The 70,578-nt window shown below is 43.4% G+C and overlaps 4 protein-coding genes and 1 long non-coding RNA gene across 8 annotated transcripts; 4 read left to right on the top strand and 1 right to left on the bottom strand.

Moving 5' to 3' along the window:
• Positions 1 to 870: 870 nt before the first annotated feature.
• On the top strand, positions 871 to 8,283 carry LOC132876087 (zinc finger protein RFP-like). The gene is made up of 4 exons (XM_060913347.1): positions 871 to 1,540; positions 4,491 to 4,692; positions 5,684 to 5,743; positions 5,840 to 8,283. Exons 1-4 carry the CDS (start codon positions 950 to 952, stop codon positions 6,370 to 6,372), a joined length of 1,386 nt encoding a protein of 461 aa, XP_060769330.1. The 5' UTR covers positions 871 to 949; the 3' UTR covers positions 6,373 to 8,283.
• A 7,611-nt stretch (positions 8,284 to 15,894) lies between these two features.
• LOC132877230 (E3 ubiquitin/ISG15 ligase TRIM25-like) lies at positions 15,895 to 27,702 on the top strand. Of its 3 annotated transcripts, none has more exons than XM_060913575.1 (7): positions 15,895 to 16,573; positions 20,441 to 20,536; positions 20,707 to 20,940; positions 25,186 to 25,266; positions 26,039 to 26,210; positions 26,409 to 26,468; positions 26,541 to 27,702. In XM_060913575.1, the coding sequence occupies exons 1-7, from the start codon at positions 15,974 to 15,976 to the stop codon at positions 27,098 to 27,100; spliced, it is 1,803 nt and encodes a 600-aa protein (XP_060769558.1). In that variant the 5' UTR covers positions 15,895 to 15,973; the 3' UTR covers positions 27,101 to 27,702. The 3 variants fall into 3 exon arrangements, with proteins under 3 accessions (XP_060769558.1, XP_060769559.1, XP_060769560.1); XM_060913576.1 differs by having other exon boundaries at positions 15,896 to 16,573; positions 26,565 to 27,702; XM_060913577.1 differs by lacking the exon at positions 25,186 to 25,266 and having other exon boundaries at positions 15,897 to 16,573.
• Positions 27,703 to 48,797: 21,095 nt separating this feature from the next.
• Positions 48,798 to 52,050, top strand: LOC132871621 (E3 ubiquitin/ISG15 ligase TRIM25-like). Of its 2 annotated transcripts, none has more exons than XM_060905942.1 (6): positions 48,798 to 49,470; positions 49,824 to 49,919; positions 50,078 to 50,311; positions 50,444 to 50,615; positions 50,814 to 50,873; positions 50,988 to 52,050. In XM_060905942.1, the coding sequence occupies exons 1-6, from the start codon at positions 48,880 to 48,882 to the stop codon at positions 51,545 to 51,547; spliced, it is 1,713 nt and encodes a 570-aa protein (XP_060761925.1). In that variant the 5' UTR covers positions 48,798 to 48,879; the 3' UTR covers positions 51,548 to 52,050. The 2 variants fall into 2 exon arrangements, with proteins under 2 accessions (XP_060761925.1, XP_060761932.1); XM_060905949.1 differs by having other exon boundaries at positions 51,012 to 52,049.
• A 3,432-nt stretch (positions 52,051 to 55,482) lies between these two features.
• Positions 55,483 to 56,533, bottom strand: LOC132877219 (uncharacterized). Its single transcript, XR_009652907.1, has 3 exons — positions 56,324 to 56,533; positions 56,072 to 56,202; positions 55,483 to 55,839 (listed from the first exon to the last, which is right to left on the bottom strand). It is a non-coding gene; the product is annotated as an uncharacterized LOC132877219 (long non-coding RNA).
• LOC132877203 (E3 ubiquitin/ISG15 ligase TRIM25-like) lies at positions 56,365 to 67,196 on the top strand. Its single transcript, XM_060913574.1, has 6 exons — positions 56,365 to 57,043; positions 57,401 to 57,496; positions 57,657 to 57,890; positions 58,023 to 58,194; positions 65,033 to 65,092; positions 65,208 to 67,196. The coding sequence occupies exons 1-6, from the start codon at positions 56,444 to 56,446 to the stop codon at positions 65,741 to 65,743; spliced, it is 1,698 nt and encodes a 565-aa protein (XP_060769557.1). The 5' UTR covers positions 56,365 to 56,443; the 3' UTR covers positions 65,744 to 67,196.
• Positions 67,197 to 70,578: the final 3,382 nt, after the last annotated feature.

The raw sequence follows: 70,578 nt of genomic DNA, 5'->3' as shown, positions 1-70,578 counted from the left end.
GAAAAACTGAAATAATCTCCATGAAAATAATTACAGTAGTAATAAAGAGCCATTCAACAAAAAGATCAGAGACTGAAATGGAAAAGGTAAAAAAAAAAAAACAATGAAGGGGAGCGCTACACAAATATGTAAGGAATGTGGGTGAAGTTGAGAAAATAAGAGGAGGTAATGAAATGGGGAAAAAAGTCAGGAGATACTTTTCCTCGGGCAAAGTTGATCAGATACCACGGTTTAACACATGAGATAAATACACGTGATGGGAGGGTAAGATGGCGGCCAGATGGCTTCACTCGTCTCTACAGCGGGGAATAGGCTCTGAGCTCTCCAGATTTTATGTTGAGCTCAGTGTACACCACCCACATAACAATCACTGAAACCACTGTGTGTTAAATCAACATTTTCTGACAAGGTTAATTATGGCAATAGTTTACCTGGGCTCTCACGACTGCCTCACTACTGCCACTGTTGGGAGTGGAGCAAGAAGGTGAAAGGAAATCTAGTTCCTATCCTAACCAAAAACAAAAAAGAAAAATAATTAAATTAAATTAATGAAATCAGCACTTTAAAGCAGTCCTTCTTACTTATTTTTTTAATAGAAGGATTGATTCAAGACTGAATATTAATGGATCAAAATATTCATAATGTGGTATCGATCCACCCATCCTTATGAGAAAGCTTTCGTGTTTCATGAAGCTTCATCTGGCCATCATGATCTGTGTGTATTTCATGAAATTACTCCTAATCAGTGCGGTTACATGGGTAACATTTCTGCACTGAAGGGAGATGAACTAGTTAATAGAGGAGTGTTCATGACCTCTGTGTTTGTGCTCCTCCTCTCTCCATCTCTCTTTCACACACAGAACCAGGAAATAACTCCTCATTTCGGAGAAAAAAACCTGATCTCTCTCTCTCTCTCTCTCTCTCTCTCTCTCTCTGTGATTTCAGGAAAATGGCTGAGGCCAGTATTTCAGTAGCTCAGGACCAGTTCAGGTGTCCAGTGTGTCTGGATCTCCTGAAGAATGCGGTGACTATCCACTGTGGTCACAGTTTCTGTAAGGTGTGTATTAATGGCTGCTGGGATCAGGAGGATCAGAAGGGCGTCTACAGCTGTCCTCAGTGCAGAGACACTTTCACGACAAGGCCTGTTCTACGCAGAAACAACATGCTGGATGAAGTGGTGGAGAAACTGAAGAAGACTGAAGTCCAAGCTTCTTCTCCTGGCCACTGTTACGCTGGACCTGGAGATGTGGAGTGTGATTTCTGCACCGGGAGAAAACACAAAACCGTCAAGTCCTGTCTGATGTGTTTGGCTTCTTTCTGTGAAACTCATCTGAAACCTCATTTTGAACGTCCTGCTTTGAAAAAACACACATTAATTGAAGCCTCAGCAAAACTCCAAGAGAACATCTGCTCTGAACATAACAAGCTGATTGAGATCTACTGCCGTACTGATCAAACCTGCATCTGTCATTTGTGTACGATGGATTATCACAAAGGTCACGACACCGTCACAGCCGCAGCAGAAAGAGCTGAGAAACAGGTGAGAACTAGAAATCTTTCCAGAATTAAATCATCTTAATTATAGTTTCTCATTGAGAGGAAACACACACACACAGTACATAACATTCACAGCTCTAAGAAACATGAATGTATCGTCAAGCAGGAAAGTCTGTACACCCCTTTCACCTTTTCCACATTTTATTATGTTACAGACTTATTCTACAATAGATTGAGTTCATTTTTTGCCTCAAACATCACACAATCGCCAATATTTATGAAGTGTCATGTTGGAAAGTAAACCTTCGCCCCAGTCTGAGGTCCAGAGCGCTCTGGAGCAGGTTTTCTTCAAGGATCTCGCTGTACTTAGCTGCATTCATCTTTCAGGACTAGTCACTCCGTTTCTGCTGCTGAAAAACATCCCCACATCATGATGCTGCCACTGCCATGCTTCACTGTAGGGATGGCATTAGCCAGGTGTTGATGAGCAGTGCCTGGTTTCCTTCAGATATGATGCTTAGTATTCAGGCCAAAAAGTTTAATTTTGGTTTCATCAGACCAGAGAGTCTTGTTTCTCATGGTTTGAGAGTCCTCTAGGTGCCTTTTGGCAAACTCCAAGCAGGCTCTCATGTGCTTTTTACAAAGGATTGGCTTCCTTCTGGCCACTCTACCATAAAAGCCTGATTTGTGGAGTGCTGCCTGGATGGTTGAGCTTCTGAAAGGTTCTCCCATCTCCACAAGGATATGCTGGAGCTCTGTCAGAGTGACCCTCAAGTTCCTGCTCCTTGGCCAAGGCCTGTCTTCCCCGATTGCTCAATTTGGCCTGGCGGCCAGGTCTAGGAAGATTCTTGGTGGTTCCAAACTTCTTCCACTGAAGAACGATGGTGGCCACTGTGCTCTTTGGGTCCTGTAAAGCTGCAGCAATTTTTCTGTACCCTTCTCCAGATCTATGCCTTGAAGCAATCCTGTTTCTGGGGTCTGCAGATAATTCCTTTAACCCCATGGCTTGGAGTTTACTCTGACATGCACTGTCAACTGTGGGACCTTTTATTGGCAGGTATAAGGTTCTCAAAACCTCAGCCTCAGCTAAACTGCCACCCAGAAACACAACTAAACAGGAAATGGAAGCCATCAGGACACTCGCAAAAAACAACAAAATAACAATACTACCGGCTGACAGAGGGAGGACTACGGTTATCTTGGACACTACTCAATACGAAAAACAAATGAATGAAATGCTCATGGACCCAAACACATATGAAGTACTCAAAAAAAACCCGATGGAGGAAAAGAAAAAAAGACTGAAGCTATTACTTAAACCGTTACTGGACGACAACAAAATTGATAAACAAACATACAACCACCTCATCCCCACAGCAAACATCACCCCTCGGATATACGGCACACCAAAAATTCATAAACCCAGAGCACCACTAAGACCCATTGTAGACAGCATAGGATCAGTTACCTACAACCTTTCCAAGACACTTGCAGACTTAATCAAACCACTCCTCGGACTTACGGAATGCCACTGCAAAAACTCAAAACAACTGGCGAAAGAATTAAAGGAAATCAAGATAAAAAAGGATGAAATCTTCATATCACATGACATCATATCCCTCTTTACAAAAACACCGGTCACAAACACACTCAACATAGTAGAAAACCGGTTAAAAGCAGACAGAACCCTGAAAAACGCACAAAACTTACAGCACAGAACATAACAAAACTGTTGCATTTCATTTCAACTTCCACATATTTCCAATTCAGAGGCACAATTTACAGACAAAAAGAGGGATTTGCAATGGGGGACCCGCTATCTGCCATTCTATGCAACTTTATCATGGAGGATTTGGAAACCCGAGCCATAGAAACAGCACCAGATGACTGCAAACCCATTTTCTGGAAACAATATGTTGATGACATCCTCGAAATAACCAAAACAGGCCACACACAACAACTCACGGATCACCTAAACTCCATAGACAAGACAGACAACATAAAATTCACACACAAAGAAGAAATGGACAAGACAATAGCTTTTTTGGACCTAAAAATACACCACACAGAAGAAGGGAACATTAGAATTACAACATACAGAAAACCTACACACACCGACCAATATCTTCTCTGGACATCTGAACATCCCATCGCTCACAAAATGTCAGTAATCAGAACACTATACGACCGAGCACAGAGCATCACAGAGGAGAAAGACAGACAGGAGGAGGACCAACATATCCAACAGGCATTGAAAAACTGCCAATATCCACCGTGGGCAATCCGAAAAGGGAAACTACAGACACAAACAAAGGAAAAAAACAAACAAACAAGAAAAAACACTGAAAAAACAAACCGGGGCTTTGTCACACTTCCATACATAAAAGGAGTCACAGAATGCATCCAATGATCCATGAGGAAATATCATATCAACACCCCGGTCAAACCATACAAGAACCTCCGACAGTTGCTAGTTCACCCCAAAGACAAAATACAACCGGACAACAAATGCAATGTCATCTATGAAATCCCTTGCCGTTCATGTAACAAAGTCTATATTGGTGAAACGGGCAGATGCTGCCATACACGAAGGAAAGAACACCAAATAGAATGTGAGAAAGAAACAACAAGAAGACTCACAAGATCCGAAAAAGAAAAAGCACACCAAGAAAACCTAAAATCAGCCATTTCAGACCACTGCAAACGACAAAATCACATAATAAATTGGGAAGAGGCCAGAGTCATTCACGCTGAAGAAAATAGATACCAGCGTTGGATTTTAGAGGCAGTGGAGATACGCAAGCAGGCACAAAGGACGATAAACCGGGATCAGGGAGCGTATGCGCTGTCACACACCTGGAGCGCCGTCCTGGGGAGCGACCTGACAGCAAGAGGCGTGAACTACCTGTCAAATTGGACAGGGCATTCACGCCTCCATAACGTAACATCAGCTGATAAGGCATGTCACCACCTGACATCTGGTGACAGTTCTGAGGAAAAGCGTCCTGCATTTTACAATTCCAAAAATTGCCGAAGCAAGTGAGCAACAATATCACGTGACCACAATGGACCTACTGTTCACCAAAACAAGTTGGCATGGGCAAACATGGTGGACTCGGCTCTGCCACCACCTAAAAGCCAGAGGAAAAGAAAAGGAAAGCCTGCTGAGTGAGTGCAACTGCAAGATAGAGCAAGGTTCGATGGCATGTAATTTTTTTTTTTGGACAGATAACTAAATCATTCTCGCTAGTTCTTTGCTATGTTAGCTTTAGCATGCATGGGCTCGACTCCACAGTACTGAGTATGGAGTTATGGGGTCTTTCACATGACATCATCGTAACTGTGGATTTGTTTATCTTGCCAAGCTTTGTGTTTGACAACGACCAGCACAATTTTTCTTTTTTGGAAATTTTCCAAAACATTCTGGCGCGAAACCTACCTCAGAATATTGGTCGGCATCTGTAGTTTTGTTTGCCTTTAGCATTTCTGATGTGTTTAGAAATCCCAAATATGAAATAATTCAGGATGTCGTAGTGTTCCAAATCCAGTAGCCCATTTGCCGAACACTTTTCAAGAAGAATAAATATATCTGTGGCGAAAATGAGAAAGACTTTATTTTTGTCACATTTACAGTCAAGCACAGCGAAAGTCCTCCTCTGAATTTAAACCATCTGAAGCTGTGAACATGTGTACAGATAGATAGATAGCGAGAGAGAGAGAGAGAGAGAGAGAGAGAGAGAGAAATAAATAAATAAATAAATAAATAGATTTCTGGGTAAATTATATGGGTCTGTGATGCCTGCATGTTTCAGAATTTGAATGTAACACAGTCTGCTGGCATTTTTAAATTTTTAATTGTCACGATGTTTTCTGCGCATCGCCATCTTGGTGTGACGCAGTCCCAGAGTTATGCTCATTAGTTAAGGCTCCTGGTGTTCGGCTGTTTCCGTAGGGCCACACTGTTTACCACAAGAAGTAGGAAAACGGTCCCCGAATGGAGAAAAGCGACTCTAAGCACATCAAAATGTTTACACCTCGTCCGCATGATCTTGGTCTTATGAGAGAGAGGAAAATATCATGCACAAGAATTTTTTTTTTTTTTTAATTTCAGATAACTTTGCAGTCAGCACCTTTAAACTCTTTCCATCTTTTACACAAACTCATGTTTCCATTCTTCTCTCCACAGCTGCAGCAGTTGAGATCATTTCAGAACCAGAACCACAGAGCAGAGAAGAGTTTCTGAAATGTACATCTAACACACACACACACACACACACACACACTGTGTGAATTAAACCCAACATGTTCACATTGTTCAGTTTGTTTTTCTCTTTTATTTTAGATTTCTGTTATCTGACTCTGGATCCCAACACGGCACATCATTTCCTCATTCTGTCTGAGAAGAACAGAGCGGTGAGATGGAGTGAGAGAGAGCAGCGTTACTCTGATCATCCAGAGAGATTTGATTACTGGTGGCAGGTGTTGTGTAAGGAGAGTGTGTGTGGACGCTGTTACTGGGAGGTGGAGTGGAGCGGTGCTGCTGGTGTGGCCATATCAGTCTCATATAAAGACATCAGCAGGAAAGGACGGGGTGATGAGTGTGGGTTTGGACTCAACAATCAGTGCTGGAGTCTGTGGTGTTCTTCTTCTTCTCTCTCTTTCTTGCACAACAGCATTAAGACTGATCTCAGAGTTCCATCACCCTCCAGAATAGGAGTGTATGTGGATCACAGTGCAGGAACTCTGTCCTTCTACAGCGTCTCTGACACGATGAAGCTCCTCCACAGAGTCCACACCACATTCACTCAGACTCTATACGCTGGGTTTGGGCTCTTGTTTTCTGGTTCTACAGTGAGATTGTGTGATCCAGAATAAAAGTGTGTAGTGTTTTCTGTAAAATTCCTGCACGTTGCCACGTTGTTGCTCAGTTGTCTGTTTCACTAGAACACAATCCAGCTGCACAAAAAAAAACACTCTTTTTAATATTTAAAATGAGTATAAAATGAGTAATATCAGCCTGGATGATGATTGGGCCGCAGATAGAACCTCATAAATCCTGGTTTATCTGTGAGTTTGGGATTTTTATTCAAATATTGCAATCAAAGCTTTGCAGAATAAAAGATAAGAGCACAGGAGAATAAAGTTTCCCCCAGTGATGGAGTTTCTGTGCTGAACTCATTTTCAGACAGAAGCTTTTAATACTGAGGTCAGGATGTCAGCAAGCCGCTGTATTGATATGCAACAGGGGTTTTCTTCACTTTGGATGGATATTTTTAGATTATTTAATCTTTGGGAAATAACTACAGTGTCTTAAATATGTGTTTGTGAAAATCACTGGAAACCTACAACCAGTGGTCGAGTTGTAAAATCAAACCGGGGGGGATGGTGAAATTTTTAGTCGCGTGTCGACCCATCGGTCGGTCCATCAGTGGGAAACTGGTTTGCTTTTAGGAGGGTTTTTCACACAACGTAGGTCTGTGGACCTTGTTCATTTACAAGACATACAGTATTTTGTGCTGATAAAGTGTGTAGTACACACTGTGTACCCTTTTTATTGTTGTAACAAAAACATAATACACTGGTATTTTACTGTAAAACATGCACAGTGTGGATGTCTTGTGTCATATTTAGTCAGTCTCCTGGCTGACATACCGACCACATTCTCCATATTAGGGTGAAATGCAGATGACAAATTTGAAGTGTAACTTCATAGTCATGGTAGGCTCCTTTTAAATCGTTTGGTAAATAATTATTAAAACCTCAGCAGGCAATGTAAATGAACAACTGAATCTTTTCATATCAAGTCAATGGAATTTTTATTCAAAGCTGAACTTTGGGAACATTGAGTTAAATACAGAGGTAGGTAGGGAACCAATAAGCTAAAACAAGCAACAGTAAATTGTAAATCAGCTTTGTATGTTGTGACCGGCTCTCTAATGAGGCAATGAAGCCTTCAAAACTGCTAGTGTCGTTTATTTTAGCCTTCCTGTCTTGAATAACACTTTTTGTTGCCTGAAGAATAACAAACGAACATCCAGGCTGATTAAATTAATGGCCTTATACAAGAAATCAAAGCTAACATGAACCTGAGTAAGCTATCGATAGCTGGCTAGACTCCAAACTAACATTCATTATGATAGCTGTGTTGTTATCCGCCGCCCACAAATTAGGCTACATATCGGTAACTTTACAGCATGATAGTGGGCTCACAGAAAGTGTGACTGATATTCGTAACTCTTGACTTACATCCTGAAATGTTTTTTCTTGCGATCTTAAATCCGAACTTGCTTAGGTCTTGCTGTCCACTCCACTTGGCCATGATGCTGCAATCCGCTGCTGTCACTGACGCAGAATGAAATAAAAAATAACGGAACCCCAACTGAATGTCGCCTCCTCAAATGCTTTGCTTGCGCGCGCCCTCTCTCACGATAGCTTACTGTATGCTCAGTTTCAGCAAAGCTACATGGAATGGCATTTCTAATTCCAATGTTAAATAGAAGTAATGTCCACATTTATTGATAAAATTGCTCAAGGGAAGGGAGGGGGGATGCCTGTTTTAGAGGGGGGGATTATTTTGACCTTTTTTTATTCCGGGGGGATGGCATCCCCCCTCAACTCGAGTACAGCCTACAACTGACTTTTTCCTCCAAAAAACATCTCTTTTAATGTTGTCATATTTTGTCTGTGTGAATAATAATGATGAATCTGTCTCTGTGAACTGGATCTGTCTGTGATTCTTTTCATTTTCAATACAATAAAGCAACAAATCCGTTACAGTTCTCTGTTCTGATTGGTCAGAAGGTGTTGATTAATTTTCAAGAACAGCAGCTCTGACAATAGTCCATGCTCATCCCATGCAGTTTTGAAACGTGTCGAGAAAGCAGGACAGGATTCATTCTGACATTAACATGTTCGTTAAGCAAGATCAGGAGCAGATTGAAATTTTAAGATTTATCCTGAAATAATAAAGTTAATGATAAACAGATGTCTATAAGGAGGGAAAGAAATACCATAAAATCAACGTTCTTCAGAATATCAATATTTAGAATATATTTACAAACGTATCTTTATATCACACTGGTTTGATGAACTGCTGTGCACCAGCCCATGTATTGTCTGGATGATTGTGTGATTAGTCATTTGACCAGCAGGTTTCTCTAGTAAACAAGTGAAGCCTCAAGAAATGCCTCAAAAAAATTTCAACACAGTTGGCTGGAAAGCTTCAGTGTTCCATGAAGCTTCATCTGGCCATCACAAGTTAAAATTATACTTTTAGAGTAAAAGTGAATGATCCTCTCTCATGGAATTAGAAACCCAGACATTCTAACTGATACAGTCTCAGATTTGAACATTTGCAACATTTCACACAGCTCAATTTGTATGAAAATTTAATCATGTTCAGGTGTAGGGGTGGACTTATGGTGATTTTAGGGCAGGGCTAAAATTTGTATCTTTCCTTAGGACTTAATTACAAATTGAACAAAATACAATCATTTTAATTCTGTAAGGAGGAATTCAACCAAATCCCTCCACATGGTACACCTCATAAAGCTCAAATTATCGACTTTGCAAGTTTCAGTTTTCATACAACATGAAATTACATGCTGTGGCTCAGGAACACTTCTAAAAAACCACTGTCTGTGAAAACAGTTCATCACTGCATCCAGAAATCCAAGTTAAAAGCATATACAAACAAGATCCAGAAACACTGCCACCTTCTCTGGGCTTGAGCTCCTTTACTTTTTTGGACTGAAGCAAAGTGGAAAATTGTCCCGAGGTCTGATGAATCAAAAGTAGAAATTCTTTTTAGAAATCATGGACACTGCATCCTCCAGGCTAAAGAGGAGAGGGACCATCCAGCTTGTTATTCACGCACAGTTCAAAAGCCAGCACCTGCGATGGTATGGGGGCGTTAGTGCACATGGCATGGGGAGCTTGTACATCTGGGAAGGCATCATTAATGCTGAATAATATATACACTTTTTGAAACAAGATGCTGCCATCCAGGCGACATCTTTTTCAAGGAAGGCCTTGCTTATTTCAGCAAAACAATGCAAAACCACATTTTGCCCATATTGAAACTGCATGGCTCCATCGTAAAAGAGTCCAGGTGCTAAACTGGCCTGCCTGCAGTCCAGACCTGTCTCCTGTTGAAAACATCTGGCACATTATGAAACAAAAAACACGACAAAAGGAAACCCTAAACTGTTGAGCAAATTAAATTGTATATCAGGGAAGAACGAAACAACATTTCACTTCCAAAACTACAGAGTTGCCAAACAGAGTTGGTGAAAGAACACATCCATGTTTCACGCTGCTCTTGATTAAGAAAGGGTCAGAGGTGTCCCCATCATAGCTGACTACACCCTGCATGTCCTTGTGGAAAGAGGTTATAATGCTGAGCAACTGTGAGGGGCAGCTGATGTTTTTTAATAGCTGGAGCATACCTCTCCTGCTCACAAGGTCAAATGCCTTGGTCAGATCGATAAAGGTGATATATAATGGCATGTGTTGTTCTTGGCATTTCTCTTGGAGTTGATATATAGAGAAGATCATATCAACTTTGGATGGGATTCTGGATAGATGCGATCGGCCAGGACTTGGAGTCGGGTTAGAACTACACGGGCAAAGACCGTGCCCACAACACTCAGCAGAGAAACATCCCAGTAACTAATGCAGTCACCCATGTTTTTATACAGGGTGACAGTCTTGGCATTTCACATGTCCTGGAGTACTTTGCCTTCTCTCAAGCAGAGACTAGGTAGTGTTTGACCCATTTGTTTATTTTTGTCTGTAATTGCCTCTCCTGTTTTAGATTTCAGAGGTGCATACTCATTAGTTGGTTTGCCTGTTGCTTGTTTGATGCCCTTGTATATGCTCCTGATGTTGCCAGTGTCCGATGCCAGCTGAATGTTGAAGCCAAAAGTCATTTGCACAGCAATGAGCAGTTTGTTGGGCTTTGTGGTGAGCATTGTTCAATGCCTGCAGATTTTGCGGACTTGGGTCATGCTTGAAAGTGATCGGTGCACTATGTTTGGCATCAATAACTCTAACACCGATATGCCAGCCTCAAACCAGTCTGCATTCTGCCTCTCTTTTTTGCCATAAGTCATGAGGGCAGCACTGTAGATGGTGCTGTGGAGGGAATTCCATCTTTCTTTTGCACACTGCAGTTGATCACGAGCCAAGGACTCTTGAAGTCTTTCAATGAATTCCTTGTTTTACTCTGGGTAGGAAGTCTTGCTGATGTTGATTTTAGTTGTCATTTCTTCTTGGAGAGGTGGAGTTTCTTTGGTTTGAGCTTTACCTTTGAGACAATCAGGGAGTGGTCAGTGTCACAGTCTGCACTATGGCGCACACACTGTTTAGGGAATCACATCTGGTGATGATGAAATCCAGCTGATGCCAGTGCTTTGACCATGGATGTCTCCAGGAAGCTTTATGACATGCTTTATTCTGGAAGTAAGTGTTTGTCACACACAAACGGTAGTAGTAGCAGAGCTCAAGTAGTCTCTGGCCATTCTCATTCAGTTTCTCTATGCTGTGCTGACAAATATGTTTGGCCAGGACTCTTGGTCTGGACCCACCCTAGCACTGAAATCTCCCAAAAGATAAATGTGCTCTGACATTAGGATTCTGTTGACAATGCTATCTAGGTGTTCGTAGAACTAGTCTTTGACTTCAGAAATAGCTTGTAGGGTTGGTGCATAGATGCACACAAGGTTTGCAATAGCTGCTGATGTAGAGAGACGTAGGGTGAGGACTCTCTCTGTGCCACCTGTTGAAGGTTCAATCATGCAGAGCAGGGTGTTCCTGACAGCAAAACCAACTCCATGATCCCTGGTTTCCTTGTCACCTTTCCCTGCCAGAAGAAGATATAGCGTTCTTCCTTCAGGGATCCACTGTCTGGTAGCCGTGTTTCCTGCAGGGCTGCTATGTCAATGTGTAGTCTGTGCAGCTCACAATCAATTCCTGCAGTCTTATGAGCATTGTCAATTTGTCAAAGGTTGCTGGACAATCCAGTGCGCATTGTTCACAAATTCCAGCTTGCAGTGCAAAGAGCTGGGATCTTAAGCTTTTTCCATTGGAGGTTTCCTGATGCATGGTTAACAATCTGATTGCTGAATGAAGCTCTGAGCTCCAGCCACCCAGTGAAGCAGGCAGACTGTGGCGGGTCAACATTTTACTGGCTGGGGGCTGCCCAGCTTGAAGCAGGCGATAGTTCATGGGACAGATAGGGCATGATGATCCCTCCCACCATCAAAGACAGCCCATGGCAGCCAGCTCTATGCCGGTCAAGCAAGGGCTTATAACATGTAACTGATGTCTTCAGTGTGGTGCTCACACAGTGACAAGAGACTGGAGTGGCCTGTCCAGGGCGCAGGCCTGGGCAACAGTGTATGGAGTCCTTGTGCTGCCCAGACAACAGGGCCCCCCTCACCTGCTGGGTCCAAGGGAATGCAGAACATTATGTTTGGAGCCAACTTGTCTGCAAGAGTTGCCGGAAGAAGGTCAGTGTTAACATCCAGCCACCTTCAGGATTCCAACTTTGAATTTTTCCTGAGGGTTGGCTCCCAAAGCCTTCCCCTGACTGGGTATGGCTGCAAGGCAGTGAAGGTTTGACATCAGAGTTTTGATTCTCCTAGATGAGCAGCCCACCCGGACTGACAAGCTCCATCTGCCCAAAGCAACTGGTTATAGCGCCAGTGACACACCTTCACCCCTTCTCCTGTTGGCAGAAAAGGTTCCGGTGGACTTAGAGGCTAAGTCACGCATGAAGGTCAGAAGCTGGACTTAGTTGTCCAAGGCCATGTGAGACACATGCCATGGGAGCATTTTATAGATGAAGGGAGCTTGTCCTGACCACCACCTCCAGCTATGACAACCTCGGAACCTTGCCCAGTGTGTCAAAATATCTAAGTCAAATTCAGAATATAGATATTTAGAATATATTTATCAAATGCATCTTTATGTAACACTGGTTTGATGAACTGCTGTACACCAGCCGGTGGATTGTATGCATGATTATTCTTTTAACCAGCAGGTGTCTCTAGTGAGTAAGTGACTCCTCGAGAAATGACCAACTTCAACATAATTGTCTGGAAAGCTTCAGTGTTTCATGAAACTTCATCTAGTAGTTGAAAAGTTGGAAATAGACGAGGAACGGATTGAGGTGGAGCGTGCCCACCGGATGGGAGATCCGATTAAAGAAGAAGAATGACATAGACCGATTGTCATCAAGTTTTTAAGATGGAAGGACAAGGAGGCTGTGATGGCAAGAGCAAATAAGCTGAGAGGCACGAACATCTATCTTAATGAGGACTATACTGAAGCCGTAAGACTGAAACAAAAGGAGCTCATCCCAATCATGAAGGCTGAAAGATTAAAGGGAAACATTGCCTACATCCGCTATGATAGACTCATTGTCCACCCTCCATCCCAAGGAATTGTAGGAGGGGAAAGATCAGCCAAGAATATGGGTTCGTAATTTCAGTGGGCACGTACACAAATTCTGAACTGTATATTAGTCTTCTTTCACTATGTCAATGTCAATGCTTCTTAAGAAAGGGCTAAAAATAGCTCATGTGAATATATGTAGCTTAAGAAACAAAGTTCAAGATATTGATAAATTGTTAATGACTGAGAAAATCCATATTTTAGCCATCTCTAAAACTCATTTAGATAAAACATTTGATGATGCTACAGTGGAGATACAAGGATACAGCATTTATAGAAAGGGCAGGGACATATATGGGGGAGGAGTAGCAATATACATTCAGAACCACATTCCTGTTAAGATCAGAAGGGATCTGATGTCATGTGATGTTGAAATGCTATGGTTACAGGTTCACTTACCCTACCTAAAACCTATACTGATAGGAGGCTGTTATAGGCCACCAAGCTCTAGCAGTCAGTATCTTGATAATCTCTGTGAAATGTTTGAAAGAGCATGTGATGAAAATAGAGAAATCTATGTATTGGGAGACTTAAACATAAATTTTCTGGCATCAAGTTGTCCGCTGAAAAAGAAAATTCTTAGTACTACTAGTGTTTGCAATCTGGTTCAGGTTATTAACCAACCAACTAGGGTATTCACTAACAAAATAGGAACTGTGTCATCCACATGTATTGATCACATTTATACCAATGCTGTTGAACTCTGCTCGAAAGCTATATCTGTTTCCATTGGTTTTAGTGATCATAATTTAGTGGGCATATCTAGGAAGGCGAAAGTTCCAAAGGCTGGGCCAAAAATTGTATATAAAAGATCGTACAGGGGTTTCTGCTGTGACTCATATGTGGATGATGTTAGAAAGATTTGTTGATCTGATGTCAGTAAACAGAGAGACCCAGATACTGCACTTAATGTTTTTACTGAAGTGTTGGTTCCAGTCATGGATAAACATGCACCTGTCAAGAGGCTAACTGTTAGAGCTATTAGGGCTCCTTGGGTTGATGATGAATTAAAAGAAAGCATGGCTCATAGAGGTAATGCAAAAGAAGTGGCAAAAAAGTCAGGCTGCATATCTGATTGGCAAGTATATCGTAAACTAAGGAATTATGCCACCAAATTGAACAAAAAGAAGAAGAAATTGTATTATGAATCAAGGATAAACAATATAAAATATGATGGAAAGAAGTTATAGAGCACCCTAAATGACATCATGGGTAGTAAGAGCAGCCCGACTCCATCCTTCATTGAAGTGGGAGGGTCTTTTATAACTAAACCTGTAGATATTGCCAATTATTTTAATGATTATTTTATAAGCAGGTGGCACGGTGGTGTAGTGGTTAGCGCTGTCGCCTCACAGCAAGAAGGTCCTGGGTTCGAGCCCCGGGGCCGGCGAGGGCCTTTCTGTGTGGAGTTTGCATGTTCTCCCCGTGTCCGCGTGGGTTTCCTCCAGGTGCTCCGGTTTCCCCCACAGTCCAAAGACATGCAGGTTAGGTTAACTGGTGACTCAAAATTGACCGTAGGTGTGAATGTGAGTGTGAATGGTTGTCTGTGTCTATGTGTCAGCCCTGTGATGACCTGGCGACTTGTCCAGGGTGTACCCCGCCTTTCGCCCGTAGTCAGCTGGGATAGGCTCCAGCTTGCCTGCGACCCTGTAGAAGGATAAAGCGGCTAGAGATAATGAGATGAGATTTTATAAGCAAAGTCTGTAAACTCAGACAGGAAATGTCAATACCACACAATGAGCCATTGTATTCATGTATACAAGACAAAATAATGTATGATAAGAATTGTTCTTTTGAAATCCATAAAGTGACTATAGAAGAAGTAAAAAAAAAAACTATTATTGTCTATCAATAATGAGAAACCTTCAGGTACTGATAACATGGATGGAAAGCTATTGAAGATCATAGCAGACTATATTGCTACTCCCATATGCTACATCTTTAATCTTAGTCTTGACTGTAATATGTGTCCTCAAATTTGAAAGAGGCTAAGGTAATCCCTCTACCTAAAAATACTTGTGCTGCCTTTACTGGCTCAAACAGCCGACCAATCAGCTTGTTACCTGTTTTAAGCAAACTGTTGGAAAAAAAATTGTGTTTAATCAGATACAATGCTACTTCTCACTGAATAACTTGACAAGCAACTACCAGCATGCTTACAGGGAAGGACACTCAACTTCCACAGCGCTTACGCAAATGACAGATCTCATCTCATCTCATTATCTCTAGCCGCTTTATCCTGTTCTACAGGGTCGCAGGCAAGCTGGAGCCTATCCCAGCTGACTACGGGCGAAAGGCGGGGTACACCCTGGACAAGTCGCCAGGTCATCACAGGGCTGACACATAGACACAGAAAACCATTCACACTCACATTCACATTCACACCTACGGTCAATTTAGAGTCACCAGTTAACCTAACCTGCATGTCTTTGGACTGTGGGAGAAACCGGAGCACCCGGAGGAAACCCACGCGGACACGGGGAGAACATGCAAACTCCGCACAGAAAGGCCCTCGCCGGCCCCGGGGCTCGGACCCAGACCTTCTTGCTGTGAGGCGACAGCGCTAACCACTACACCACCGTGCCGCCTCAGTTATACTTTTTTTTTTGTAATTCTATTTGTTTGGAGTTGATGTCTGTTTTTGGTGCTGATGGGTTTTTTTTTTTAATCTGTTGTTTTGTATGTTGATTTCTTGTGTGTTATATGTTGTGTGTGGATTCCAGGAAGAGTAGCTGATGTCTTTGGCATCAGCTAATGGGGATCCAAATAAAATAAATCTGGCCATCACTATCTGTGTGTATTTCATTAAATTAATCCTAATCAGTACAGCTACATGGGTTATATTTAAGCACTGATGGGAGAGGAAATGGTTAATACAGGAGTATTCATGACCTCTCTGCATTTGTGCTCCTCCTCCTCCTCTCTCTCTCTTTCAAACATACAGAAGCAGGAAGTAACACCTCATTTCAGAGAAAACAAACTGATCTCTCTCCTTCTCTCAGTGTGTGAATTCAGGAAAATGGCCAAGGGCAGTATTTCAGTAGATCAGATTTTACTGGACCGGTTCATGTGTCCAGTGTGTCTGGATCTCCTGAAGGATCCGGTGACTATCCCCTGTGGTCACAGTTTCTGTAAGGCGTGTATTAATGGCTGCTGGGATCAGGAGGATCAGAAGGGCGTCTACAGCTGTCCTCAGTGCAGAGACACTTTCACTACAAGGCCTGTTCTATGCAGAAACAATATGCTGGCTGAAGTGGTGGAGAAACTGAAGAAGACTGAAGTCCAAGCTGCTTCTCCTGCTCACTGTTACGCTGGACCTGGAGATGTGGAGTGTGATTTCTGCACCGGGAGAAAACACAAAGCCGTCAAGTCCTGTCTGATTTGTTTGGCTTCATTTTGTGAAACTCATCTGAAACCTCATCTTGAAGACCCTACTTTGAAAAAACACACATTAATTGAAGCCTCAGCAAAACTCCAAGAGAAGATCTGCTCTGAACATAACAAGCTGATTGAGATCTACTGTCGTACTGATCAAACCTGCATCTGTCATTTGTGTATGATGGAAAATCACAAAGGTCACGACACCGTCACAGCCGCAGCAGAAAGAGCTGAGAAACAGGTGAGAACTAGAAATCTTTCCAGAATTAAATCATCTTAATTAAAGTTTCCCATCTAGAAACAGGTGCTTTAGTCAGTGATATGATTTGAAGTTTAATTTCAATGTGTGTCTCAATCAGAAGGATTCTGTAAAAGCTGATTAAAATTGTCTGTGTTCTGGTGAACAGAGTGTTACATTTATCTTCAGTGATGGTTGTAATCTAGTCAGACCAGTTAGTGAACATTTCAGTCAACACCTCATTGTTACAGGATGAGGCAGGTGAAAACACACACGCACATGCACACACACACAGGGAGAGAGACAGACAGACAGACAGACAGACAGAGAATTGAAGTAAAGTAAGCATAAACAACGCTGTTATAATGAGCTCCACTTTCTGGGAAGGATTTCCACTAGATTTTGGGTCATGGCTTTGGGGATTTGTGTTCCTTCAGCTACAAGAGCATTAGTGGGATTAGAGAGTGATGTTGGGAAGGAGGTCTGGGGTGCAGTCAGTGTTCCAGTTCATCCCAAAGTAGGGTGACCAGATTTCCCTAGTCTGAAACCAGGACACTTTTGCGCGCAACCATGCTCGTGCACGCACACCTTTTTTTTACGTAAACGTGACACTCAGAGAGGTGCTCTTATCATTTTGTTGAAGCTCACATTTATCAACATCTCACATGAAATAAAACAAACAGGCATTTTGTTATCTAGTAGCATAGTGGGATACAGATCAGTTAAATTATGGTCAGACAGCAGATTTTGTAATGGCTGCGAATAGGCCAGGCTATGTCCATAGGCCAAATTTAAACTGATTTATTTCACCTGTTTGTGAGAACACCAAGAAGAATGCATATGCACATGTAGGCTATATCTCTAAAATTGTATGCACTATAGCATGAACTTAAAAAGTAGATATGTGACCTCAACATAGCCTAGGTCAGAATCAACCTTACTAACCATTCCCCACAACTGAATGAATAAAGCAAGAAGATGTGTACAAAAGTGAACACTTTAATGGAAGGTGCAACAAGCTGTTCAACACAGCAATATGGCCAAACTGTCAGAATGGTATGTTAAACAGAAACAAAAAAGAGACAAGTGATTTGAGAATATATACTCAAACAAAACAGCACTAAAGGAGGAGAGGGGCGACAGCCCGAGGAAAGCCCCCACAGGAGCGCACAGCATTTGCAACATCTCATCTCATCTCATTATCTGTAGCCGCTTTATCCTGTACAGGGTCGCAGGCAAGCTGGAGCCTATCCCAGCTGACTACAGGCGAAAGGCGGGGTACACCCTGGACAAGTTGCCAGGTCATCACAGGGCTGACACATAGACACAGACAACCATTCACACTCACATTCACACCTATGGTCAATTTAGAGTCACCAGTTAACCTAACCTGCATGTCTTTGGACTGTGGGGGAAACCGGAGCACCCGGAGGAAACCCCTCGCGGACAACATGCAAACTCCACACAGAAAGGCCCTTGCCGGCCACGGGGCTCGAACCCGGACCTTCTTGCTGTGAGGCGACGGCGCTAACCACTACACCACCGTGCCGCCCATCATTTGCAACATAGGCTACCCAACTCAGTACAGGAACAAAGCACTTACAGTGTGTGCAGTAGGCTTCGTGCGCATTGTTCTGCACCTCTCAGAGGAAGGGGTAGGTGCCCTGTAAACCTTTGGAAAAGGTACATTTTTTTTCGGCATAATTGCTGTGGCATTACTGCTGCTAGCTACTAGACAAAGAACATTCGCGCCAGTTAATGTTTATTTTATTGTTGCATGGCAACATGTTCTGTTGTCTGGAATAATGTGGCTAAATAAACACCCATGCCACAGGGCCAGGGGGCAGTAACCAGGAAAGTTTGCGATTCCTGTTGTGGCAGCGGGGGCGTGGTCAAGCGTCGGTCTGTGACCGGAGGGCAGAGTCAGGGAAGGTAAGTGGCAGAATCACTACACCTGATGTGAATTAATGTGTTTGTGTGTGTTCCCCAGTGACCCCGCCCTATATAAGGAGAGAGAGAGAGCTCTCTCCCCAACCAGACGACTGGAGTGTGTGCGTTGGCTGGGAGAGTTAAAAGTTTGCTGAAAAGTGAAAATAAAAAGAGTTTTGTGAACTCAGTTCTGACCTGCCATCCTTCTGTGCTCCACCCACCCATACAGACTGTCACAGTGGTGCTGAAACCCGGGACCGAGCACAGAAGGACGGCAGGCCAGAACTGAGTTCACAAAACTCTTTTTATTTTCACTTTTCAGCCAACTTTTAACTCTCCCAGCCAACGCACACACTCCAGTCGTCTGGTTGGGGAGAGAGCTCGCTCTCTCTCCTTATATAGGGCGCGGTCACTAGGGAAGACACACAAACACATTAATTCACATCAGGTGTAGTGATTCTGCCACTTACCTTCCCTGACTCCGCCCTCCGGTCACAGACCGACGCTTGACCACGCCCCTGCTGCCGCACCGGTCAGTTCATCAAAATAGTAAATGCAGACATTTCTCTGCTAATGATTCCCACGCTGCTCAGTTGCAAACGTCACGAGTGGCGAAAACCGGGACATATCCGTGTCCCGACAGACTTTTGTTGGGACTCGGGACACACAACCCCAAATCGGGACTGTCCCGGTAAAACCAGGACGTCTGGTCACCCTATCCCAAAGCTGTTCAGTGGGGTTGAGTTCAGTCAAGGCTCTGTGCAGGACACTCAAGTTCTTCACTCCAACCTTAATACACTATGTCTTCATGGAGCTCGCTTTGTGTACAGGGGCACACTGTAAAAAATTTTATGGGCGGGTGTTGATTGAACATAGATTTTACATATCATTTGACTCAGAAATGTCATTTTCACTTACAACCAACTAAACCAGGTCGGCCTAATACACTTTCTCTCATTGTGATATCATGTTGAGCTATCAAGAATTTTAACATCCAAATATCAAAGATATCCTTGTTGATAGAACTAGCTGCAACCGTTGCAACGCTGCATGTTGGTATCCTTGTTGGTAGAACCAATGACGCATATATACACGTGCTGTATGCGGTTTCCTTACCTCTGAGCAGGGGCAAATCACATCAAGGAGTATAGTGTCTGTAATCCAGGTACTGTATTAACAGTGACACCCAGGTGTAAAGGTTAACTTGATTTAAAGCTCAGGTAAAGGTTAACAAAGGTTTTTAGTTCTTTGTCATAAAATTGAAATGTGAGATTGACATGTAGCAATCTGTCTGGAAGTGGATCACTTTTTTCCTGCACATTGCAGAATTCTTTTTCATTTGCAAGAGACACAGTCTTACAAATAAAAGTGTTTTCCTTTGACAATTATTTGTAAGTGTCTTTTTTGTGCCAGTGATTTATTGTATGTTTTAAGGTACAGGTAACTTGAAAAAAAACATCATATGAAATGTAGAAATACATGTTATTATAGCAAACATTTATTTGTTATTATAAGAAGAGTAACCTAATTTGGGTAACAGCAAAAATACGTTGGTTGAAATCAAATGTAAACTCAAATTTTCTAGGCAACATGATGCAAGAGAATTTTGAGTTGAGATGGTCAACAACAAATAGTACGTTGGCTGAACTCAAATTTCAACTCAGAAAATCCTTGCTGACTTAACAAGGATCTTTGTTGACTTACGAAGGATTTTCGTGTTTAAATTTGAGTTCAACCAACTTACCTTTTGTTGTTGACCATCTCAACACAAAATTCTCTTGCATCATGTTGCCTAGAAAATTTAAGTTGAGATGGTCACTTTTTTTTTTACAGTGCATCATCATGCTGGAACAGGCTTGGGTCTCTGAGTTTCAGTGAAGGGACATTGTAATACTACATCATCCAAAGATATTTGACATACTTGCATTGTTTTATCCTCAGAGTAAGTTCAAGAAGGAGCAGATGAAATCCCAGCAGAGAATCCAGGAGAAGCAGAAGATGGTGCAGGAGCTGAAACAGGCTGTGAACACTATAAAGGTGAGCAGTGAGCAGAGACAAAGCTGCTCCTAGAAACACACACAACATGGACAACGAGTCATTTACAGTCCCAGTAAGAGAGGGAATGATAGATGAGCTTTAAATCGTGTGTGTGTGTGTGTGTGTGTGTGTGTGTGTGTGTGTGTGTGTGTGTGTGTGTGTCCTAACAGCTCAGTGCACAGACAGCAGTGGAGGACAGTGAGAGGATCTTTACTGAGCTGATCAGCTCCATGGAGAAAAAGCGCTGGGAGGTGACGGAGCTGATCAGAGATCAGGAGAAGGCTGAACTGAGTCGAGCTGAACGACTCCTGGAGGAACTGGAGCAGGAGATTGCTGATCTTCAGAGGAGAGTCACTGAGCTGGAGCAGCTTCCACACACACACGATCACATCCATTTTCTCCAGGTAACACTCTGTAGTATGCCCCTGGGGTGGGTGGAATACTGAAGTGCAGGCAGGTGGGAAATAATGTCAAAGACATTCTTTTATTAGTAATGTTTTCTTTTCAGCTTAACAACATGGGGTTCATTGCACACACACTCATATGCCCTGGTCAGGAGAGACAGCGCCTCTTCGCTTTCTCCCTGCTTTTCTTTGCTCCATCACCACTGCAACAGACACACACATAACATCAATTGACAAACAGGTGTGATCACTTTGCCACTCACCTTCCCTCACCCCACTCTTGATTTACAAACTGATGCTTGACCATGCCCCCGCTGCCACATTCCCCCACCGTCCAACTGCAGCGGACTCAACCCCCCCGGATGGGACAGAAAGTCTGCCACCACCATCGGCGTCCCTGGCCTTTGGACCACCTTGAATTTGAAAGGCTGGGGGGCTAGATACCAATGGGTGATCTCTGCATTGGCATCTTTCATGTGGTGGAGCCACAGGACTGGAGTATGATCCGAACAGAGGGTGAAAAGGCACCCCAGCAGGTAGTACCAGAGGGGTGAGGACCACCCACTTTATGGCCTTGCATTCCTTTTCAATGGTGCTGTATTGACTTTCTCGCATCAAGAGCTAGTGGCTGACGTACAGCACTGAACGCTCCTTCCCCTCCATCTCCTGGGACAGAACAGCCCCTAGCCCTCTGTCCGACACATCTGTCCACAAAATAAAAGTGAGACAGAAGTCAGGGGAGTATAAAAGTGGCCCCCACACAGCGCTGCTTTTACTTTCATGAATACCTGTTGGCACTGTTCCGTCCACTGGACTGAATCTGATACTCCCTTTATAGTAAGTTCAGTCAACAGGCTGGTGACATCCGAATAGTTAGGTATGAACTTGCGATAGTAGCCAGCCAGCCCACCCCAGGAACTGTCTCTCCCCTTTTCTGGTCTTGGGCCTCAGGCAGGACGCAATCACTGCAGTCTTGTCAATTTGGGGACGCACCTGCCCATGACCCAAGTGGAAACCCAGATGCCATACTTCCACCCACTCAATCATACACTTTTTTGGGTTAGCCATGAAGCCTGTATGCCTCAGCGACTACAGGACAGCCCAAAGCTGTTTGAGGTGCCGCGGCCAATCATTGCTATACATAACAATGTTGTCTAAGTAGGCAGCGGCATAGGCAGCATGTGGACGGAGAATTTTGTCCATGAGCCACTGGCACTGGAATGTTGTGGGAAGGCCAAATAACCTGAAAGGAAGAGTGACAAACTGGTGTAAGCCAAACTTTGTGTAAAAGGCTGTTTTTTTTCCTCAGGATAGAGGAGTCAAGGGGATCTGCCAATATCCTTTTGTCAAATCTAGTGTCAAATAAAAGTGAGCAGCACCAAATCAACTGAGCAACACATCAATGCAAGGCACTGGGTTCAAGTCAAATTTAGACACCACGGTGACTTTCCTATAGTCTACACAGAACCGGACCGATCCAGACCACTGGGCTGCTCCAATCACTGTGGATCTCCTTGATTATTCCCATTTTGAGCATGGCCTTGAATTCATCCCGAACCACCACTTTCTTGTGTTCAGGCAAGTGGTATGGGCGGCTACGCACCACCACCCCGGCGGCATCTCAATGTGGTGGTCTATGAGGTGACTGTGGCCAGGAAGGCATGAGAACACATCAGAAAACTCCGCTTGCAACTTGGCAACCTCTGTGAGTTGGGCTGGTGAGAGGTGGTTTCCGCAGGGGACCAGAGTAGCTCGAGTACTCACTATTTTTTTTTTTTTACCACAGCTCTGCCCTCTCTGGAATTATTGATGCCAATGCCATGGGGACCCTCTCATTCCAAGGTTTTAGTAGGTTGAGGTGGTATATTTGTAGTGCCCTGCCCCCATCCATTTGCCTCACCTCATAGTCGACATCCCCGATTCGCCATGTGACCTCAAAGTGCCCTTCACACTTTGCGATAAATTTTGAGCTCAAAGTGGGCAACAATGCAAGCACTTTATCTCCTGGTATGAATTCTCTAAGGCGCGCACCCCTGTTGTACAGTCGGGCCTGACATTCTTGCGTCTGCCGTAAATTCTCCTGGGTTAAGTGACTGAGTGTGTGGAGCTTTGCATGCAGGCTGAGAACATATTGAATTTCATTTTCACTGTTTGAAGGTCCCTTCTCCCAGTTTTCCCGCAGCTCATCCAAAATGCCGCAAGGCTTGTGCCCATATAATAATTTGAATGGGGAGAACCCAGTGGAGGCTTGTGGGACGTCTTGTACTGTGAATAACAGGGACTTTAGCCATTTATCCCAATTATGTGTGTCTTCACTTCCAGACTTCCGAATTAAATTTTTAAGAGTTTAGTTAAATCATTCTACCAAGCTATCTGTTTGTGGGTGATAAACGCTGGTGCAGATGGATTTAACCCCCAATAACTCATAAAACTTGTAAAGTGTGTGTGACATGAATGTTGTGTTTTGATCAGTCCAGATTTCATTGAGAATTTCGACTTGGGAGATAATTTTAAACAGTGCCTTTGCCACGTTGCGTGCAGAAATGTTATGCAGCTGGACTGCTTCCCAGTGTCATGTTGCATAGTCCACGAGGACTAAAATGAAGCAAAAGCCTCATGCTGACCAATCTAATGTCCTGACAAGATCCATGCCAATTCTGTCAAAGGGGGTTTTGATCATTGGAAGAGGGCACAATGGTGCTTTTGGAATGGCAGCTGGATTCACCAGCTGGCATTCATGGCATGCTGCACACCACCTATGGACATCCCAGTGAATCCCTGGCCAATAGAACTGAGCCATTATCCAGGCCAGCGTCTTATCCTGACCTAAGTGTCTGGCCATAGGGTTAAAGTGAGCCACATAGAATACAAGTTCCCTACAGTTCTTTGGGATTAACAATTGGGTTATTTGTTCATGGGTTTGAGTGTCCAATTATTAATTGCAAAGTAACAGGAAGGTGAAAGTTGCATTTGGCTGGAGAGTCTGACCATCGACTACTCTCACTTGGTCAAAAGCATGATGCAGAGTCTCATCTCATGTTTGTTTAAAAAGGAAATCCTTGAGGGAATCACTGAGAGAGAGAGAGAGAGAGAGAGAGAGAGGCCTCTGGGTCATTGTGGGGGACCATTTTTGCGAAGGTGACATGTGGGGGGTCCAGAGCTGTAGTAGTCGATGACCCTGCCGACACGAGCAGGTGCCGGAATGCCTGGCGATCTTCCTGCTGGGCCAGCAGCAAGGCCTTGTAGCACTGATCCTGCTCCTTGCGAAGAGTAGTTGGTGCTGACTTTGCTGGGTGGCTGCGAGGGCATGGACGAGGTCTTTGAGCAGGAAGGACTCCATGGGTAGTTCCCTTCAGTATTGCTGGGTTTTGGCACCACTGTAGTCTGTCCCTGGGGTACGTGGAATACTGAAGTGCAGACAGGCAGGAAATGATGTCAAAGTCTTTTATTAGTAATTTTTTGCTTTTCAGCTTAAAAATCTGTGGTTTATTGCACATGCATACACATACAAATGCTCTGAGTGGGTTTTCTAAAAGCCTCTTCATGTGAAGAGCAGCTTAACTAGGAGACAGAGTGTTCACTGTGCTACTCGCTTTACTATTTAATGATGATCTTTGTGCTATGATGCTTTTGGGAAACACAGCACTGGTCAAGAGAGACAGCGCCTCTTCGCTCTCTCCTTGCTTTTCTCTGCTACGTCACCACTGCAACAAACACACACACACACACACACACACACAATATTAATTGACAACAGTTGTGATCACTTTGCCAGTTTGCCACTTTACCTTCACTGGCCCCGCCCTTGATTCACAAACCGACACTTGACTATGCCCTCGCTGCCAATCACTCACTGTCTGATCTACAGAGCCAGCTGTTCCTCACACACTCTCTAAGGGTGTATTCAGACCAGGATAGTTCGATAGTTCACTTGCTTTGGTCCGAACCAAATGTTTTTTTTATTTTTTCATTTTGGTGCGGTTCGCTTTCACACTGTACATTTTAGTAAGCGGACCAAAATCTGTCAACAAAGCCACGCACCCTGAGGTCGTTCAGCTATTGGTCAGAGACAACACGCGCACAAAGCGTTAAGTTCAAAAGTAGTCATGGAGGCTTTCCGTGCTGTTATTCTTTTTAATGTCATCAAAGCTATATGTTTTTTCCAGTTTTTACTGTTTTCACAATTGTGCGATTACTATGCTGCTATGCTGTTGTACAAGTAATTTATCAATGACGACTTCAAAGGGCAAGGCGGCAACGGAGGATAGCGCTGATGAGCGCACATCATGTTGTGACAGTTCTGGCTCTTCACGCAAGACGGAGGAGGTATGTGTCGGGATATTCACCTTATCCATTGTAATAGATGAATTTCTTTTTTGCGTCGCTAGTACCGCCACTTTTTGAAAGAATGTCCCTGATTTTAATGTAGGTCTGACGGAGTTTCTTCACTTTTAGCCGACATTGTTCTGGGGAGCGCGTGAACCCCTTCTCCTTCATTTTCTCACTGAATACAGCAAACACGTCGGCATTTTTGTGTGTTCTCTCCAAAAGCTCAGATATGTGGACATCTGCCCATATATCCACAAGGGTACGCGTTTCTTCCTCGGCCCACGTTTGCCCCCTACTCATTTTTTGTACTCTGTAGTCTAGCCTACCACTGGTCTGAATGACTGAACGACTGTTGTAAGGTTCCCTTGACAACCTAAACAGTGTTTGCACTTTGCGGTGGAGTGTAAAGACTCTGTTTCCCATAATGCTCGACAAACGATGGAAGCTCCCGAGGTACAAAAAAGCAAAACTGTCGGATTAGGTCCGGTCTGCTTTCACACCTCCAAAAGGTCCGCACCAGGGTTCCTTTGGTCCGGACCGAGTCCGACCTTGCAGCTCGGTCTCGGTCCGCTTGTTTGGTCCGGACCAGAGTTCGGTGGTTTGTATTCAGGCCAACCCAAAAGGTCCGGACCAAGGGAAATTTGGTTCGGTTGGTCCGGACCAAACAACGTAGGTGTGAATACGCCCTAAAACACCTCTCATTAAGGGAACAATAAATGTCCCTGTCTGACATCACAAGTGGGTTTTACATTTAATTTGCTTTCTGTAGGTTGTAGCTTCTGGACGTCACTCTCCTCCATTTCTCAGACCAAATTTTTGCAAATCTGGGATCACTGTCCATCAACATCTCTCATTTGATGGAGTGAGGAATTCTCTCTCAGATCTGAAAAAGAGACTCGAGGAATTCTGTGAGGAGGAATTCAACAAAATCCCTCCACATGGTAAGAGGAGCTGTTCCTGCTGGAGAAACACAGTGATGTGTTATTTCTTAGCGATGCTCCTGCTTTCTTTTCTGCAGACACTTTATTCACCCGACACTTTGAACTAAAACACTGATTTAAAATGAATAAACTGACTGGATCACTTTAAACTCTTTCCATCTTTTACACAAACTCATGTTTCCATTTTTCTCTCCACAGCTGCAGCAGTTCAGATCATTTCAGAACCAGAACCACAGAGCAGAGAAGAGTTTCTGAAATGTACATCTAACACACACACACCTCACATAAATACATTGTGTGAATTAAACCCAACATGTTCACATTGTTCAGTTTGTTTTTTCTCTGTGATTTTAGATTTCTGTTATCTGACTCTGGATCCCAACACGGCAAATTATAACCTCATTCTGTCTGAGAAGAACAGAGCGGTGAGAGACAGTGAGAGAAAGCAGCCTTATGCTGATCATCCAGAGAGATTTGATTACTGGGAGCAGGTGTTGTGTAAGGAGAGTGTGTGCGGACGCTGTTACTGGGAGGTGGAGAGGAGTCGTGATGGATTTGTGTTCATATCAGTCTCATATAAAGACATCAGCAGGAAAGGACCAGGTACAGAGTGTTGGTTTGGATTCAACAATCAGTCCTGGAGTCTGTGGTGTTCTTCTTCTTCGCTCTCTTTCTGGCACAACAACATTAAGACTGATCTCAGAGTTCCATCACCCTCCAGAATAGGAGTGTATGTGGATCACAGTGCAGGAACTCTGTCCTTCTACAGCGTCTCTGACACGATGAAGCTCCTCCACAGAGTCCACACCACATTCACTCAGCCTCTATACGCTGGGTTTGGGTTTGACTGGGTTTCTGGTTCTACTGTGAGATTGTGTGATTCAGAATAAAAAAGTGTGGAGTGTTTTTATGTAAAATTCCTGCACATTGCTACGTTGTTGTTCAGTCGTCTGTTTCACGAGAACACAATCCAGCTGCACGATTGGTTCAGGCTGCCGATGTCGTCTTCATCCCATATTCAGCCTGGATGATGATTGGCCCGCAGATAGAACCTTATAAATCCAGGTTTCTTTGTGAGTTTGGGATTTTTATTCAAATATTACAATCAAAGCTTTGCAGAATAAAAGATAAGAGCACAGGAGAATAAAGTTTCCCCCAGTGATGGAGTTTCTGTGCTGAACTCATTTTCAGACAGAAGCTTTTAATACTGAGGTCAGGATGTCAGCAAGCCGCTATATTGATACACAACGGGGTTTTTTCTCCACTTTGGATGGATATTTTTAGATTATTTAATCTGTGGGAGATAACTAGTGTCTTAAATGTGTGTTTGTGAAAATCACTGTAAACCAACAACTGACTTTTTCCTCCAAAAAACATCTCTTTTAATGTTGTCATATATTGTCTGTGTGAATAATGATGATAAATCTGTCTCTGTGAACTGGACCTGTCTGTGATTCTTTTCATTTTCAATAAAATAAAGCAACAAATCCAATACAGTTCTCTGTTCTGATTGGTCAGAAGGTGTTGATTAATTTTCCGTAACATCAGCTCTGACAGTGGTGCATGTTCATCCCATACAGTTTTAAAACATGTAAAGAAAGCAGTCCAGGATTCATTCTGGTATTTTTTAACACCTGTTACTTTGGAGAGATCAGAACCAGATTGAAATTTTGATATTTATGCTTCAGAAACCTGGTTAGCTGTTCAAACATACCCTCAACGTGTCACAGCTTGCTTTGAGCAGTTTACCAGTTAAACAGCTTCAGCAGTTGCTTCGGGCGGACTGCAAAAGTGTTGAGATTCTTTTCATGAGGGAGAGCTGGCTGAGAGCCAGGCTCATGGGCGGGACTGATGGCGACTGCAGCGAGGCACTCATTGCTTCCATATACGAGTTAGTCTGCAGAGGGCTGGAGCACTGAATAAAACTCACAGATACGAACAGAACATGGTTGAGTTTACTAAGAAAGTGAAGCCAGCACACATGCATTAACAGATGATACGGGTAAGATCTCAGTCAGGTTTCTGATTGCGCCACTTTCTCAACATTAGCATGTCTAATATAGTTCTAATCCCATATCGGATCTCCTACTCTAACATCTATCATCACACCAGCATTTAACAAAATAGCTTCGTCAAAAGAACCATCTCCAAGGAAAGGTCTAGACTGAGGCTGACTCTCCATTCATCCTGATAAATTTCCAATGAAAGGCTGCACGTAGTATCCCAATCTGTGACTGTTCATGCATTCGTGAGGAGTTTTATTCTGGGACAGACCACTTCCACCCATGGAACACACACATTTACACAAAATTACACAAACAGAGGATCAATAACTGAGTGAAGTACTGAAAAATTAACTGATCCTGTGACATTGTAAGATTTATAGCATCCAGTTTTATGTGCCTTGAGTCAGACTCGTGAACCTCCTACAATGAGAAGCACTCAAAATAGGCTTTACCTTCCACACATTACAACAGTCACTTCCAATTTGTTCTGAGAAACTTCAGCAAAACAACTTATACTTTTAAAACATACCTCCAAACACAATTGGGACAAACAGATGTGTATAAGGAGGAGAAGAAATTCCAGAAAATCAACATTCTTCAAAATATCGATATTTAGAATATACTTACAGTATGAACGTATCTTTATATCAGACTGGTTTGATGAACTGCTGTGCACCAGCCTGTGTATTGTCTGGATGATTATATGATTAATAGTTTGACCAGCAGGTTTCTCGAGTGAACAAGTGAAGCCTCAAGAAATGAACCATTTCAACGCAATTAGCTGGAAAGCTTCAGTGTTTCATGAAGCTTCATCTGCCATCATTATTTAAAGTTATACATTTACAGTAAAAATGAATGATTATCTCTAATGGAATTAGAAACCCAGACATTCTAACTGATACGGTCTCAGATTTGCACATTTCTAACATTTCACACAACTCAATTTGTATGAAAATTTAATGATGTTCAGGTGTAGGGGTGGACTGATGGTGATTTAAGGGTGGGGCTAACATTTGTACCATTCCTTAGGACTTCATTTAAAAGAAATTGAACAAAATCCAACGAGGTTAATTCTGTAAGGAGGAATTCAACCAAATCCCTCCACATGGTATGTGGAGCTGTTCCTGCTGGAGAAACACAATATTTAGTTTTTACTTTACTTGCTCAGCAACAGTCATATGCCTTTATGCCCCGTCAATAAATAAACTTGATTACTTGATCTGCATTACATTAGCATGAGGACTAGCTCAGAGGTTTATTTATTCCTGATTCATTTTTGTAGCCAGTTTGCTCCCCTGACCAAAATACTTTCACTAAAATACTGCTTAAAAATGTATTAATGAACGATCACCTTTACCTTTTTTCCAACTTTTAGACAACCTGATGATGCTTTTGTTTTTATTTCTGTTTCTCTCCACAGCTGCGGCAGTTCAGCAGATGATTTCACCACCACAGCCAGAAAGCAGAGAAGATTTTCTGAAATGTCCATTTGAAAACACACACAAAAAAAAAAAAAAAAAAAACACAGGTTTTCTTCGAGACTGACGTCAGGAAATGAAATTGAGTTAAACGCATCACAATTTAACTTGTATAAACACTCACTACAGCATTACAACGATAATAATGATTCTTTTATAATTTGGTAACAATTCTGTGCAGCACCTCATAAAGCTCAAATTATCTAATTTTCAAGTTTCAGTTTTCATACAACACATGAAGTTACATGTTGTGGCTCAGGAACACTTCTGAAAACCATCGTCTGTGAAAACAGTTCATCACTGCATCCACAAATCCCAGTTAAAACCAGATACAAACACCATCCAGAAACACTGCCGCCTTCTCTGGGTCCCAGCTCTTTTACTTTATTGGACTGAGGCAAAGTGGAAAACTGTCCTGTCGTCTGACAAAGAGAAACTGGAAATTCTTCTTGGAAATCATGGACACCACGTCCTACAGGCTAAAGAGGAGAGGGACCATCCGGCTTATCAGTGCACAGTTTAAAAGACAGCATCTGTGACGGTATGAGGGGGCATTAGTGCACATGGCATGGGGAGCTTGTACATCTGGGAAGGCATCATTAATGCTGAATGAGATAAACACGTTTCAGAGCAACATGCTGCCATCAAGATGACATCTCTTTCAGGGAAGATCTTCCTTCTTTCAGGGCGGCACGGTGGTGTAGTGGTTAGCGCTGTCGCCTCACAGCAAGAAGGTCCTGGGTTCGAGCCCCAGGGCCGGCGAGGGCCTTTCTGTGTGGAGTTTGCATGTTCTCCCCGTGTCCGCGTGGGTTTCCTCCGGGTGCTCCGGTTTCCCCCACAGTCCAAAGACATGCAGGTTAGGTTAACTGGTGACTCTAAATTGACCGTAGGTGTGAATGTGAGTATGAATGGTTGTCTGTGTCTATGTGTCAGCCCTGTGATGACCTGGCGACTTGTCCAGGGTGTACCCCGCCTTTCGCCCATAGTCAGCTGGGATAGGCTCCAGCTTGCCTGCGACCCTGTAGAAGGATAAAGCGGCTAGAGATAATGAGATGAGATGAGATCTTCCTTCTTTCAGCAAGATAAACTGCAATCTGCACATGTGGCAGATCACAGAATCCAGGGACACATGTCGGCCCGGGGGCATTTTGAGTTATTGACAGATTCAGAAAGTACAGTTTCTAAGCTTTCCAATGATGCCTTCCATGTGGAGATCTGACAATATTTGAAGAATGTGTGGCCTTTTGAAAGTGTATACTTCTTAAAACAGAAAAGGGAGAAGATCGCCCTCAAAGTTTTCCATCTCAGCTACTCTGGGTGTAGGGCGGGCACATAATGATGCTCATTTGCATGACATTAAGGAAAGCCCTACCCCCTACGAGCTAGCACGATGCTACTTTCATGTAAACAAAGATCACCACGTCAATTTTCCTTCCATGCAAAGTATGCCCAACACAATTATGAAGTACAAAAATAAGTCCTAAAGTATACTTTAACGTTTTGTGGTTGGAAAATTACTCACACCGTAAGAAAGAAAGATAGCACGATGATGACACAACTAACACAACACTAGTTTCATGTAAAGCCTCGGTCACAACCGGCCGTACAGTACGTGCTCCTACGGTCGGTCTACACGCAAAAAACGCAAGAAACACACGGAGAGCGCGCATAAAACGCACGAGAGCACGCGTGTGAAAAGCACGAGAGCGCGCGTGATGTGCTGATTTTCGAGCCGTAGACCGGCCGCAGAGGTTCTTTGTCATGTCAAACAAACTCTACGGGCGCTTACGTTTTTTTCAGGTTGCAAGACAAACTTACGGCCAACGCGCGTCTTTCTCCGTGAACAAAAAAAAAACAAAAAACGCAGCGATTTGGGAAACGCCAAAAATCACACGGCCAAAAAATCGTACATCCGGTTGTGACCTAGGCTTAACCAAACCACAACACTCTCCATTGCATGCAAAAATAACCACACAGCCTTAGATTAATAAACTCACCCCATCAGAAAGAGAAACGGCGCCTTGCACACACCAATGCCTCCAATGGAATAATGTAGTCCTAGAACGGTCCGTGTATCATCCGATCATTCAAGTATTCCATTCAATCTGGAAAACGAGGTTGCGTTTTTTTTTGCTAGAAATGGTTATCTCCGATGTAAATACCGTGTGTCTGTTTGCTTCGCGGTGTTTCAGCTCCTCTGCGCTCTGTTTAGTAACTCATTCCATAGTGAAATCACACGCCTGTATGCAGGTTAAGTAGCCATGCGCTCAACTCGGATCATACAGCTGATTCGCGGAAAAAAAAAAGACTTTAAATCATCATCATGTGAATGGCCCATATGGTAATTTACCCACACCCCCCAGCAGGCTACAGTCCTGACAAAAACGAGACAATTTGCAACAAAAAATGTATGCTTTTCCAACAAAACAATCTATTATCTGAAATACTGATTGCATTCTTCAAGATCTCAACTTGCACATGATGGAAAAAAACAAAAATCACAAATTTCGAAAAAAAATGCTTCTTTTAGGATTATCTCGGATTCGTTTCAGCCGACATGTGTCCCTGGATTCGGTGAGTGGTCACATATTACAACTGCATGGCTTCAGAGTAAAGGAGTCGGTGCTAAACTGGCCTGCTGCAGTCCAGACCTGTATCCTGCTGAAAACATCTGGCGCATTATGAAACGAAAAACATGACAAAAGGAGACCCCAAACTGTTGAGCAAATGAAATTGTATATCAGGGAAGAACGGGACAACATTTCACTTCCAAAACTACAGCACTTGGTCTCCTCAGTTCCCAAACATTTACAGAGTGTTGTTAAAAGTAGGGGTGATGCAACACAGTGGTAAACATGCTCCTGTTCTTTCTTGAACTTTCTTGAAATATGTTGCTGGCATTGAATTCAAAATAAGTGTATATTTTTCAAAAAACAAAATTTCACAGTTTCAACTTTTGATATGTTGTCTTTGTACTATTTTCAATGAAATATAAAGTTTCCAAGATTTGCAAATCATCACATTCTGTTTTTATTTATATTTTTATAACAGTTCCCTACGTGTGGGTGGAGCACAGAGGACGGCAGGACAGAGATCAGGGTTCAACGGAGGCTTTATTGCCGCACTTTTCAGTAGACAATTCAAATAGCAATCAGAGACACACACACACACACACACTGTAGTCTCGTCCGGGGAAGCTCTCCTCCGCTCTCACTCTCCCTCCTTAAATAGGGCGCGGCCACTGGGAAGACACACACAAACAGGTTAATTGCCGTCAGGTGTAGTGATTCTGCCACTTACCTTTCCTGACTCCGCCCTCCTGTCACAGACCGGCGCATGACCACGCCCCCGCTGCCACATACCCCCACCGCCCGACTCAGGCCGGGCGGCCGTCCGGCCTGTAGCCGACCCCCCCCCCCCGATGGGAGAGGAAGTCCGCCACAACCATCTGCGCCCCCGGCCTGTGGACCACCTTGAAATTGAAGGGTTGGAGTGCCAGATACCAACGGGTGATCCGCGCGTTGGCATCTTTCATGCAGTGGAGCCACTGGAGGGGCGCGTGGTCCGAACAGAGTGTGAAAGGGCGCCCCAGCAGGTAGTAACGGAGGGCGAGGACCACCCACTTGATCGCTAGACACTCTTTTTCAATCGTGCTGTAGCGCCCCTCACGCACTGACAGCTTCCTGCTAATGTACAGGACAGGGCGGTCCTCCCCTTCCACCTCCTGGGACAAAACCGCCCCCAGCCCTCTGTCCGACGTGTCGGTCTGCAACACAAAAGGGAGAGAAAAGTCAGGGGAGTGTAATAGTGGCCCCCCACACAGTGCAGCCTTTACCTCAGAGAAAGCCCGCTGGCATTGCTCCGTCCACTCGACCGGATCTGGTGCCCCCTTTTTAGTGAGATCAGTCAGAGGGCTGGTGATGTCCGAATAATTAGGTATAAACCTACGATAGTAGCCAGCCAGCCCCAGGAACTGTCTCACCCCCTTTTTGGTCTTGGGCCTCGGGCAGGCCGCAATTGCTGCTGTCTTGTTAATTTCGGGACGCACCTGCACGTTGCCCAAGTGGAAGCCCAGATACCGTACTTCCACCCGCCCAATCGCACACTTCTTCGGGTTGGCTGTGAGACCCGCTTGCCTCAGCGACTTAAGGACGGCCCTCAGGTGTTGTAAGTGCCGCTGCCAGTCATTACTATAAATGATGATATCATCGAGGTATGCAGCCGCATAGGTGGCGTGGGGGTGGAGGACCCTGTCCATCAGCCGTTGAAATGTAGCAGGCGCCCCAAACAGCCCAAAAGGAAGTGTGACGAATTGGTGCAAGCCGAACGGTGTGGAAAAGGCCATTTTTTCCCGGGATAATGGAGTCAAGGGGATCTGCCAATATCCCTTCGTCAAATCCAGCATCGAATAAAAGCGAGCAGTGCCAAGTCGATCGAGCAACTCATCAATATGAGGCAGCGGGTACGCATCGAATTTAGACACCGCGTTGACTTTTCTATAGTCCACACAGAACCGGACCGACCCGTCGGCCTTGGGTACCAAGACCACTGGGCTGCTCCAGTCACTGTGGGACTCCTCGACGATGCCCATTTCGAGCATGGTCTCAAGTTCTTCCCAAACCACCTTTTTTTTTGTGTTCGGGTAGCCTGTAAGGGCGGCTACGCACTACCACCCCCGGGGGTGTCTCTATGTGGTGCTCTATGAGGTTGGTGCGACCGGGCAGGGGCGAGAACACATCCGAAAACTCGGCCTGCAACTGGGCGACCTCCGTGAGTTGGGTCGGGGAGAGGTGGTCTCCACAAGGGACCGGAGAGGTGCATGATGCCAATGCCCTCTTTTGAACCTCCGGTCCCAGCTCCGCCTTCTCCGGAACCACCGACACCAACGCCATGGGGACCTCCTCATTCCAGAGTTTAAGCAGGTTGAGGTGGTAAACTTGTAGTGCCCCACCCCTGTCCATTCGCCTAACCTCATAGTCGACGTCCCTGACTCGCCGTGTGACCTCAAAGGGCCCTTGCCACTTGGCAATCAATTTGGAGCTCGATGTGGGCAACAGTACGAGTACTTTCTCTCCCAGTGCGAATTCCCTAAGGCACAACCCTTGTTGTACAGGCGGGCTTGCCGTTCCTGGGCCTGCCGCAAATTCTCCTGGGTTAGGTGGGTGAGCGTGTGGAGTTTTGCGCACAGGTCCATAACGTATTGAATTTCATTCTTGCTTTGTGAAGGTCCCTCCTCCCAATTTTCCCACAGCATGTCTAGGATGCCGCGTGGCTTACGCCTATATAATAATTCGAACGGGGAGAAGCCCGTGGAGGCTTGGGGAACCTCTCGCACTGAGAACAACAAGGGCTCGAGCCACTTATCCTAATTACGTGCGTCCTCACTTACGAATTTTTTAATGATATTTTTGAGGGTGCAGTTGAACCGTTCTACTAAACCGTCCATTTGTGGGTGATACACACTGGTGCGGATCGGCTTAATCCCCAATAACCCATACAGTTCACGTAGTGTTTATGACATAAACCTAGCGCCTTGATAAGTCAGAATCTCTTTCGGGATTCCGACTCGGGAGATGACGCGGAAGAGCGCCTCCGCAATACTGCGTGCTGAGATATTGCACAGAGGCACTGCTTCCGGGTATCGCGTTGCATAGTCCACCAGAACTAATATAAAGCGGTACCCTCGTGTTGACCGATCTAATGGCCCAACGAGATTCATCCCAATTCTCACAAATGGGGTCTCGATCAAAGGGAGAGGGCGCAAAGGCGCTTTTGGAATGGCCGCTGGATTTACTAACTGGCATTTGCAGCACGCCGTACACCACCTACGAACATTGCCGTGAATCCCCGGCCAATAGAATCGGGCCATTATTCGGGCTAGTGTCTTATCCTGCCCTAAGTGTCCAGACATGGGATTAAAGTGAGCCACCTGGAATACCAATTCCTGGCAGCTCTTTGGAATCAACAGCTGCGTGACTCGCTCCTTAGTTTGAGTGTCCTGCATCACTCGGTATAATCTATCCTTCATAATCGCGAAGTAGGGGAAGGACGGGGTGGCGTTCGGCTGGAGCGTTTGACCATCGATTACTCTCACTTGGTCAAACGCATGTCGCAGAGTCCCGTCTCGCGATTGTTCTAATGGGAAATCCGCGAGGGATTCCCCAATAGAGAGAGGAGGAGCCGGAGGCTCCTCACTCTGACGCGGAGATGACGTAGACGGCTCTGTGACAGCTGCTCCCGCCAAAGCGACACCGGGACCTCCCCCTGTCAAATGGCAGGACCTACTCTTTACCACACGTGTCATTAAACCCCGAAATCCCGGCCAATCAGTCCCCAAAATTAAAGAGTGGGTAAGGCGAGGATTAACCGCCGCCTTCACTATAGATTTTTCCCCTCTGAAAATAATGTGGACTGACACCAAAGGGTAGCTGTGAACATCCCTGTGCACACACAACACCTTCACCCCCTGTGCTCCCCCCAATGCCTCGTCTTGCACCAGGCTTTGGCGGATTATTCTGATTACAACCAGAATCCACCAACGCCTGATATGTAGCCTCTTGGACACTCACCGGTATGCGATACACTCCGGCCCGATCGAGGGCGGCCTCTGGCGTGTGGGGGATCCAAACCACCGCGCCCACTTCCATTGCCGTGCACTGTTGTTGAAGGTGGCCCGGCTCCCCGCAGCGCCAGCAAACCGGCCCGGGCTTTCCCCCTGCACCGGTGTTCTGGGGCTCACTCACCTGAGGGGGGGGAGAGACAGACACAGAAGGGAGAAACGGGAGGGCACCACGGGTGCGGCGGGCCAGCTGGGGTGGAGCCGGCCCCATCTCCGCGGTGGGGGAATGGGGCGAGGACGGGACACAGAAGGAGGGGGAGAGAGAGAGAGAGAGAGAGAGAGAGAGAGAGAAGAGAAGGGTCGACGTCGTCTGCTGTCCTGCCGCCGGAAGAGCCGCCAAATGATCCTCCACCAGCTCGACTGCCCGATCCAGCGACGCCGGGCGGTGGCACTTGACCCACTCCGCGGTTCCTGCTGGTAAGCGGGCAATTAATTGCTCCAGCACAACCTGGTCGATGAGCCACCCAGCGTCGCGATCATTGGCCCTCAACCACCGCCAGCAGGCGTCCCGGAGCTGCTGGCTGAACGCGAACGGCCAGCTGACTTCCTCCAATCGCAGAGCGCGGAAGTGCTGGCGCTATTGCTCTGGTGTGCGCCCCACGCGCTGCTCCATCGGCCACCCCGAGGCTTTGGCGACCTGTTCAAACAGCATGATGAACACCTCGGGGTCATCCTGCGGGCCCATCTTGGTGACGGTGAGGGGAGACGGGCCTGCGGCCGGAGCGCTGGTGGACCCCGCCGACGCAAGGAGGTGCCGGAACACCTCGCGGTCTTCCTGCTGGGCCAGCACCAGGGCTTCGAAGCACTGCTCTTGTTCCTTCCGGAGTGTGACGAGCGCCTGGTGCTGGCTTTGTTGGGCCGTGGCGAGGGCGTGGACCAGGTCGGCGAACGGGGAGGATTCCATGGGGCTGCTTGGTTGGTGCTCCACTCTGGTCCCGGGTTTCGGCACCACTGTAACGGTTCCCTACGTGTGGGTGGAGCACAGAGGACGGCAGGACAGAGATCAGGGTTCAACGGAGGCTTTATTTCCGCACTTTTCAGTAGACAATTCAAATAGCAATCAGAGACAGAGACACACACACACACACAGTAGTCTCGTCTGGGGAAGCTCTCCTCCGCTCTCACTCTCCCTCCTTAAATAGGGCGCGGCCACTGGGAAGACACACACAAACAGGTTAATTGCCGTCAGGTGTAGTGATTCTGCCACTTACCTTTCCTGACTCCGCCCTCCTGTCACAGACCGGCACTTGACCACGCCCCCGCTGCCACAATTTTACAGTGTCCAAACTTTTTAGAAACGGGGTTATACATAATACCATCACCTTGCGTGAGTCTGACTCTCATTCAGCTGATGTGAGCACTTGATAATATTCCGATCCTGTTAGAGATTATCTGATAAATGTCAGTAAGGTTGTATTGTAGTTAGTGAACTATTATTTAATTCAGCCGAGTTCAGAAAGAGTTCTGTACTAGAGCTGATTAAAATGCTGCAAATATATATTTTAAATATTGTTTATTCATTTTTAATACAACTAATCAATTAATGACAAATAGTTGACAGATGAATTGAATATCAGAATAATCAGTAGTTGCAGCTCTACATTTTACTAAAATGGATTTGATTGGAAGTTTTAAATATAATTAAAGCACAGAAACCAGAATAATTGACGATGTCCAGTGAAAAGGAAAAAAAAAAACATGTTTTGTGATCTTTAAAATTTATAAAGAGCTCATTGTAATGATAGAAATGAAAATGCAGTCAATAAAAGTTTGGAGATTTGTTTGTGCTTTATAGTGTTTTATAAACTCAGATAAAGACTTTACTCCACTTCTGCTACTAATTTTCTCCTCATACACATTCATACTCATGGAAAACAACTGAAATAAAAATAATTAACACAAGATTCAGTTCATTCAGATTTATGAACTATATTATCTTTAGCAATAACTCCCAATACTAGTGACAGAGAGACTGTAAAATGTTCACCATGTAAAGCTACTGCACTCCATCATACATCACCATTCTACTCACACAGGCTAACCGGTTAGCATTAGGCACCAACAAGCTTTAAACATCACTAATGTACCGAATACACACAAACACTCGACGCTACAGTGATTTTAACAGCACAGACTCACTAAAAGCTGCCAAAATTTACACAAAATCACCAAAAAATCTCCATTTTTAAAGCGTTTAAAGACAGAAAATGGCGCTGTGGCGCCTCACAGCCTCCTGCACGCGCACACACTGAAATCTCCTCAGGGAATGAAAGCGCGTGCATTTCTGCAGGTGCTGCGCGAGCCGCCCCACACCACTCACAGCCAGTCAGAGCGGGGGGGCGGGGCGGGGGCGGGGCTCTCCTCTCCTCTCTCCGCGCCAGACTTCTAATGAATCGCGCATGTGCAAAGCCGCCGCTATTTCCGCCCTGGCTGTAAATGTTTCTTCACTGTGACACTAAAATAAATCACTGCATTTTACTCACTCAGCCTCAGTCACTTCCTCACCTCGTCCACTGTGTGCGCGCCTCTGACATCAGCTAAACATCTGGCTCGCTCATCATGTCTCAGTCTGAACTGTACACTCAGAAATACAGAAAGCAGTGGGAATCAAACCCTGAACTCAAAGGCTGGCTGAAACAGTGTATTGGGGATGATACACGGGCATACTGCCTAGATTGTATGGCTGATTTCTACACCAAACTTTGTGACATAAAAAAAAAAAACATGGCAACTCAAAAACATACTCAAAAGGCAAAGCCTTATAACAGTTCCACCCAAAGCAAGCTGCCATTAATGTGTAAAAAAATTGACTCTGCAAAAAAGGCTGAAGACACCATGGCATTAGCTATTGCTGAACACTGTTCCCTGCTGGCATGTGATCACATTGGGGAAGCATGTAAAGCTGCTTTCTCAGACTCCACTGCTGCTACTCACTTAAAATGCTTCCTGCACCTTATGGTGGTGGAGGCATAAAAACTGACTCTGCAAAAAAGGCTGAAGCCACCGTTCCAATTTAGTCAATACAAGTATACAAAATGCTTTTCCCGCATATAAACTATCACGTTCCGTCCCCATCCTGAGGAGAAATATCTGTAAGCTTCTAGTGACCTTGTAGGCTTTTAGTGACTGACCACTGTAACCCCCTGGCGTGTTGATGAGATAGTGATGTACATCAGGGTAACTTACGTCTGGCAGCTCATTACTTGAACAATCAAGCGCAGATTTGGTTTCACTCTTACTCGTCACTCCCCCCAGGATTTCACGGGCCTTTTTTGTGATTGTTGCGGGCTAAAATGTCTGATGTTGCGGGGTTTTTTTTTTTAAAAATTGCGATGAAAGTTGCGGTGCTTTTTAGGTTTTTGTTGCGATTACATTGCGGGAGGAAGTGAAAGTCACGAGAAATTGTTGCGATTTTTTCTTTTTGTGATTAAAATTGAGTGATATGTTAAATATTAAGTTATTACTGAAAAACTATTGATTAAAAAAACAGACACTGAGAAATGGTCCTATAAACAACTTTACCAATATAAAAGATTACCAGGACTACAAAAATGCAGAAAAATAGGCTTTACTTATCCAAATGCACCTCATCTCATCTCATTATCTCTAGCCGCTTTATCCTTCTACAGGGTCACAGGCAAGCTGGAGCCTATCCCAGCTGACTACAGGCGAAAGGCGGGGCACACCCTGGACAAGTCGCCAGGTCATCACAGGGCTGACACACAGACACAGACAACCATTCACACTCACATTCACACCTATGCTCAATTTAGAGTCACCAGTTAACCTAACCTGCATGTCTTTGGACTGTGGGGGAAACCGGAGCACCCGGAGGAAACCCACGCGGACACGGGGAGAACATGCAAACTCCACACAGAAAGGCCCTCGCCGGCCACAGGGCTCGAACCCAGGACCTTCTTGCTGTGAGGCGACAGCACTAACCACTACACCACCGTGTCGCCCCCAAATGCACCTGTTGGTTCAAAAGTTAAAGTGCATAGAACCTCACAGCACAACATGAAGTTACCTTAAAATATAATATAAATGCCTCAGCTTTCATGTCAGGGGCGGCACGGTGGTGTAGTGGTTAGCGCTGTTGCCTCACAGCAAGAAGGTCCGGGTTCGAGCCCTGTGGCCGGCGAGGGCCTTTCTGTGCGGAGTTTCCATGTTGTCCACGTGGGTTTCCTCCAGGTGCTCCGGTTTCCCCCACAGTCCAAAGACATGCAGGTTAGGTTAACTGGTGACTCTAAATTGAGTGTAGGTGTGAATGTGAGTGTGAATGGTTGTCTGTGTCTATGTGTCAGCCCTGTGATGACCTGGCGACTTGTCCAGGGTGAACCCCACCTTTCGCCCGTAGTCAGTTGGGATAGGCTCCAGCTTGCCTGCGACCCTGTAGGACAGGATAAAGCGGCTAGAGATAATGAGAGAGAGAGAGAGAGAGAGAGAGAGCCTACTCTAAACATACACACAAACATTAATCATGTTAGTCAGGAGCATGTTAGCATGCTGGCAGGTAGCCATGACAAACTATCCCTTTTGTCTCATTTCCACAGTGATTGTACAGGATCCCTCAGGATTCTTTACTTGAAAAATTGCAAGCAAAGGTAAAAATGTTTACCTCCAATCTTCTCCTTTTTGCTTGAGCATTGCTGGTTCGTTTCTTCTTTGATTGCTTGCTTTTGTGCTCGAATTTTGTTGGAACAGCGTCAGGTTTGATCGGAGCACAGAGTGGCGTATTTACCCGGCTGCCAACCCACTTGCTTCACACGCACAATCCACTCTCTCTGCCTCTTCTCCTCTTTTGGAAAATGGTAAAAACTTCTTCCTGAACCGGTCCTGTTGTCATAGTTCACTGCACAACAATAAGGTATGGTTTTTTTTGGAAATTCCCGAACGCGCGTCTGTAATCAAGCCGAACGGCAATGAAAATACACAGAAGTGGACTCAACTCGCGTGGTTTGTTTGGCTTAAATGACGTCACACGCCGAGTGGTCACGGAACTAGCCGAACAGAAATTTGCCGCGATTCACGCTAACTTATTTTAATTATTACTTATTAACAATACTTCTTGGGACCAGAAGAAAATTACAGAGGGTTTTTTTAACATATAAAGTTTCAAATGTGCATAAAATTAAAACCATTGCCTATGAGCTTGAAACTCTTTCCATCTTTTTGACAAACTCATGTTTCCATTTTTCTCTCCACAGCTGCAGCAGTTCAGATCATTTCGGAACCAGAACCACAGAGCAGACAAGAGTTTCTGAAATGTACATCTAACACACACACACACTTCACAAAAATATATTTTGTGAATTAAACCCAACATGTTCACATTGTTCAGTTTGTTTTTCTCTTTTATTTTAGATTTCTGTTATCTGACTCTGGATCCCAACACGGCACATCGTCGCCTCATTCTGTCTGAGAAGAACAGAGCGGTGAGAGGCAGTGAGAGAGAGCAGCGTTACTCTGATCATCCAGAGAGATTTGATTCCTGGCAGCAGGTGTTGTGTAAGGAGAGTGTGTGTGGACGCTGTTACTGGGAGGTGGAGTGGAGCGGTGATGATGGTGTGGACATATCAGTCTCATATAAAGACATCAGCAGGAAAGAACGGGATAATGAGTATGTGTTTGGATTCAACAATCAGTCCTGGAGTCTGCGGTGTTTTTCTTCTTCTTCTCTCTCTTTCTGTCACAACAGCATTAAGACTGATCTCAGAGTTCCATCAGCCTCCAGAATAGGAGTGTATGTGGATCACAGTGCAGGAACTCTGTCCTTCTACAGCGTCTCTGACACGATGAAGCTCCTCCACAGAGTCCACACCACATTCACTCAGACTCTATATGCTGGGTTTGGGGTCTACTTGCTTTCTACAGTGAGATTGTGTGATCCAGAATAAAAGTGTGTAGTGTTTTCTGTAAAATTCCTGCACATTGTTGCTCAGTCGTCTGTTTGACTAGAACACAATCCAGCTGCACAAAAACACTCATTTTAATATTTAAATTAAAACAGAGGAATAATTTAAAATAATTAAAGAGGAAATGTTAAAAATTAACTGTCAGACGTTTTTATGATGGTTTTTGGCATGACCCAACTGTGAGTAGAGCTCCTGAGCTCCCAATCGAGAGCCAGACACACTAACCAATAGCGGTGCCTCTCCAGCACCCTGGCATTTACCAGGGAGGCTGAGAAGTGTGATAGGTTTGGCTATATTCAATTTGCAAAACTGTTAAACACAAATGACCTTTAAAGGTGTTATAGTTTATAAATTTTTATTCCTTATAGTTGGAAAATAACCTGGAAGATATATAGAAATAACTTTTAAAAAGAAAGCAATGGATTAAGTTGCAGTTTTAGCAAAAATGTATTCATCTGCTGAGCAACATGTCTGAAAAACTGTGTTCTGGTCCAAAATGCTTGTCTGCGTTTGGACATGCTTTCTTTCAGTCATTTTACAAACACCATGGGCCACCATAGAACTTGGGGGTGGAGCTGTGTGAACATGGGCAGGAATCATATAAGAATCTTAGAACATCAAAAAAGACAAATCTTACCTAATGCACCTTTAACTGTCATAAATAAGCACCTACCAAGCTCAAAATTTGTAATGTCAGGAATATTAATGATTTGTCCTTAGAGTGTGTTAAAGGAGGAGCAGATGAAATCCCAGCAGAGACTCCAGGAGAAGCAGAAGAAGCTGCGGGAGCTGAAATCCTTTCGAGTCTCAGTAAGAGAGGGAATGATGGATGAGCTTTAAATGGACCTTCATATTTTGTGTGTTTGCTAACAGTCAAGTGCACAGACAGCAGTGGAGGACAGTGAGAGGATCTTTACTGAGCTGATCAGCTCCATGGAGAAAAAGCGCTGGGAGGTGACGGAGCTGATCAGAGATCAGGAGAAGGCTGAACTGAGTCGAGCTGAACGACTCCTGGAGCAACTGGAGCAGGAGATTGCTGATCTTCAGAGGAGAGTCACTGAGCTGGAGCAGCTTTCTCACACACACGATCACATCCATTTCCTCCAGGTAACACTCACTGTCTGATCTACAGAGCCAGCTGTTCCTCACACACTCTCTAAAACACCTCTCATTAAGGGAACAATAAATGTCCCTGTCTGACATCACAAGTGGGTTTTACATTTCATTTGCTTTCTGTAGGTTTTAGCTTCTGGATGTCGGTCTCCTCCATTTCAAAGACCATCATTTCACACATCCAGTGTCACTGTCACAACATGCTGCCATCAAGATGACATCTTTTTCAGGGAAGATCTTCCTTCTTTCAGCAGGATAAACTGCAATCTGCACATATTACAACTGCATGGCTTCAGAGTAAAGGAGTCGGTGCTAAACTGGCCTGCTGCAGTCCAGACCTGTCTCCTACTGAAAACATCTGGCGCATTAGGAAACGAAAAACATGACAAAAGGAGACCCCAAACTGTTGAGCAAATGAAATTGTACTGTATATCAGGCAAGAACGGGACAACATTTCACTTCCAAAACTACAGCACTTGGTCTCCTCAGTTCCCAAACGTTTACAGAGTGTTGTTAAAAGTAAAGGTGATACGACACAGTGGTAAACATGCTCCTGTTCTTTCTTGAACTTTCTTGAAATATGTTGCTGGCACTGAATTCAAAATGAGTGTATATTTTTCAAAAAACAAAATTTCAGTTTCACCATTTGATATGTTGTCTTTGTACTATTTTCAATGAAATATAAAGTTTCCAAGATTTGCAAATCATCACATTCTGTTTTTATTTATATTTTACAGTGTCCAAACTTTTTAGAAATGGGGTTATACATAATACCATCACCTTGCGTGAGTCTGACTCTCATTCGGCTGATGTGAGCACTTGATAATATTCTGATCCTGTTAGAGATTATCTGATAAATGTCAGGAAGGTTGTATTGTAGTTAGTGAACTGTTATTTAATTCAGCCGAGTTCAGAAAGAGTTCTGTATTAGAGCTGATTAAAATGCTGCAAATATATATTTTAAATATAGTTGTATTAAAATTAATAAACAAATCAATTAATGAAAAATAGTTGACAGATGAATTGAATATCAGAATAATCAGTAGTTGCAGCTCTACATTTTACTAAAATGGATTTGATTGGAAGTTTTAAATATAATTAAAGCACAGAAACAAGAATAATTGACTTGCTATCCAGTGAAAAGGAAAAAAAAACATGTTTTGTGATCTTTAAGATTTATAAAGAGCTCATTGTAATGATAGAAATGAAAATGCAGGCAATAAAAGTTTGGAGATTTGTTTGTGTTTTATAAACTCAGTTAAAGACTTTACTCCACTTCTGCTACTAATTTTCTCCTCATACACATTCACACTCATGGAAAACAACTGAAATAAAAATAATTAACACAAGATTCAGTTCATTCAGATTTATGAACTATATTATCTTTAGCAATAACTCCCAATACTAGTGACAGAGAGACTGTAAAATGTTCACCATGTAAAGCTACTGCACTCCATCATACATCACCATTCTACTCACACAGGCTAACCAGTTAGCATTAGGCACCAACAAGCTTTAAACATCACTAATGTACCGAATACACACAAACATTCTCTGCTCCAGTGATTTTAACAGCACAGACTCACTAAAAGGTGCCAAAATTTACACAAAATCACCAAAAAATCTCCATTTTTAAAGCCTTTAAAGACAGAAAATGGCATTTGGGCATTTCCACTACTGCTCATTTGTGCCCTCTGCTGGTGAAACTACTGTTCACACAATTCTCATCTCTGTCTTTCATTTCCTGAAATCTTCCATCATAAACTCTCTGACAGGTTTACAGAGCTCTCAGTGGATCTGCACCCTCATGTATTTCAGAAACCCTCACACACTCTGTTCCAAATCAGGGTTTTAAGTCACTAAATGGTTAATTCATTACTTTTTTCAAGAACAAGGAACTAAAAACTCTGGTGAATTTGCTCTCTGGCACGATGCACCACCACTGGGCTCTATATAACATCTGGAGAGCTCATAGGCTGGTCAGAGTGAAGCCAGCTGGCTGCCATCTTACCACTCCCATCGCGGAGAGGAACTCTCATTTAGGCTACTGGAAGCTGCACAAAATTGGAAAAGTTATTTATGTAGTTGGTGAAAAAATTTAGAAGAAAAATGCCTACATGTGCAGCAGTGAACTGTACAAATCGTCAGGTCAAAGACTGTAGACGGACATTTCACCTGAGAGTATTGATAGCTCGTGCGTGATCAGTTTTACACGTGTGTGCACAGCGCCGTTTGCGTGGACCCCCTATAGGAAGAACAAAAATATCCGTCTCATCATTTTGTCTGTTTTTGTTGAAAATCTGACACTGATATCTGGGATGAACACTGTGACTGGGTCAGATTTTCAATGGAAATGTCCCAGACTGGATCAAAGCCGATGTCTAGACGTGTTTGATATTGAATGTGAGAGCTCAAGCTCAACGGCTCAAATCCAAAAAGAAAATGAACGGAGTAAATTAGCCTCAGGAGCGTAAATGAAAGAAGGACCATAGCCTTTTGGCAGAAATGTCAGTGAGGGATGCAAATAAACAGAGAGGTGTTATTGTTCTAGTTGGGTCAGGAGTTATTTTCATTTCCCTCAGGCTAAGCACAATTGACTATGTAGATCATCTGCACATGTCACACCCACTTGCACAAATTGACAAAATGTGCACGATTATCTGTTTTATCTGCATGATTTTAGTTTAAATTGAGTGCAAGTACAGTTGTGCTCATAAGTTTACATACCCTGGCAGAATTTTTGCTTTCTTGGCCTTTTTTCAGAGAATATGAATGATAACACAAAAACTTTTTTCCCACTCATGGTTAGTGGTTGGGTGAAGCCATTTATTGATAAACAACTGTGTTTTCTATTTTTAAATCATAATGACAACAAAAAACATCCAAATGACCCTGATCAAAAGTTTATATACCCCAGTTCTTAATACCGTGTATTGCCCCCTCTAACATCAATGACAGCCTGAAGTCTTTTGTGGTAGTTGTGGATGAGGCTGTTTATTTTCTCAGATGGTAAAGCTGCCCATTCTTCTTGGCAAAAAGCCTCCAGTTCCTGTAAATTCCTGGGCTGTCTTGCATGAACTGCGCGCTTGAGATCTCCCCAGAGTGGCTCAATGATATTGAGGTCAGGAGACTGAGATGGCCACTCCAGAACCTTCACTTTGTTCTGCTGTAGCCAATGACAGGTCGACTTGGCCTTGTATTTTGGATCGTTGTCATGTTGGAACGTCCAAGTACGTCCCATGCGCAGCTTCCAGGCTGATGAGTGCAAATTTGCCTCCAGTATTTGCTGATAACATGCTGCATTCATCTTTCCTTCAACTGTGACCAAGATTCCTGTGCCTTTGTAGCTCACACATCCCCAAAACATCAGCGATCCACCTCCGTGCTTTACAGTAGGAATGGTGTTCCTTTCATCATAGGCCTTGTTGACACCTCTCCAAATGTAACATTTATGGTTGTGGCCAAAAAGTTCAATTTTGGTCTCATCACTCCAAATTACCTTGTTCCAGAAGTTTTGAGGCTTGTCTCTGTGCTGTTTGGCGTAAATTTTTGTTGGTCTTCCTGACCGTGGTTTGGTTTTAACAGAGCCCCTGATTTTCCATTTGTTAATCACAGTTTGAACACTGCTGACTGGCATTATCAATTCCGTGGATATTTTTTTGTATCCCTTTCCTGTTTTATACAGTTCAACTACCTTTTCCCGTAGATCCATTGACAATTCTTTTGCTTTCCCCATGACTCAGAATCCAGAAACGTCAGTGGCTGGATGAAAGATGCAAGAGTCTGTCTGGATCCCAGAAACTCACTCAGCTTTTATGCACACACACTGATTACAAGCAAACAGATCACAGGTGAGGACGTTACCTTTAGTAGCCATTCAAACCCATTTGTGTCAACTTCTGTGCATGTTATCAGGCCAAAATCACCAGGGTATGTGAACTTTTGATCAGGGTCATTTGGGTAGTTTCTGTTGTCATTATGATTTAAAAAGAGAAAACACAGTCGTTTGACAATAAATGGTTTCACCCAACCACTAAGCATGAGTGGAAAAGATGTTTTTGTGTTATCATTCATATTCTCTGAAAAATGGTCAAAGAATCATAGATTCTGCCAGGGTATGTAAACTTATGAGCACAACTGTATATTGATAAGTACTCTTAAATCAGGGTTGGTCATATTTCCCGGACAACGGCTTATTTCCCGGACGGCATCCGATCTATGATTTCCTGTACAAAGTCAATGGGAGACGTTTATTATAACAGCCTTTGTGTTGGAATAATAATTAAAGTGACTAAATTATATATAAGGGAGAAGAAATGAAAGAGAAAGATACACTGTATAAGAGAAAAACTGAAATAATCTCCATGAAAATAATTACAGTTGTAATAAAGAGACATTCAAAAACTGAAATGCAAAAGGTTAAAAAACAGTGAAGGGGAGCGCTACACAAATATGTAAGGAATGTGGGTAAAGTTGAGAAAATAAGAGGAGGTAATGAAATGGGGGGAAAAAGTCAGGAGATACTTTTCTTCGGGCAAATTTGATCAGATACCACGGTTTAACACATGAGCCAAATACACACGATGGGAAGGTAAGATGGCGGCCAGATGGCTTCACTCGTCTCTACAGCGGGGAATAGGCTCTGAGCTCTCCAGATTTTATGTCGAGCTCAGTGTACACCACCCACATAACGATCACTGAAATCACTGTGTGTTAAATCAACATTTTCTGACAAGGTTAATTATGGCAATAGTTTACCTGGGGGCAGCATGGTGGTGTAGTGGTTAGCGCTGTCGCCTCACAGCAAGAAGGTCCGGGTTCGAGCCCCGTGTGCGGCAAGGGCCTTTCTGTGCGGAGTTTGCATGTTCTCCGTGTGGGTTTCCTCCGGGTGCTCCGGTTTCCCCCACAGTCCAAAGACATGCAGGTTAGGTTAACTGGTGACTCTAAATTGAGCGTAGGTGTGAATGTGAGTGTGAATGGTTGTCTGTGTCTATGTGTCAGCCCTGTGATGACCTGGCGACTTGTCCAGGGTGTACCCCGCCTTTCGCCCGTAGTCAGCTGGGATAGGCTCCAGCTTGCCTGTGACCCTGTAGAACAGGATAAAGCGTCTAGAGATAATGAGATGAGATGAGATAATGAAATCAGCACTTTAAAGCAGTCCTTCTTACTGATTTTTTTAATAGAAGGATTGATTCAAGACTGAACAATAATGGATCAAAATATTCATAATGTGGTATCGATCCACCCATCCTTATGAGAAAGCTTTCATGTTTCATGAAGCTTCATCTGGCCATCATTATCTGTGTGTACTTCATGAAATTAATCCTAATCAGTGCGGCTACATGGGTTATATTTCTGCACTGAAGAGAGATGAACTAGTTAATAGAGGAGTGTTCATGACCTCTGTGTTTGTGCTCCTCCTCTCTCCATCTCTCTTTCACACACAGAACCAGGAAGTAACTCCTCATTTCGGAGAAAAAAACCTGATCTCTCTCTCTCTCTCTCTCTCTCTCTCTCTCTCTCTGTGATTTCAGGAAAATGGCTGAGGCCAGTATTTCAGTAGCTCAGGACCAGTTCAGGTGTCCAGTGTGTCTGGATCTCTTGAAGGATGCGGTGACTATCCCCTGTGGTCACAGTTTCTGTAAGGTGTGTATTAATGGCTGCTGGGATCAGGAGGATCAGAAGGGCGTCTACAGCTGTCCTCAGTGCAGAGACACTTTCACGACAAGGCCTGTTCTACGCAGAAACAACATGCTGGATGAAGTGGTAGAGAAACTGAAGAAGACTGAAGTCCAAGCCGCTTCTCCTGCTCACTGTTACGCTGGACCTGGAGATGTGGAGTGTGATTTCTGCACCGGGAGAAAACACAAAGCCGTCAAGTCCTGTCTGATGTGTTTGGCTTCATTTTGTGAAATTCATCTGAAACCTCATCTTGAAGACCCTACTTTGAAAAAACACACTTTAATTGGAGCCTCAGCAAAACTCCAAGAGAAGATCTGCTCTGAACATAACAAGCTGATTGAGATCTACTGTCGCACTGATCAAACCTTCATCTGTTATTTGTGTACGATGGAAAATCACAAAGGTCACGACACCGTCACAGCCGCAGCAGAAAGAGCTGAGAAACAGGTGAGAACTAGAAATCTTTCCAGAATTAAATCATCTTAATTATAGTTTCCCATCTAGAAACAGGTGCTTTAGTCAGTGATATGATTTGAACTTTAATTTCAATGTGTGTCTCAATCAGAAGGATTCTGTAAAAGCTGATTAAAATTGTCTGTGTTCTGGTGAACAGAGTGTTAAATTTATCTTCAGTAATCGTTGTAAGCTGGTTAGACCAGTTAGTGAACATTTCTCGTGCGCGCACACAGAGTACATAACATTCACAGCTGTAAGAAACAAATGTATGTCAAACTGACATTAATATGGAACCAGTTCGCTCGTACTGTATAAAAAGCTGAATGTATTTTATTTGTCCTCAGAGTGAGTTAAAGGAGGAGCAGATGAAATCCCAGCAGAGAATCCAGGAGAAGCAGAAGAAGGTGCAGGAGCTGAAACAGGCTGTGAACACTATAAAGGTGAGCAGTGAGCAGAGACAGAGCTGCTCCTAGAAACACACACAACATGGACAACGAGTCATTTACAGTCCCAGTAAGAGAGGGAATGATAGATGAGCTTTACATCCTGTGTGTGTGTGTGTGTGTGTGTGTGTGTGTGTGTGTGTGTGTCCTAACAGCTCAGTGCACAGAGAGCAGTGGAGGACAGTGAGAGGATCTTTACTGAGCTGATCAGCTCCATGGAGAAAAAGCGCTGGGAGGTGACGGAGCTGATCAGAGATCAGGAGAAGGCTGAACTGAGTCGAGCTGAACGACTCCTGGAGCAACTGGAGCAGGAGATTGCTGATCTTCAGAGGAGAGTCACTGAGCTGGAGCAGCTTTCACACACACACGATCACATCCATTTCCTCCAGGTAACACTCACTGTCTGATCTACAGAACCAGCTGTTCCTCACACACTCTCTAAAACACCTCTCATTAAGGGAACAATAAATGTCCCTGTCTGACATCACAAGTGGGTTTTACATTTCATTTGCTTTCTGTAGGTTTTAGCTTCTGGACGTCAGTCTCCTCCATTTCTCAGACCAAATTTTTGCAAATCTGGGATCACTGTCCATCAACATCTCTCATTTGATGGAGTGAGGAATTCTCTCTCAGATCTGAAAAAGAGACTCGAGGAATTCTGTGAGGAGGAATTCAACAAAATCCCTCCACATGGTAAGAGGAGCTGTTCCTGCTGGAGAAACACAGTGATGTGTTATTTCTTAGCGATGCTCCTGCTTTCTTTTCTGCAGACACTTTATTCACCCGACACTTTGAACTAAAACACTGATTTAAAATGAATAAACTGACTGGATCACTTTAAACTCTTTCCATCTTTTACACAAACTCATGTTTCCATTTTTCTCTCCACAGCTGCAGCAGTTCAGATCATTTCAGAACCAGAACCACAGAGCAGAGAAGAGTTTCTGAAATGTACATCTAACACACACACACACACACACACACACACACACACACACACACACACATACACACCTCACATAAATACATTGTGTGAATTAAACCCAACATGTTCACATTGTTCAGTTTGTTTTTTCTCTGTGATTTTAGATTTCTGTTATCTGACTCTGGATCCCAACACGGCAAATTATAACCTCATTCTGTCTGAGAAGAACAGAGCGGTGAGAGACAGTGAGAGAAAGCAGCCTTATGCTGATCATCCAGAGAGATTTGATTACTGGGAGCAGGTGTTGTGTAAGGAGAGTGTGTGTGGACGCTGTTACTGGGAGGTGGAGAGGAGTCGTGATGGATTTGTGTTCATATCAGTCTCATATAAAGACATCAGCAGGAAAGGACCAGGTACAGAGTGTTGGTTTGGATTCAACAATCAGTCCTGGAGTCTGTGGTGTTCTTCTTCTTCGCTCTCTTTCTGGCACAACAACATTAAGACTGATCTCAGAGTTCCATCACCCTCCAGAATAGGAGTGTATGTGGATCACAGTGCAGGAACTCTGTCCTTCTACAGCGTCTCTGACACGATGAAGCTCCTCCACAGAGTCCACACCACATTCACTCAGACTCTATACGCTGGGTTTGGGTTCGACTGGGTTTCTGGTTCTACTGTGAGATTGTGTGATCCAGAATAAAAAAGTGTGGAGTGTTTTTATGTAAAATTCCTGCACATTGCTACGTTGTTGTTCAGTCGTCTGTTTCACGAGAACACAATCCAGCTGCACAATCGGTTCAGGCTGCCGATGTCGTGTTCATCCCATATTCAGCCTGGATGATGATTGGCCCACAGATAGAACCTTATAAATCCAGGTTTCTTTGTGAGTTTGGGATTTTTATTCAAATATTACAATCAAAGCTTTGCAGAATAAAAGATAAGAGCACAGGAGAATAAAGTTTCCCCCAGTGATGGAGTTTCTGTGCTGAACTCATTTTCAGACAGAAGCTTTTAATACTGAGGTCAGGATGTCAGCAAGCCGCTGGATTGATACGCAACGGGGGTTTTTCTCCACTTTGGATGGATATTTTTAGATTATTTAATCTGTGGGAAATAACTACAGTGTCTTAAATATGTGTTTGTGAAAATCACTGTAAACCTACAACTGACTTTTTCCTCCAAAAAACATCTCTTTTAATGTTGTCATATATTTGTGATCCTTTTCATTTTCAATAAAATAAAGCAACAAATCCGTTACAGTTCTCTGTTCTGATTGGTCAGAAGGTGTTGATTAATTTTCCGTAACATCAGCTCTGACAGTGGTGCATGTTCATCCCATACAGTTTTAAAACATGTAAAGAAAGCAGTCCAGGATTCATTCTGGTATTTTTTAACACCTGTTACTTTGGAGAGATCAGAACCAGATTGAAATTTTAATATTTATGCTTCAGAAACCTGGCTAGCTGTTCAAACATACCCTCAACGTGTCACAGCTTGCTTTGAGCAGTTTAGCAGTTAAACAGCTTCAGCAGTTGCTTTGGGCGAACTGCAAAAGTGTTGAGATTCTTTTCATGAGGGAGAGCTGGCTGAGAGCCAGGCTCATGGGCGGGACTGATGGCGACTGCAGCGAGGCGCTCATCGCTTCCGTATACGAGTTAGTCTGCAGAGGGCTGGAGCACTGAATAAAACTCACAGATACGAACAGAACACGGCTGAGTTTAATAAGAAACTGAAGTCAGCACACATGCATTAACAGATGATACAGGCAAGATCTCAGTCAGGTTTCTGATCGCGCCACTTTCTCAACGCATGTTTAATATAGTTCTAATCCCATATCAGATCTCCTACTCTAACATCTAATAATAAGAGTTAATATGGGATGGCCTTGGGCTGAGGTGCCCTTGAGCGAGGCACCGAACTCCCAACTGCTCCCTAGGCGCTGTTAGCATGGCTGCTCACTGCTCTGGGTATGTGTGTGTGCTCATTGCTCACGTGTGTGTTCACTGCTTCAGATGGGTTAAATGCAGAGAGGAATTTCACAAGTGTGTGATGAATTAAGTTGTGCTTTCTTTCTTTCTTTCTTTCTTTCATAACATGGCTGAGTTTAATAAGAAACTGAAGCCAGCACACATGCATTAACAGATGATACGGGCAAGATCTCAGTAAGGTTTCTGATCGCGCCACTTTCTCAACATTAGCATGTCTAATATAGTTCTAATCCCATGCCGGATCTCCTACTCTAACATCTGTCATCACACCAGCATTTAACAAAATACCTTCGTCAAAAGAACCATCTCCAAGGAAAGGTCTAGACTGAGGTTGACCTTCCATTCATCCTGATAAATTGTCAATGAAAGGCTGCACGTAGTATCCCAATCCGCGACTGTTCATGCATTCGTGAGGAGTTTTATTCTGGGACAGACCACTTCCACCCATGGAACACACACATTTACACAAAATTACACAAACACAGTGCTGTATTAAGCCAATGCGGTGCCCCTGGGCACTATACCTCAAGTGCCCTCCCCACCACCACCACCCTGTGCGCATGCGTTCAGTAACCTCCTGCACACACTCACAAACCTTGCCCTTTGCTGTCAAAAATAGTAGCATATACATAAACAATCGTACACATAAACAAGGCCATTCTTCCTCATTGAAAATGTATTAAGTAGGCTACATCAGCCCATCAAATTCACTGAAAACAACCAACGATATGCATGTAGGCATATTGAAATGTCTTATTCAAAAATGAGCAGCATATATTTGTATGTCTCAATAAAAACCCTCAAAGCATCCATACTCTGTTCTATCCATATTCAAATGTCTCAATTCAAAATGTGTATCAATTCAAACAGCATCAGCAATTTAAACAGCATCCATCTATATACAATACAGCATATTCAAATGTGTCAATTCAAAATGTGTATCAATTCAAACAGCATCAGCAATTTAACCAGCATCCATCTATATACAATACAGCATATTCAAATGTGTCAATTCAAAATGTGTATCAATTAAAATAGCATCGATCTAGGCAACATATTCAAATGTCTAAATTCGAAATATAAATTCAAATAACATCCCTCATCTTCCTTCTCATCACCATGGTGTGAACTGATCTCTACCTGGCTTAAAGTGGCTTCGCACATATCCTCCTCCCCGGGGTCTCCCTCGCTCCCATCTTCCTCAAGGGGATCCTCGTCGTCGCCGACCCCTCGGCTAACACTGGCTGCGGTTGTAGCATCTCCCCGGCAAGTGCTAGCAGGGCCATCTCCCTCACTAGCATCGCTGATTTCACTAACTTCGGCTTCAGCGCTGGTAGTGACAGCAGTTGTCGTTTTTATAAAAAAACGATCTAACACTGGAACATTTTTAATTGCAGCTACACGCCTGGAGTCTTTCTCTTTTTTTAATTTTCTCTTCGCACAACCACTCAATTGATGTCTGTCCATTTTTCATTTCTACCGCGGTTTTTAAAAAATTGATACATTTCACCATAGGTGGACTGGCTCAACTGACAGGTTGAGGAAAGGGGGGTTAATGGTCACATAGGCCACTCTTGCTCAGAAATCAGAATTATGATTATTGTTGTTGTTCTTATGAAATTAGTGTTAATAATGAATTATATATGACTATTTAACGTCAAGTGTATAACCATTTTAAGTGTACAAACATTCACGAAAAATATTTTTAAAGTTTCTGTCTTGTGGTGCCCCCCCACTGGCTGTGGGCAGTTAGTGCCCCTGGGCACTGTGCCGCAGGCCCATATAGTTAATCCAGCCTTGCACAAGCAGAGGATCAATAACTGAGTGGAGTACTGAAAAATTAACTGATCCTGTGACATTGTAAGATTTATAGCATCCAGTTTTATGCGCCTTGAGTCAGACTCATGAACCTCCTACAATGAGAAGCACTCAAAATAGGGTTTACCTTACACACAGATTACAACAGTCACTTCCAGTTAGTTCTGAGAAACATCAGCAAAACGACTTATACTTTTAAAACATACATACAAACACAACTGGGACAAACGGATGTGTATAAGGAGGAAAATAAATTCCAGAAAATCAACATTCTTCAAAATATCGATATTTAGAATATACTTACGAGCGTATCTTTATATCAGACTGGTTTGATGAACTGCTGTGCACCAGCCTGTGTATTGTCTGGATGATTATATGATTAATAGTTTGACCAGCAGGTTTCTCTCATGAACAAGTGAAGCCTCAAGAAATGAACCATTTCAACGCAATTAGCTGGAAAGCTTCAGTGTTTCATGAAGCTTCATCTGTCCATCATTATTTAAAGTTATTCATTTACAGTAAAAATGAATGATTATCTCTAATGGAAGGGGCGGCACGGTGGTGTAGTGGTTAGCGCTGTCGCCTCACAGCAAGAAGGTCCTGGGTTCGAGCCCCAGGGCCGGCGAGGGCCTTTCTGTGTGGAGTTTGCATGTTCTCCCCGTGTCCGCGTGGGTTTCCTCCGGGTGCTCCGGTTTCCCCCACAGTCCAAAGACATGCAGGTTAGGTTAACTGGTGACTCTAAATTGAGCGTAGGTGTGAATGTGAGTGTGAATGGTTGTCTGTGTCTATGTGTCAGCCCTGTGATGACCTGGCGACTTGTCCAGGGTGTACCCCGCCTTTCGCCCGTAGTCAGCTGGGATAGGCTCCAGCTTGCCTGCGACCCTGTAGAAGGATAAAGCGGCTACAGATAATGAGATGAGATGATCTCTAATGGAATTAGAAACCCAGACATTCTAACTGATACGGTCTCAGATTTGCACATTTCTATCATTTCACACAACTCAATTTGCATGAAAATTTAATGATGTTCAGGTGTAGGGGTGGACTGATGGTGATTTTAGGGCGGGGCTAATATTTGTACCTTTCCTTAGGACTTCATTTAAAAGAAATTGAACAAAATCCAACGAGGTTAATTCTGTAAGGAGGAATTCAACCAAATCCGTCCACATGGTACGTGGAGCTGTTCCTGCTGGAGAAACAATATTTAGTTTTTTCTTTACTTGCTCAGCAACAGCCATATGTCTTTATGCCCCGTCAATAAATAAACTTGATTACTTGATCTGTATTACATTAGCATGAGGACTAGCTCAGAGGTTTATTTATTCCTGATTCATTTTTGTAGCCAGTTTGCTCCGTTGACCAAAAATATTTTCACTAAAATACTGCTTGAAAATGAATTAACGAACGATCACCTTTACCTTTTTCCAACTTTTAGACAAACTTCTGATGCTTTTGTCTTTGTTTCCGTTTTTCTCCACAGTTGCAGCAGTTCAGCAGATGATTTCACCACCACAGCCAAAAAGCAGAGAAAATTTTCTGAAATGGATATCTGAAAACACACACACAAAAAAAAAAACCACAAGTTTTTTTATCAGTAATCAGTGCGGCTACATGGGTTATATTTCTGCACTGAAGGGAAATGAAATGGTTAATAGAGGAGTGTTCATGACCTCTCTGTGTTTGTGCTCCTCCTCTCTCCATCTCTCTTTCACACACAGAACCAGGAAGTAACTCCTCATTTCGGAGAAAAAAAACAAAACCCTGATCTCTCTCTCTGTGATTTCAGGAAAATGGCCGAGGCCAGTATTTCAGTAGATCAGCTTTCTGTGGACCAGTTCATGTGTCCAGTGTGTCTGGATCTCCTGAAGGATGCGGTGGCTATCCCCTGTGGTCACAGTTTCTGTAAGGTGTGTATTAATGGCTGCTGGGATCAGGAGGATCAGAAGGGCGTCTACAGCTGTCCTCAGTGCAGAGACACTTTCACGACAAGGCCTGTTCTACGCAGAAACAACATGCTGGATGAAGTGGTGGAGAAACTGAAGAAGACTGAAGTCCAAGCTGCTTCTCCTGCTCACTGTTACGCTGGACCTGGAGATGTGGAGTGTGATTTCTGCACCGGGAGAAAACACAAAGCCGTCAAGTCCTGTCTGATGTGTTTGGCTTCATTTTGTGAAACTCATCTGAAACCTCATCTTGAAGTTCCTGCTTTGAAAAAACACACAGTAATTGAAGCCTCAGCAAAACTCCAAGAGAAGATCTGCTCTGAACATAACAAGCTGATTGAGATCTACTGTCGTACTGATCAAACCTGCATCTGTTATTTGTGTACGATGGAATATCACAAAGGTCACGACACCGTCACAGCCGCAGCAGAAAGAGCTGAGAAACAGGTGAGAACTAGAAATCTTTCCAGAATTAAATCATCTTAATTATAGTTTCCCATCTAGAAACAGGTGCTTTAGTCAGTGATATAATTTGAACTTTAATTTCAATGTGTGTCTCAATCAGAAGGATTCTGTAAAAGCTGATTAAAATTGTCTGTGTTCTGATGAACAGAGCGTTAAATTTATCTTCAGTGATCGTTGTAAGCTGGTTAGACCAGTTAGTGAACATTTCTTGCGTGCACACACACAGAGTACATAACATTCACAGCTGTAAGAAACATGAATGTACTTTGAACTGACATTAATATGGAACCAGTTCGCTCGTACTGTATAAAAAGCTGAATGTATTTTATTTGTCCTCAGAGTGAGTTAAAGGAGGAGCAGATGAAATCCCAGCAGAGAATCCAGGAGAAGCAGAAGAAGGTGCAGGAGCTGAAACAGGCTGTGAACACTATAAAGGTGAGCAGTGAGCAGAGACAGAGCTGCTCCTAGAAACACACACAACATGGACAACGAGTCATTTACAGTCCCAGTAAGAGAGGGAATGATAGATGAGCTTTAAATCTTGTGTGTGTGTGTGTGTGTGTGTGTGTGTGTGTGTGTGTGTGTGTCCTAACAGCTCAGTGCACAGACAGCAGTGGAGGACAGTGAGAGGATCTTTACTGAGCTGATCAGCTCCATGGAGAAAAAGCGCTGGGAGGTGACGGAGCTGATCAGAGATCAGGAGAAGGCTGAACTGAGTCGAGCTGAACGACTCCTGGAGCAACTGGAGCAGGAGATTGCTGATCTTCAGAGGAGAGTCACTGAGCTGGAGCAGCTTTCACACACACACGATCACATCCATTTCCTCCAGGTAACACTCACTGTCTGATCTACAGAGCCAGCTGTTCCTCACACACTCTCTAAAACACCTCTCATTAAGGGAACAATAAATGTCCCTGTCTGACATCACAAGTGGGTTTTACATTTCATTTGCTTTCTGTAGGTTTTAGCTTCTGGACGTCACTCTCCTGCATTGGAAAGACCAAATTTTCACACATCCAGTGTCCCTGTCCATCAACATCTCTCATTTGATGGAGTGAGGAATTCTCTCTCAGATCTGAAAAAGAGACTCGAGGAATTCTGTGAGGAGGAATTCAACAAAATCCCTCCACATGGTAAGAGGAGCTGTTCCTGCTGGAGAAACACAGTGATGTGTTATTTCTTAGCGATGCTCCTGCTTTCTTTTCCGCAGACACTTTATTCACCCGACACTTTGAACTAAAACACTGATTTAAAATGAATAAACTGACTGGATCACTTTAAAATGGTCCTGACTGCAAAGTTGAATTCTGGGTAAAATGTTCTCTTGCTGTTCCTGTTGGAGTTTCGAGGTGTTTTGCTGTTGCACACACACACTGTGTGTAACTGTTTTGCCGAGATAAAGTGTCCTCCATTTTACAATTCCAAAAATTGCTGAAGCAAGTGAGCAACAATATCGCGTGACCACTGTAAGTACACAGTCCGTCTAAGAACTACAGCATCCCGTTTCTTTAAGAAACTACATTTCCTATCAACCAACTTCCGCGTTGACCTACGTCATGCGTGGGCGGGATCACCAACATCACATCCTCCATGAAGGCATAAATAATGGAACAACGCTTCCACTCTTCCTCTTTCAGTCCAGAGCAGCCGCCTGGATGCAAGGAGGAATCGCTCGCTCCGCCGAGCAAACCTGAAAAGACCTCTTTCTTGCAAGATCCACGATTTAGCGCGATTTCTTTCTTACCCTTGGCCAAGGTAGACTCCAGAGTCACGCAATTTTTAAACTCAGCTTCAGTTATAACCGGTTTTATTCGTATTAGAAGTGACGTCACGACTGCCGCCCAAGCAGTTTAATTCAAAGTTATAGGAAAGCGGCTGGACCCTTTCTTTTTTTTTCTTAACTGAAGCGCTGTGCACATTGTTCTACAAAGATTTTCTTCCCACGAGCTACGAAGCGTCGGACCAAGAATTCTTTGTTTTTCTACAGAAGTCTCGACGGGCTCCTGTGAACTCAGCCTCTCCAAGTAATTTCCTGTGCTTCATGGAGATCTCCACAACGGTGAAAACTCCAAAAGTCTTGGGACATCTTCTCATAATCTCGCGTAGAAGCGAAATACGGAAGTAAGACTTGGCATTTTTGGGTATAATTAAACCTAGTCTTAGGAATTAGCTTTTATTGAACTAGTGTGAATTTAAACTCAGGAACGTTTAATTGTTACACTGTAGACATGCAGCGTGTTGAATTGAATTGATTGTTCTGTTTTGTTTTAATCTCTCAATTGTTTAATAGATAGGCTGTGCATGCTTCTCTTTATTCCTTACTAACATACTTAATTTCCTTACACGTATCTTGATTGCATCAAGGTTTCAGTGGATTCAGTATTGTTATAAGCTAGTGAAATTAGCCTACGGCTAATTCTTTTGTCCCATTAGCCTCCAGGGCTAAGGGTATTGTCTCAAGGGAACATGTGGCGGTCCTCCCCCCACACTCACATACACACCTTTTGTTTCAACTCCACGAGGTAGGGTCCTTGGGCCTTAGCTAGCCACATGGCTAATTATTTTGTCTACTTAGCAACACAAAGCTAATCTAGGCCTCACCACGTGGTCAAACACACCACAGTTAGCATCCCACGCTAGTTTCTTTCTTTTGCTAGGCCATAGGCCTAACCACGTGGTCAACTCCTCCCCCACAAACACACGTGGAGTTAGCTACCAGAGCTAATCCTTTTTTTTGTAGGCCACACACATAGGGCCTTTCACACACACACAAGCACACATTAGTAACACGTGGTCAACTCCCCCACGTGGCCACCACTCACAAACAAACCTTAGCTAGCTTTCCTTTATCTTAGCTTAGCTACACAAGGCCTCACACCCACAAACATGCCTTAGTTAGCAACAGAGCTAATCCTTTGTTCTACTTAGATAACATCTCTTTGTCTTAGCTAGCAACCAAGCTGGGCCTCACCACGTGGGAACACACACACACCATATCATATTTGCATATAATGATTCCATCTGCTATTATCCATTTTTATCTTTGTTATAATAAATTCATTTATTATTGAAACTGCATGTTTATTTGTGTTCCAATATTTCTGAAGTTTCCCAATCTCCAAAGAATTCTAAAAGGTGCATATAAGTTATGTAATACGGTAAGTGATCATAATAATTTGTAATATACCATAATTTAGCTGTTTGGTAATTTATTATTAAGCACAAATTAATGGTATTATTTAATGAGACTGATTTAACGAGATTGATCACTTAATAATTACCAAATGCACCTACACCACAATGGGGCGTGTCTGACCTACTGTTCACCAAGACAAGTCGGCCTGGGCAAACATGCTGGACTCGGCTCTGCCACCACCTAAAAGCCAGCGGAAAAGAAAAGGAAAGCCTGCCGAGTGAGTGCAACTGCAAGATAGAGCAAGGTTAGATGGCATGTCGTTTTTTTTTTGTGGACAGTGTAGGTGCAATTAGTCTTAAGTGATCAATCTAATTAAATCAGTCTCATTAAATCAGTCTCATTAATAATCTCATTAAATCACTCATTGAATCAGTCTCATTAATTAATACCATTAATTTTGGTGCTTAATAATAAATTACCAAACAGCTAAATCATGGTATATTCCAAATTATTATGATCACTTACCATATTACATAACTCATATGCACCTTGGAATTCTTTGAGATTGGATGGCTTCAAAAATATCGGTACAACAACAGACACAGTTTAACAATTAATTGAATTTATTATAACAAAGATAAAAATGAATAATAGCAGTTGGAATCATTTATATACAAATATGATATGGTCATATACTTGATGAGCGTGTGTGCATGCGTGCGTGTGTGTGTGTGTGTGTGTGTGTGTGTGTAGCCTCGTGGCTTGAAACAAGAGTTAGCCTTGATTGCTAGCTAAGGTGTGTTTGTGTGTGGGGGAGGGTGACCACATGTTTCTAAGTAGGACAAAAGAGTTAGCTTTGGTTGCTAGCTAAGATGTGTTTGTGTGTGTGTGGCCATGTGTGGAGACAAAGATTAGCCTTGTGTTGCTAGCTAAGCTAGCTTATAACACTACTAAATCCACTGAAATCTTGATGAGGTCAAAATATGTGTAATAATGAAATTAAAGTGTTAGGAAGGAATAGAGGAAAGCATGCAACAGCCTATCTATTAAAAACAACTGCGAGATCAACACAAATAGAACAATAATCACTTTAACACCGAGTGTCTACAGTATACACAATTAAACCGTTCCTGAGTTTAAATTCACACTGCTTAATAAAGCTAATTCCTAAGACTAGTCTTTTTGCCCAAAATAAATGCCAGTCTTACTTTCCAGTATTTTGGCTCTGTGTAGGATACAGAAATGTTCCAAAATTTCTGGAGTCCACAGGAGCATGTGAGTCGCTTCCGTGAAAGCAGAGGATTTCTTGGTCCAAACGCTTCATAGTTCGTGAAGAAAAAGTCTCTGATCAAACAATGTGCACAGCGCTTTTAGTTAGAAGGAATCAGTTCGCTTCTAACTTTAAATTAAACTACTTTGGGCTGCAGTCATACATACTTATAATGAACAAATAAAAAACCGGTTGTACTCAATCAATCCGAGTTAAATCGCGCGATTCTAGAGTTTACTGTGGCCAATGGTAAGTGAAAGAAAAGCGCTAAATTCTGTTTCTTGCCAGAAAGACATCTTTTCTTGAGTTTTCTGGTGCGGGGTATCTCTTTGTGTCTGGACGGGTTGGAATCCACGACGAGAGAGAGAGAATGGCAGATTTCCGGGTCACTTATGGAATCGTTGAGGAAGTGACGTAGGTGATCCTGCCCAGGCGTGACGTAGGTCAACGCGGAAGTGGGTTGATGGGATTTGTAGTTCTTAGACGGACTGTGTTTGAGTCACTTATGGGCTCATGGAGGAAGTGACGTAGGTCAACGCGGAAGTTGGTTGATGGGATCTGTAGTTCTTAGGTGGGACTGTGGCGCTGTTGTACTTACAACAGATAACTAAATCATTCTCACTAGTTCTTTGCTATGTTAGCTTTAGAATGCATGGGCTTGACTCCACAGTACTGAGTATGGAGTTATAGGGGTCTTTCACATGACATCATTGTAACTGTGGAGTTGAAGAGCTCTTTTCCAAAATGCTATAAATCCACTTTGATTGTTTTCAGAAAAATGACATTTATTTACCCAGACCCATAAACTTTGCAAATATTTAATTTATCCTGTTATAATAGATAGTTGGTTCAGTCTGAACACTTTCAACAATAATTGACAAATCTAACAACAATGTTATTGATTATAAATCCAAAGTTTATATTTTTTTTCAAAATGCTATAAATCCATTCATTTTTTCTGTCTTTCTGTTTTTAAAACAAGAGAACACGCTGTAGATATATAATATGAGGAACTTTCATCATACAATTTATAATAAAATCAAATAAGTTATATAAACACTTAACATTCATTCATTTATGTTTAATCTTATGTTTTAAGACTGTCCACCACAGGAAACAACTACACTGCCGTCTGACCGAACTCTGATTGGTCTAGAGGAAATGTCGCACTCAGCCAAAAACCAGGTGGCGCACCTATCGCGTTTTGGAGAGAATCTACAATTTGCAGCACATATAAAGAAGGAAATATAGCGATTTGGCATGAAACATTAATGGAGCGGTGAATAGGCTCAGCACACAGCAGAATAGCGCGATGAACTCGTTTTTTTTTTTTTATTTGGCGTTTATCGCGTTTTGGAAAAGAGCTCTTCATTTGTTTATCTGACCAAGCTTTGTGTTTGACAACAACCAGAACAATTTTTCTTTTTTGGAAATTTCCCAAAACATTCTGGCACGAAACCTACCTCGGAATATTGGTTGGCATCTGTAGTTTTGTCTGCCTTTAGCATTTCTGTTGTATTTAGAAATAACAAATACTAAATAATTCAGGATGTCGTAGTGTCCCAAATCTGGTAGCCGGTTTACCGAACACATTTCAAGAGGAATAAATACATCTGTGACTAAATTGAGAAGAAAAAGCCTTTATTTTGGTCACATTTACACTCAAGCACAGCGAAATTCCACCTCTGAATTTAAACCATCTGAAGCTGTGAACCCGTGAAGATAGAGAGAGCAAAGTAAATAAATAGATTTCTGGGTAAATTATATGGGTCTGTGATGCCTGAATGTTTCAGAATTTGAATGTAACACAATCTGCTGGCATTTTTACATTTTTAATTTTCACGATGTTTTCAGCGCATCGCTATCTTGGTGTGACACAGTCCCATAGTTATGCTCATTAGTTAAGGCTCCTGGTGTTCGGCTCTTTGTGTAGGGCCACACTGTTTACCTCAAGAGTTTGGAAAATGGTCCCAAAATGGAGAAAAGCGACTCTCAGCACATCAGAATGTTTACGTCTCGTCCGCATGATCTTGGTCTTATGAGAGAGAGGAAAATGTCATGCATGATACCTTTTTTTTTTTTTTTATTTCGGAGAACTTTGCAGTCAGCACCTTTCAAGGTCATAGACAACAGTCGGTGGTGAAATGTAGAATATCAACGTTATTGTCTAGAAGAACGACCCAAAAAGTGAATTCAATCTTCCTGGTGTCTAATTTGCACCCTAAAATTGAATAAAACAGTTAAAATATACTGGTTTGCCCAATTTCCGAAAGATTGTTTCCATCTCATTTTTTTATTTTTTTTATTTTTTTTATTTTTGTCTGTCTGTTTTACTTTTTACTGTGTTGTGATGTTTTTATTGTGATATGGATCCCCCTGGGTCTGGAATAAAGAATTGAATTGAATTAAATTGAATTGAATTATGTGCACTTTCACCACCAGGGGGCGTCGCTGTGACCTCATTTAAGCCAAACAGACCGGGAGCTGCTCTGTGTTTACTTGCGAACCGCGCACATGTTTAGGAGGATCATTTATTTAACCACTTTATAAATATACTGCTTTTGTTGCTGGAGAGAAACATACAGGGCTAATTTTCAACAATTCAATAATAATATGTAGCAGGACATTTAATGGGGTTCCCCACTGATGCGCACAGGGACGCACACACAATCCCTATAATAGAACGTGGATTCGTTTATATTGCTAATATTAATACAAGCATTGTACTATTTATAGCCTACTCTAAACATACACACAAACATTAATCATGTTAGGCAGGAGCATGTTAGCATGCTGGCAGGTAGCCATGACAAACTATCCCTTTTGTCTCATTTCCAGTGTGATTGTACAGGATCCCTCAGAATTCTTTACTTGAAAAATTGCAAGCAAAGGTAAAAATGTTTACCTCCAATCTTCTCCTTTTTGCTTGAGCATTGCTGGTCCGTTTCTTCTTTGATTGCTTGCTTTTGTGCTCGAATTTTGTCGTAACAGTGTCACTTTTGAGCTTCTCTGCCCAACACTGACACCTAAACTCTCCAACAGATGGGGATTCTTCAAAAATGAATCCTCCTCGAAGTGATCGGAGCACAGAGTGGCGTATTTACCCGGCTGCCAATCCACTTGCTTCACACGCACAATCCACTCTCTCTGCCTCTTCTCCTCTTTTGGAAAACAGTAAAAACTTCTTCCTGAACCGGTCCTGTTGTCATAGTTCACTGCACAACAATAAGGCATAGGGTTTTTTTAGAAATTCCCGAATGCATGTCTGTAATCAAGCTGAACGGCAATGAAAATACACGGAAGTGGACTCAAGCGGTTTGTTTGGCTTAAATGATGTCACACGCCAAGTGGTCACAGAAATAGCCGAACAGAAATTGGCCGCAAGCTGCGCTAACTTATTTTAATTATTACTTATTAACAATACTTCTTGGGACCAGAAGAAAATTACAGAGGGTTTTTTAACATGTAAAGTTTCAAATGTGCATAAAATTAAAACTGCTGCCTATGAGCTTGAAACTCTTTCCATCCTTTACACAAACTCATGTTTCCATTTTTCTCTCCACAGCTGCAGCAGTTCAGATCATTTCAGAACCAGAACCACAGAGCAGAGAAGAGTTTCTGAAATGTACATCTAACACACACACACACACACACACACACACACACTTCACAAAAATATATTGTGTGAATTAAACCCAACATGTTCACATTGTTCAGTTTGTTTTTCTCTTTTATTTTAGATTTCTGTTATCTGACTCTGGATCCCAACACGGTACATCGTCTCCTCATTCTGTCTGAGAAGAACAGAGCGGTGAGATGGAGTGAGAGAGAGCAGCGTTACTCTGATCATCCAGAGAGATTTGATTACTGGGGGCAGGTGTTGTGTAAGGAGAGTGTGTGTGGACGCTGTTACTGGGAGGTGGAGTGGAGCAGTGCTGGTGTTGTGTCCATATCAGTCTCATATAAAGACATCAGCAGGAAAGGACAGGGTAATGAGTGTGGGTTTGGATTCAACAATCAGTCCTGGAGTCTGCGATGTTCTTCTTTTTCTTCTTCTCTCTCTTTCTGTCACAACAACATTAAGACTGATCTCAGTGTTCCATCAGCCTCCAGAATAGGAGTGTATGTGGATCACAGTGCAGGAACTCTGTCCTTCTACAGCGTCTCTGACACGATGAAGCTCCTCCACAGAGTCCACACCACATTCACTCAGCCTCTATACGCTGGGTTTGTGGTGTACTTGCATTCTACAGTGAGATTGTGTGATCCAGAATAAAAGTGTGTAGTGTTTTCTGTAAAATTCCTGCACGTTGCCACGTTGTTGCTCAGTCGTCTGTTTCACTAGAACACAATCCAGCTGCACAAAAACACTCATTTTAATATTTAAATTAAAACAGATGAATAATTTAAAATGATTAAAAAGGAAATGTTAAAAATGAACTGCCAGACAAGAAACTCGTCAAATTTAAAAAGAAAATGATCTCATGACCTTCGCATTATAAAGTTGTTTGTTTCATATTAAGCAGCGTCTCATTAAATAACTAATAAACAGTAATAAAGCCAGAACAGAACAACATTTTAAACCTGTTCAGGTCACACTATATAAAAATAAAACATCACTTTTGGAATGAATTTGATTTTTCTGCTTGTGTTCTAAGATGTAAAATCCACATTCACTTTTTCAAATCTGAAGTTGTTTCTAAACCCTGAGATTTGATTGTAAAACATTGAACAATATTTAAACTCCATTAGAACATCCAGTACATGATCGGTTCAGGCTGCCGATGTCGTGTTCATCCCATATTCAGTCTGGATGATGATTGGCCCGCAGATAGAACCTTATAAATCCAGGTTTATCTGTGAGTTTGGGATTTTTATTCAAATATTACAATCAAAGCTTTGCAGAATAAAAGATAAGAGCACAGGAGAATAAAGTTTCCCCCAGTGATGGAGTTTCTGTGCTGAACTCATTTTCAGACAGAAGCTTTTAATACTGAGGTCAGGATGTCAGCAAGCCGCTGTACTGATACGCAATGGGAGGTTTTCTCCACTTTGGATGGTGTGATGGCCACAGCCACACAGGGTAACATCAGCCCTCACTCTACTTATGCACATTATTAATTTGTTTTGGTGTATTAATTTGCTGTATGTTTTATCATTTGCAGTCACATGTATTATCATATTTAAATAACCCACCTAACATTTGTTTGATTTATTTGTTTTAAGTTTTGTTACTTTAGCCTTACATTGTTTTATATGGGTGCACACATTTTAACACTGTAAGGTTTTGCAATTCATTGGTTTGTTATTAAGCATATGTTTCTTTGTTTTGAGTTACCTGGTTTGAGTGTTGGGGGTGGTCCCTTCCTGTTTAGGCAAAGGCGTGGCTACGGGCGGAGAAGACCTATGTCCTGGTGCCTGTGTATTAGGCTGTACCACGTCCACCATGTGCCTGAGGGGGATTTTGACCTTAGTTGATTTTTGCTTTGTATTATGTTTGAAGTCTATGTATTTAATTTACCACTTTTTTGTGGTTTTGGTTTGGCCAAGCCGATATATTCTCCTTTGTTTTTTTTTTTTTGTGTGAGGTCAAGTTTTTGTTCATTTAAGGGTCATGGCTGTGTGTTAAGTTTAGTTCTATTTTTGTTGACCTCTATTATAGGCTTAGTTTTTTGTTCTTTGTCATTTATTATTTTTGAGGTAATAAAAACCTTATCTTTTGAACTGAATCCCTGGTGTCCTTACACCTTACTGATCAGTCCCTCACAATTGGTGTCAGAAGTGGGATCTTCCAGTGACAGACACAGCGTTTTTTTTCTTTTTTCTTATTTTTGTTTTTGTTAATATCCCCCAATATAAGGAGGATGAACCGTGGTGGAAGAGGTGGAAGAACAAAAGGCCAAGAAGCAACTGCAAGCGAAACTGCCCAGGGAAAGTCAGCTGATGGTGAAGAGGGAAGGAATGGAGTTTCGGGGCTGGAAAAGACTGAAGGTGAAGGAAAAGAACCAACTCTGGCAGATCTGGTGGCCATTCTCTGTGCACATATGGGGCAGCAGGAGGCCCGAGACGAGAAGCAGAGGGAAATGGCTGCAAGACAAGAACAAAGGTTTAAAGCACTTCAACACCAGTTTCAGATGCTGCAAATGGAGGTACAAGTTTGAACATCTCCAGTGCTAGATCCTCCACCAACAGACTTCGATCCAGATCTTGAGGCCTTACCACCCAGTAGACCTCATTCATGTTCTCAGGTAGAGCCAGTGACCGTGGCTGATGCAAGTATGATTGCAATGGGTCAGGCTCGTTCTCATCATATGCCTAGGTTGGAAAAGTTAATGGAAAATGATGATATTGAGCATTTCCTCATTGCATTTGAACATATTGTGGTAGCCTGTTGATGGCCAAGGCCAGATTGGGTTTTCCACTTGATGGCTTTGTTAACTGGTAAAGCTAGAAGTGCTTATGTGCATATGGACATTGATGACTTTCTTGAATATGTTAAAAGTGCCATCCTCTCCAAATATGACATTAACCCTGAGACCTACAGGCAAAGATTCCACTCCCTAGATGTGAATCCTGATGAAAGCCCCAGGTAGTTGTATGTGAGGCTTAAGGAGCTATATGGAAAGTGGATACAGCCAAAAAGTAAAACGATTCATGAAATTGGTGAAATAATCATATTGGAGCAGTATTTGAGAATGGTGTCCCCTGAGCTTCAGGTCTGGATCAAGGAGCATGACCCTGCTTCTGCAATGGAAGCTGCTAAGTTGGCTGATGTCTTTGTGGCGGCGCGAAAGAAAGGGCAGCCATGGAGCCACAACTCATGGAAGACAATGAGAGACAGCCGTAAGACCACCCAGCAGTACCATCTGAAGCCAGAAGCTAGAGGGGGTAAGCCTCCCACAGGGGAGAATCAGTCCATGCCCAAACCATCAAAGCCTGCAAGTGGGAAACCAATCTGCTATTTGTGGAGTAGAAGGCCATATAAAGCCTAGGTGCCCTAAAAATGTAGCAAAGTCTAACAATGTGTGTGGTACCACGACCTTGTGTAGAGTCCCCTTCCATGAATGATCAAGGTGCCCAGATAAATATTGAAGTTAACAGAACTGCTCTTAGGGCTTTGATACCAGCAGTGGTCAGACACTCATACACAGGAAGTTTGTACCATCTAATATCAGTACCAAAGACTCTGTTTCTATCTGTTGTGTTCATAGAGATAAGAAAAGCTATTCCACAGCTGAAATGTACTTCAAAGTTGAAGATCAAACCTATCTCTTGAACATTGTGGTTGCTGATAAATTGCCTTATCCTGCTGTACCAGGCCGAGAGCTCCTGTGTTGTTCGAGTTGTTGGATCCAGACAAGAATCAGAAATGTTGTGATGCTGTCACTAGGAGGCAGGCTAAGAAGTCCAATGAACATCAGGAGATCCTTAGTACCCTGCCATTTTACGGCGATGAGTTGGAGACAGCACCCGGTAAGACTCGTAGGCAGAGAAGAAAGTTCTCCACACTGTTGTGGAGACTCCAACTAATTCCAAACCAGAGTCATCTTTAGGATTTCAGATGCCTGCCAATATCATTGACATGCAGAAAACTGACAACTCTTTAGCTCCTCTTTTTCACAAAGCCAGGGAGAAGGAACCAGGAGCTGATTCAGACAGGGCAAGGAGGAGTATGTACTACAGAAAGGCATTCTCTATCAGGGGTCAGTGTTGCAGCTAATGGTCCTCCAATGTTAGGGTTTTGCTGGGATTCAAACCCAGGTCGCTGGTGTGATAATCCAGCAAACCCCCACTAGGCCACCAGGGGGATGACTCAAGTGCAGAGGCGTGAGGCGAAAGTAGAGTATCAAAAAACAGTTTATTTACACTATGTACAATATTTACAATCTGATGAAAAAAAACAAAAAAGAAAATCCAAAAGCGCAGAAGATAACAAAACTAAAAATATCCAAAGGTGCAAAGTCCAAAAACAAAAGGAAAGGCAAAATGCTGAATGCTCAGAAGATCCAAAAACACCGTAAATACTTAGGTCCAAAAAGAAAAGCAAAGTGCAAAACCAAAAAAGACAAGGAACAAGGTACAGAGGAAACTGGAGCTAAACATAACAGCACAACATAGGAAAAAGACTCCATGACAAGGGAACAAACAGAGGGGTATTTATACACACAATAAATGGGAAACAGGTGACACTAATGAAGACAATCAACACAAACACAAGACACAGGAACAGTGGCGGCCTCTAGAGGCCAAAACAAACATGACATGAAAAGGAAATAACAGCGGCCTCTAGAGGCCAAAACAGTCCCAGTCCTAACAGGACCCCCCCGGAGCGTCTCCTGACGTTCCCAGGGCGATCCGGATGGGCCGAATGGAAGTCCCGACAAAGTTCTTTATCAAGTATGTCCTGAGCTGGGACCCAGCAGCGCTCCTCAGGGCCATAGCCCTCCCAGTCCACAAGATATTGGAGACCCCCGCGAACCCAGCGAGAGTCCAGCAGGCAGCGCACGGTGAACACAGTCTGACCCTGGAAGATGCGGGGGGTGGGGGGTTCCTAGGGGCAGGGGCATACATGGACGTCAGTACGGGCCGCAACAGGGAAACATGGAATGTGGGGTTGATCCTCAGAGTCCGGGGCAACTGGAGCCGGTAGGCGACAGGGTTCACCCTGCACACCACCTTGAAGGGGCCAATGTAGTGAGGAGCAAGCTTGCGGTTCTCCGCCCGCAGTGGAAGGTCCTTAGTGGACAGACAAACCCGCTGCCCAGGGCGGAAAGCATGGACAGGTCTTCTATGGTGGTTGGCCTGAGTCTGGTTGGTTCTGGAGGTCTGGATGAGGGTCTTCCTGACCTTGCTCCAGGTCTTGCGACACCGTCTCACATATTGGTTGACCGAGGGCACCCCCACGTCCTCCTCCTGGTCCGGGAACAGAGGTGGCTGGAACCCGAATTGGCACTGGAATGGCGACAGCTTGGTGGCCGATGACTGCAGGGTGTTGTGGGCGTACTCCGCCCATGGCAGCCAGGTGCTCCACGATGTCGGGTTATCCATAGCCAGGCCTCGCAGGGTGGTTTCCAGGTCCTGGTTGAGCCTCTCCGTCTGACCATTGGACTG

Source organism: Neoarius graeffei, chromosome 2, assembly GCF_027579695.1.
Source record: "Neoarius graeffei isolate fNeoGra1 chromosome 2, fNeoGra1.pri, whole genome shotgun sequence".
Taxonomy (NCBI): domain Eukaryota; kingdom Metazoa; phylum Chordata; class Actinopteri; order Siluriformes; family Ariidae; genus Neoarius; species Neoarius graeffei.
Note: the sequence above shows the minus strand (reverse complement) of the source record. Positions and strands in the feature narration are given on the sequence as shown.

What these genes read in the sequence shown, in the direction of transcription:
- LOC132877230 (XM_060913575.1), top strand. Translation starts at nt 15,974, where the DNA reads ATGGCCAAGGGCAGTATTTCAGTAGATCAGATTTTACTGGACCGGTTC. An exon ending in ATCACATCCATTTTCTCCAG is followed by an intron (nt 20,941 to 25,185) that starts GTAACACTCTGT and finishes ACGACTTCAAAG; the next exon opens with GGCAAGGCGGCAACGGAGGA. An exon ending in CAACAAAATCCCTCCACATG is followed by an intron (nt 26,211 to 26,408) that starts GTAAGAGGAGCT and finishes TTCTCTCCACAG; the next exon opens with CTGCAGCAGTTCAGATCATT.
- LOC132871621 (XM_060905942.1), top strand. Translation starts at nt 48,880, where the DNA reads ATGGCTGAGGCCAGTATTTCAGTAGCTCAGGACCAGTTCAGGTGTCCA. An exon ending in CAACAAAATCCCTCCACATG is followed by an intron (nt 50,616 to 50,813) that starts GTAAGAGGAGCT and finishes TTCTCTCCACAG; the next exon opens with CTGCAGCAGTTCAGATCATT. An exon ending in CAGAGAAGAGTTTCTGAAAT is followed by an intron (nt 50,874 to 50,987) that starts GTACATCTAACA and finishes CACATTGTTCAG; the next exon opens with TTTGTTTTTTCTCTGTGATT.
- LOC132876087 (XM_060913347.1), top strand. Translation starts at nt 950, where the DNA reads ATGGCTGAGGCCAGTATTTCAGTAGCTCAGGACCAGTTCAGGTGTCCA. An exon ending in CAGAAAGAGCTGAGAAACAG is followed by an intron (nt 1,541 to 4,490) that starts GTGAGAACTAGA and finishes GTGACAGTTCTG; the next exon opens with AGGAAAAGCGTCCTGCATTT. An exon ending in CAACTGCAAGATAGAGCAAG is followed by an intron (nt 4,693 to 5,683) that starts GTTCGATGGCAT and finishes TTCTCTCCACAG; the next exon opens with CTGCAGCAGTTGAGATCATT.
- LOC132877203 (XM_060913574.1), top strand. Translation starts at nt 56,444, where the DNA reads ATGGCCGAGGCCAGTATTTCAGTAGATCAGCTTTCTGTGGACCAGTTC. An exon ending in AGGCTGTGAACACTATAAAG is followed by an intron (nt 57,497 to 57,656) that starts GTGAGCAGTGAG and finishes GTGTCCTAACAG; the next exon opens with CTCAGTGCACAGACAGCAGT. An exon ending in CAGAGAAGAGTTTCTGAAAT is followed by an intron (nt 65,093 to 65,207) that starts GTACATCTAACA and finishes CTTTTATTTTAG; the next exon opens with ATTTCTGTTATCTGACTCTG.